This window comes from Arctopsyche grandis, chromosome 8 (genome assembly GCF_051622035.1).
Source record: "Arctopsyche grandis isolate Sample6627 chromosome 8, ASM5162203v2, whole genome shotgun sequence".
NCBI lineage: Eukaryota > Metazoa > Arthropoda > Insecta > Trichoptera > Hydropsychidae > Arctopsyche > Arctopsyche grandis.
The window spans coordinates 4,522,164-4,594,252 of NC_135362.1; the positions used below are offsets into that span (position 1 = coordinate 4,522,164).

Sequence of the window (72,089 nt, forward strand, 5' to 3'; positions counted from 1 at the left end):
AGGGAAAAACAATACTGATTTTAAATATGCGAAAATTTATAGCCATTTGTATTAAAATTAACGATAAATTAATATATTTTAAATGGAAAAAAAAACACAACAGATACTCAATAATGTTACAGGGCTGTTATTTATCAAATTTTAAAATGTATTTAGCCTTAGTATGACCAACTACTCTTGTCCATATTAAAGCTTATAATTTTTGTGATTTTTTTTCGACCCCTTTAACATGTGCTCTCTTCACGAGAAAATTCAAGTATAATCTTCGTATCAATGTGATGAATATAAAAAAAAAATCATTAAATTTAATAAACCGGAAGTGGGATTTTTTTCTCTAAGAAAAGTAAAAAACGTTGTGACCACACGATTTATTCTATACCCCTGAGCGTATCAAGTTGAAAATGTATATTTGTATTCTTTATGTACTTAACTAAGAGTTGATAAACTTTTGGTCAGAATTCGTAAACCGGAAGTAGTATTTATTTTTAAAACGATATTTCATTATTTTATTTTGAAGTTTTAAATTATTTTTATTTTCTTGATATTTAAAGTGTATAATATTTGTAGTGATATTAAGTAATAAAAAAATTTTGAACAAAATCCGACAACCTGAATAGAACTTTTGTCTTGTGTAAATTTCCATACATTTTCGCTCTATTTGTATCGAAAATGCTCTCATAGCCGGTATGTGTGAACGAGTACATATGTATGTCTAATTATCTTTTTTTTTAATATAAATTTGCTGACTTACCTCCGACGAATACAAATAAGCAAATTTGCTGAATAAACTTAAAGTTCATTGTATTTTATTAACGAAACCCACGAGAGTATATTTATTTCGTTAAATCGAGACAACTGAAGATGTTTTTGAAATGTCGCAACTTTTAAAGGTGGTAGAAAGTCAAAAAAGAAAGAATTGTAATTGATTTGCAAGACAAGAAAGTCATAAACTACTCATGTTGTGGTTTTGTATGTTAAGCACATGTCTAATTATTTGTATTATGAATTGTTTATGATTGAATGTGTTTGTAGCTCAATATATTATATTATTTTACAATTATCAGTATTGAAAATCGTTCTACTTCTTGTACTGTCTTCTCTCTGTCGATGATTAAATGTCAAGTTAAATTTAATAAATTCTGCCATGAAACTTTGAAATCGTTGAAACAGTTCCAATAAATTGGCAACCAGTCCTATCTCTCACAATATTCGAGTTTATAGCATCTCAAATCATAGATATGTGATTTTAAATTCAGTTGAACTATTGTAGATGGTCGTTTTATTCCACATTATCAAATTATTGACACAATTTTCTGCCAATTCTAGCTCAGGTTCGTTTCGTCTTTGCCTTACGTCTGTTATGAAATATTTCACTTTATTCCTCTTCACTTTCGGAATTATATATGTAACTAATTATAAAGAATTTGTGATGATTATTCATCTTCTATCTTATGATACAATATGAATGATTCAATTAATCAATAATATATAAATAAACAAATATAGATATGTATATAAATTCGTTTACCAGGTCTTTGATGGAAATACATATGTACTTTGATGGAAATATGATGTTGCCATTAAAAATCGATAATTAAATATAATTCCAGTGATAATAATTTTTTTCATGTGCAATATATTTTTATATTTAAAATAATTTATTTATATGATGATTTACATTTATTATTTACTTTAATTAAATACATTTAATTAATGTTGGATAATTCGCTTATCATCCGATATATCTATTAGTTATAAGTGTACATACATACATTCATTTTATGAACGAGAATATGGTCAAAATTAAAGCTCAATTAATTAGTACTCGAAATATAATATCTCTAATTATAATTCCTTTTTACATACCTCCTTTATATTTCACATGGCTTTCGTGTCAGTGGTCATTTTTATCTCTTATCCGATCGTTTTCATACTTTGCCATATTGCTCATTTTGGTCATCAATACACGTTAATGTATCGTCTGCCATTACGTTGGAGATAAAATATCGTATACAACGCGTTTTAAACACGCGGAAAGTAAATCTCCCTGACGTTTAATAAGCGTTCGTCCCGTATCTTCTAACCTGTTCGCCTTGATATGGCGATATAAGATTTTAATTGTTTAAACGCCTATAATTCACTCTATATTTTATGAAATTTGCTCTATTGGTTCTCGTTATCTCTAATATATAAATATTTATAGTTTTAACTCTCATATGTATATATAAATTTCAAATTTGGCGTGTAGCTTCTTGTAGGGTAATACACGATATATATATATATATATATATATATATATATTTTTTTTTATTTTATTTTATTTTATTTTATTAATTGAAAAATCAACAGACAGGATGTACAGAGATAGGTATAAAAAAAACAAAAAGTAAATAAATAATATATGTAACATCCGAGTCCAATAATAGATTTTTACAAAAATGAAAAAGATAAATATAAGGAAAACAAATTAAAAAGTAAAGAATAAAGGCATGACAAAATATGTAGTACATTGCATAATTAAACTATAGTATTAAAATATTTGGAAAAGGTTATAAGATAGAATATAAGAAGAAATTGAAATTTACAAATATAAAAAACAAATGAAAAAGGTAAATACAAAATAAACAAATGAAAAGGAAAAGATTCATTCTTTATAATATGATTAAATATATATATATATATATATATATATATATATATATATATATATATATATATATATATATATATATATATATATATATATATATATATATATATATATATATATATATATATATATATATATATATATATATATATATATATATTGATCTATGGCCAAAGATGTCAAATCTGACATTTCACGGCTAAAAGTATATCTCTTCACGGAGTTTTATCTGCGAGATAAGTATTCAATAAGAAGTTATGTTGTATCTAGTTGTTAATATGATTTACAATAAGCTTACATACATTTAGTTTTTTACAAAAAGCTTACATACATACAATTAGTTCAACAGCCACCCATAACCTCAAATTGCATTGTTTATTTCTCCAAAACAAACTTTCTAACCAATACAAGCTACACATGTACACATATCAAACAGTGATAGTTTTATTTTTAGTTATCAGCTGATTTAATTTATCTGATGATTGAAAAGTTCATTTCTGTAAATACATAAACTCATTTATGGCCAATCATACAATGATAAACTATTCTTAACTGTATGGATTACATTGCAATTTCATTGTTAATATGATTACAACTTCAATTTTATCATTAAACAATCTTATTATTAATAAGCTATTCTAAACTGTAACGTTCGCGGCATAAGTGAGTATACATATTGCCGGCAGCAACTCATAACCTCGAATTTCATTGTTTATTCCTTCATAACAAACTTTCTAACCAATACAAGCTACACATGTACACAGATCAAACAGTGATAGTTTTATTTTTAGTTATCAGCTGATTTAATTTTTATGTAATACAGCACCTCTCGTTCGTAGATGCATATATACAATTTTAAGATTCAAAAATCTTTGCAATTGGACTTGATGACTATGATTTATAGAAATACTACATATTGAGATTGTAAAGTGCCTTTAAAGTCATTTAGATTCGATATTACTCAACAATGAAAATAATTATAAGTAATAATTAAATTAATTTGTAAATAATTATAACTAATTTGTAAATGATAATTAAATTACTATGTATAAAATAGTTAAAACAATCTGTAAAATATTGTATTCATAAATAAATGTCTGTAGCATTTAAAACAGTGCTACTCTAACATTTTCAGTTGGCGGACCAGCATATATTTTTTAGTAATTCTCATAGGCTGCCTGCGGTGTTATAGTAATTTCTGTAACACTAAAAAGTAGAAAATAAAAATCTTTAGTAAAAAAAGGTTTTTTAAAAACATACTTCTTTTTGGTTTTGTATATAATTTTATGATATATAAAAAAACTCAAGTAAAAAAAAATAAATGTATATAAAAAACTTTAGTAAAAAAACTATATTAAAAAAAAGTCAAGTAAAATAAATGTATATAAACAAATAATAAAATTATTAAAATAAAAAGGCAATTTAATCAATATTTCAACAACAAATGTACAAATGTGTTAAAATTTCAATCAAAATGATTTCAATGATTGGGGTTTCAATCAAAAAGATTTCAATGATTGGGGTTTCAATCAAAATTACCTTTTTATTTTAATAATTTTATTATTTGTTTAAATACATTTATTTTACTTGACTTTTTTTTAATATGATTTTTTTACTTAAGTTTTTTATTACAAATACTTTAAAGAGATGGATGTTGTCACCGACAACATCCATCTCTTCTTGGGCAATTTTAATTCAGTAAATTTTAATGAATTTACTTGGTACGGTTTTCTCAAGTCTTTTTTTTCAAGTTGAAACACTGGATGTACATATGGTATGAATATATGATATGAACATATGTTATGAACATTTGGAATGAACATATGGTTAATCAATACATATGCTCTAGGGGTTTCCAAAGCGCCTGAAGGAAAAGCCGGTTTTCGGTTTTTTTACAAATAAAAAGCCGGTTGACCGGCTTTCACCAGTTTCATAAAATGAAGATATTTTAAATTATATTGAAAAAAAAATGAAAATATATGTGTATTATATATTATGCAAAAAAATAATTGCTTATATATTAAGTTGAGTTATAAAGATTGTGAAATTTCATTAGATCATTACATATTAGCCAGCATATTAGCCAGCAGCGTGGCTCGGTCGTTAAGCTTCTGCTTAACACTGAGAGGCGCCGAGTTCGATCCCTTGAGCTGACCTCGATTGAATAGAATTTTTCTGAGTATATCTGTAATGCTGCTGGTCAGACCAGGATTTGTGACTCCTGGTTGATCGTTTCCTATCAGAGTTTGCCAATTTTCTCTGATTTCATTGTTGAAACGATTCCCGATTAAAAATTGGCTAAAAATCCTTCCTACCCACTATGTCACCACTATTTGAGTATGATTAATGTAAATATTACAATAAAAATGTATGTACAATTCATAGATGTCTCGTTAATTGTCGAGTTTGTCAGTGTCTCGTAATTTAGCGACTTACATATGTATGTATATAATAAAAAATGCTGTATTGTTTGTAATTTGGCCAGGAAGGCGCATTGGGGTTTACCTGTAATGCCTTCCTGGTATGAAATAAAATAAAATAAATAAAAATATTACATATCAGTTATTATTATAAATAAAAAAAATTATACTTTATATCACAGCCGAAAAATGGCAGACCCTGAATACGCACAAATAATTAAATGATTTAAATAAGTTACTATCGAGATGAGAACGCGCAAAAACTACAAATTATGGAAAACTCAATTTTTAGAAATTCTGAAAGGCCTTGTTGTAGGTTATTGAAACTAGTGTGGGATTTTATGTGTGTGGGAATTGATGTGAGTATAATGTTGAAGAGTAATGGCAAACAGTGGTATACATGAGTGTATACTGTTGGCAGAAGTGTGTGACGCCAACTGACAGTTGGTAGTGGAGTGGGGCTGTGGCCACCGGCTAGGTGCGTGCGTATACGTTATATTGTATAATAAATGTGGATCATTGACTAAGATCGCCTTTAATTGTATCTCTCCTGCAATCCTCCCTACATCTCGAACTCTACACTACTTTCAATAATGTTTTATTGATTTATGACCTGCTCTACTATATCTCAAAGCCATCGCTAAGTGCCTTACCTTTTTTTGTTATTCAAAGAAATATAGGCCTTTTCTCCAAGAAAGTTTGAATATACACATTTTTTTTTGATCTTTTATGGAAATTTGAAATTCATAATGGTTAGTTTTAAGGAAAAAAATAAAAGGAAGGACACCTTAAAAAGTCGGTTGATCGAACCAAAAAACCATTTTTTGGTTTTTTTAAAAAATGTCAATTCAATTCGTCAATTTGTGGCATCAGTCATATGATGAAACATATCACATTTATTTATGGGCTTGGTATCTGAGTCCTTTTGTCCGTGTTCTTTTCCGGAGCAGGATGCAGATCATATTCTGTGGTCCTGTCCTGGGATGGAGGCTGAGAGGAGGGTTCTGCTGGACAGCGTCAGGGGTTCTCTCATTGGCCCCCTACATCATGGGGATCTAATAATGAGTAAAGCATCGTTTAGAGCTTTCGAAAAGTTCGCGGAATGCTTTGGGAAGCTGTGTTCCCCTGGATGCTACTACTCCACTTAATTGCAAAAGCATTTATGTGTTGATTTTTTTTTTAATATTTTATATTCTGTGAATGTGTGTGTGTGTGTGTGTGTGTGTGTGTGAGTGTGCGTTTGCTGTTTAGGTGAGTGTATGTATTTGTGGTTTATGTGTGTGGATGTTTGTGTGTGTGTATATATATGTGTGTGCGTGTGTGTGTGTGTGTGTATGTGCGCGAGGTGTGCGTGCATTCGCACAGCACATTTCAGGTATTGTTTCCTAACGCATGCGCGCTTTATGTGTTCATGTGTTGTTGTTAATCTTGTACTTGGTTATGTACAGTGTGGTTTTTTTTATTAGAACAGTGATGTGCGGTTGTTCTTGTGTGATATTCATGAACAACCGTCTCGTTCTCCGACGAAAGGGTCTCTTGAACTGTATTCGTTGGGGGGGGGGGGGTGGCCTCATGTTGAGGGCTTTAAGGGTCAAATTCCGTGACCTTTAAAGCGGGCTTAGACATATGAATCTCCAATGTGGACAGATATGAGTTGGTATTTTTTTATTATTAATATAAGAAAGATTGAGTTTTGTTGGGTAAAGAGGATGTTAGGGAAATAATGACGATATTTGAACAGTTTTTAAGATTGTGCGGTTTAAAAATAACGCAAAATTTTATTAAATTTTTGTAAAATAAATTTATTAATACAATTTAATATTCCATTTTCATGACAAATACTGTGCAAGATAAATATAATACAATGTTCTTGACCTGGAGTTTGAAAGTCCCTTTAGATTGAAATTAAAAGAGTAGCGGGCATTGGTTACGTAATTATTTAGCAATCCTATACTGCATGTTCTTTGATCCAATTTATGAAATGGTAGACTTCAGTGTACACATTCGGATTAGTAGTCGTACCACAAAATTCCATACCAAACGAATTAAGACCAGTTAATTCATTGTCGCACGTAAGCGGTCCACCAGAATCACCCTACATATGTAGTTTTGGAAATGAAAATTTTTATAAATAATAATTAAAAATAAATATACTTGAAATATTATAAATAAGAATTAAAAATAAATATACGAACACGACAAGGCTCTGTTCCAGCTACACCATTACCTGCACAAATCATCAAATCGGTTATTTCAGTTTGCCCGATATCCATTTTAGCTTTACATTCGTCATGATCATATATTGGGACATCCAGTTTTAATAGTTCATTGTTTGATTGGTTTGCTGCAAATACATTTTATGGTAAGAATAGACTTCACGTTTTTTACTTTATCTATGTACATACGTAGTAACAATATATGAAGTTTTGTGATCATGCGAAAATTCGAGCTCGAGATTTTGACTGATTCGAACCCAGAATCGATTAGTGATCACTAGACACCCTTATTTTGGGCATCTATTATTGTCAATTTTAGCATTTTCATTTTGTATTTTAGCGTTTTAGGGCATTAAAAATTTTGGAATTGAAAATGTAATGTGCTTAATTTTAATGTCTCACCATGTTCAGTATGGCCCCATCCAGAAATCGTACAAAGCTCTCCAATTTTCGACGGTTTTGTTCTCAATGTTGCCAATTTCACTGTATCTGTGATTACAAAGGGCTCCGATACCTGTGTGATAGTTATCAATTAAATGAAACAGTTTCAATATATGTACTTATTTTACAATTAGTATAATTGACTCACTTTTAAAATCCCAATATCGTTTTCATGCCAATATCCCACAAAACCTTCGTGAAGAATGGCAGATTCCACAGAACGATACTGTTTACGAACCGATGTAGCATTTAACAATTCATGACCTGCCATGATTCTGATTATTTCCAAATTAACGCTGTAAGATAGATGTTAATATTTTTTGGTTCAAATGGTATTGCACTGTTATAAGGGAAATAATAAAAAAAAAATCTTACTAAATAACAATGCAGTGTCCAGCTGAAATAACATGCATTTCACTGATTAGTGCACCTCCACAACTATGAACTTTGTTCTGCTGAACTGACACCTAAAATTTAATCGAATTGGTAGTAAAAGATTCAAAGTCTTAATTAAACTTGTTAATATTATACTATGGTCTTATAATTAATACTTGATATGGTCTTTCGAATGATGTAGTTGGTACACCCCCAAAGATTCTATCGGCCGATGAAACATTTTTTTCGATGTTTTTGCAATATCCCACTAAAATGATATTTATATAATATACATATTGGATATATCTTCATTATAAGTTATTCAAATTGTTGTTTATCATATTACAGTTTTTATTAATATAATTTTATTGACTTACCTCCGACAATCATTAACACAGAGTAGCAAATATGTTGAATAAAGGTCATGGTGTTGTATTATATTATATTTTCGTAAGCCAAGAGAATACGCTTCTGTCGCTAACTTGAGACAACTGAATATGTGTTTGAGATCTCGCCACTTTTAAAGCTCGTAGAAAGTCGAAATAGAAAGGAATGTAATTGATTTGCAAGACAAGAATGTGTCATAAAGTACTCATGCTTGAAGTTTTGTTTGTTTTAAAACACAAATCTTCTCACATGTTGTCAGTTATTTGACGTTATATTATGTATTGTTTATGAATATGAAAAATGATTGTAGCTCAATATATTGTTTAAACATTTTACTACTATGTACGTGTGTTTTTAAACTACTCTGTGTGATGATTGAATATTTATATTTATTTGTTTATGCTTTAGCCGTTTTTCCCTTTGTTCCCAAAGTTTCTTTGGTTCCCAAAGTGGTCCATATTAATTAACCGGTTAGTTTTTTATTGGGCAATAAAGAATGTTTTAAAACCAATCAATGATTCAAGTTTTGATGTATCTCACAACCACAACTAGATCCTACATAAATGTGTATATTCGTTATTTCTGAAAATAAGAAAAATATCAAGATATTTGGAAATATTGTGTTAAACCTGAAGTAAAAATGTTGTTTTAATAAAATTCCAAAATGTTTTGTTTGATTTTTGATATTGAAAAGCTTTTTATTCATATAAAGATGACAGTAAATACATTATACTTTTTTTAACGGCTACTGATCCTGTGTCTATAAAAAAATATTTGTTGTAAGTATTTATAATATTATTTTGTTTCATGATACATATGTATCTTGATTATATATATGTAAATATAAATGTGTTAAATAAGACTGGGCCTAAAAGGTTCCCTGTGGGACACCACTCGTGACTATTTTCGGAATAGATAATTCTACTTTTCCGTTAATTACCAACTTTCCGAGATTTAAATGAGAAATGTTGGGCACACATTTTTGATACTTTGTAAACCCAGAATGTGTGAGTTAAACAAAGTTCAATTGTGATTTTTAAGCCAATACTACAAATATGTGTAAATTCATTTTGGTGGTATATTTTGATTGTTATAGATGTTATGAAGTTTAAATTAACGGAAACGTTTGGTAAATTTATGTAAAATAGTTTTATTGCTTCACTTTAATATACATATGTACATAAGCATAACACTACAAATATGTGTAAATTCAATTTGTATACGTATTTTATATCATTTTGTGGTATATTTTTTAACAGTTAATGAGGTTGTAAAGATTAAATTAACGCAAAAATTTAGTACATTTTTGTAAAATAATTTTATTATTTAGCTTTAATATACATAGATACAATTTTCATTATATTGGGGGAAGATAAATATATTTTTAACGGGTTGCAATCTCGATCTGGGGTAATGAAATCCTCTCAAGTTGGAATTGAAACAGCATAGCATGTATATTATTTCATTCATAGAATGAATGCATGTGTGTCTTTGTGGATGTGTGTATGCTCTCGTGCAGTGCATCTTACTCTGGCATCACCCATTCAATGTCAGGTTCTCAATATCAGGAGCACATGTCTGACGCTCCACACCCCCCACTTTCCCGCTTACTTTACCCCGCGTCTCCTCGACACGATCGGTCACCACGCCACATCTCTATAGCGAATGCTTAAAACGCACCCATTGGTCAGCATGTATCGTCCTTGCTCTAATTGGTCAAACGTTTTAGTACACTGGAATTACTTTACACTGATTGGTCGTTCGCGTGTATTTATTTTATTAAATATCTCTGGCAATATGTATATATATTCCTGGCACTCTAAAGTTTGTTTTTTGAAATATTAGCCAAAGTGACATTACAGAGAGCTATAACGCATCACTGTGGCCAGTCATACAATCATAACATCATAATAATAATAACCTTAATTATAATAATAACAACCTGTTATATCTTGATGAAAAATACATTGACATTTATAGCCAATTCACAGTGTACATTGAAGAGGTTAATTTCACCAGCAACCCGGTTGAGCAGATATATATATATATATATATATATATATATATATATATATATATATATATATATATATATATATATATATATATATATATATATATATATATATATATATATATATATATATATATATATATATATATATATATATATATATATATATATATATATATATATATATATATATATATATATATATATATATATGGAGTTCGGTCTTTCGTGTCATGCGGGGAAGACGTGCTTCTGCGTTCTTCCCGCTATTACTCGCTTAAACCCGGCTATTGCACGAAATTTAATCTAAAAATTTAACCATCTAATCACTTATTTTACTAATTGCATCCTAGTATAATTTAAGTGTAAAAATAAACAGACGATCGGCCGTTAACAGCGTTTTTAATATCAGTGATTGCGAAAAATTTTGTGTTAATTTTGTGTCAGTTACAAAAGCGTATACGAACGAGATACATCTCCCTACCTGAATACAAAAAAAAATAAGGGTCCCTGCTCGCCAGTCAAAATTCGGTCCCACAGAAGCAATAAATCTTCCACATAATTGCTTTCAGACAAAAATTTTTAACGAACTTTACTTAATAGAATAATAGCAAACAGAAACGGTGTTTCCCAACTGTCTAATAGTTCTTTTTCATATTTAATTTATATTAAAGTAATTCGTGTAATTTTATATTCTTTACTAAATTTATTATTAAAATATTAAATTGCAAACCGCACTCACATATATAAATCCGTTGTCTCCAAAGAGGCGTCTCACGATAAAGATCTGTAAAAAAGTAGTATAACAATTGCTAATCTATTATTATCATAACTAACTACTTTCACTTACAAAGTAACCCTGTTAAATGGCATGTAATAACTCATAAGTGATCCAAGTGATACCTAGGATGACTATCTGTCAAAGCTGACCACAGAGAAGAGTCTATGGCGGTAAGAACTCACTCCTTGAATGGAAATCTCTCTCAAGTACCGCCTTTTTCTCAACACATCTTGGATAAATGCGAGAAAAATAATATCCAAACCTCCAACAAGGTAAGAGTGACGATGGATGATAGCTTAGCTAATAGAAACCTGTATTTAGCCACGTACAATGTAAGAACGTTATCGAGTGAAGGAAGTGTGCTTGCATTAGAGAATGAATTAGAAAATATCAAATGGGATATAATAGGACTTAGTGAAGTAAGACGAAAACAGCAAAACCAAATAATCCTAAAAAGTGGTAACTGTCTCTACTGGAGAGGGCTACCAAATGGTAGAATAGGAGGAGTAGGGTTTCTTATCAATAAGAGAATAGAAAGAAATATTATAGAAATAAGCGACATATCGGAACGTATATGCTATATAGTATTAAGAATCTCGAGCAGGTACACTTGTCAAATCTTCCAAGTGTACGCCCCCACATCTAGCCACCCAGACGAGGAAATAGAAGACTTCTACGAAAAAATACAGGACGCATACGATAATAGCCGTCACCACTTTAAAATAATCATGGGCGACTTTAACGCAAAAATAGGACAAAAGGCAAATACTGAAAGAGCAGTAGGCAATTTTGGTACCGGCCAAAGAAACGACAGAGGCGATCGCCTCATAGAATTCGCAGAACACAACAGGCTCTTTATCACTAATTCATTTTTCAGGAAAAACACCAACAATAAGTGGACTTGGGAGAGTCCTAAAGGAGACAGAAACGAGATCGATTTCATCCTAACAAATGCCCTGCACTCCGTTAAAGACGTTAGTGTTTTAAGTAAAGTAGATATAGGTAGCGATCACAGATTAGTCCGTGCCAAGATGGCCATTAATATAAATTGCGAACGTAGGAAATTAATAAAAGGATGCAGTAACTCTCCAGATTTCGCTCAACTAAGGTCTAGGAAAAAGGAATTCGAACTCGAACTTGGAAATCGATACGGGAAATTAAACCCAGAAGCAGACATCGAGGAATTGAACACTGTAATTAGTTCGGTTCTAACCTCAACAGGTAAGAAATTAGGTGGATTCAGGAAACAGATTAAATTAAGCAAAATTTCAGCGGAAACAAAAAACCTAATTAAGCATAAAAGGAATTTAGATAGGGATAATAATAAGCAAGAATACAATCTAGTAAATAAGGAAATTAAAAAGTGAATAGTCAGGGATGTCAGGGATTTTAACAGCAAGCTAATAGAAAATACCATTAAGAATAACCGTAGCCTGAAAAAGTGCAAACAGGATCTTTTCTTAGGCAAAAACCAAATGATCGCAATCAGATCAGAGAGCGGAGTAATAATTAGGAATAGAGAAGAAATCATAGACAGAGTTTACACGTTCTATGCAAAACTATACGAGAACGACAACGGCCAATTCCCCGCTCTGGAATCGACACACGGCCAAAGGGTTCCTGCAGTATTGCCTAGCGAAGTAGAGGCCGCGCTAAAAACTGCAAAGAACGGTAAAACCCCAGGGGAAGATAATATTCCCATTGACTTACTAAAATGTGGCGGCCCCCCCCTAATTAATATCTTAGCTAGGCTTTTCAGCAAATGCATCCAGAACCAAGTTATACCAGAAGGATGGAATAACGCAACTATCATTTTAATACACAAAAAAGGCGACAAAAGCGATATCAAGAACTACCGACCCATTAGTCTACTTTCAGCGGTCTACAAGCTCTTCACGAAGGTTATTACAGAAAGGCTGAAGAATATCCTCGACGAGAACCAACCTATAGAGCAGGCAGGGTTTAGGGCAAATTTCAGCACAATGGACCACCTCCAAGTAGTTGGCGAACTAATCGAGCGCGCCAACGAATATCAACGGCCATTGTGCCTAGGTTTCGTCGATTATGAGAAAGCCTTCGATACAGTTAGTCATAATGCAGTACTTAACGCTCTAAAAACACAGGGAGTACCGGAACCCTATGTGGGACTGTTAGCTGCAATATACAAGAATGCCACAGCTTCGGTTAAAATTTTTTCAGGTACAGATAGATTTAGCATAGGAAAAGGAGTAAGACAAGGAGATACAATCTCGCCCAAGTTATTCAATGCGGTGCTTGAGGGAGTTTTCAGGAAATTGGATTGGGATACAGCCGGAGTAAGCATCAATGGTCGCTTTTTGAGTCACCTTCGGTTCGCAGACGATATAGTTTTAGTAGCTCGTGATTCAGCTGACCTACTTATCAGACTAACACAGCTGGACAGGGAAAGTAGAAAAGTAGGATTAAAAATTAACGTAGATAAGACTAAACTAATGTTCAATAGTTATTGCATGCCTGATAGCATCCCCTTAGATGATAAACCAGTAGAAGTAGTAAATAATTATTTATATTTAGGTCAAATAATTGACATGTCTGGTAGTAAAAATGAAGAGATAAAGAGACGTATGAAATTAGGGTGGAGTGCATTTGGACGGATGAATGCTGTTTTTAAATCAAAAATGCCACTCTGCCTGAAGAAAAGGATCTTTGATCAATGCGTTTTGCCAGTGATGACGTATGGATGTGAAACTTGGACACTGAACGCCAAGATGCAAAATAAAATCCAATGCACTCAAAGAAGTATGGAACGCTGTATGCTTGGCATAACGAGGAAAGACAGGAAGCGGAACACGTGGGTGAGAAATATGACAAGGGTAGTGGACATAGTGGATAGAGTGAAGAGATTGAAATGGCAATGGGCGGGTCACGTAGCTAGGAGGATGGACGAAAGGTGGACAAAAGAAGTGCTTGAATGGTACCCGAGAGAAGGCAAAAGAGTAAAAGGAAGACCGCAAGGAAGAGGGGTGAACGAAATTAGGAAAATGTGCGGAATGAGATGGATGAGTGTTGCGCAAAACAGAGACGAGTGGAAGCGTGTTGGAGAGGCCTTCATCCAGCAGTGGATGGCGAATGGCTGTAAATGATGATGATGATGATGATATATATATATATATCGCTCTATATATTGGAGATGTTGCCAATATGTTTGTGAGCCACAGGAGAAAATAAATCACGATTCCTCAGGTCCATGAACCTACTAGTTGCATAAAACGTAAATTCATTAAGAACCTAAGGATTGTGTACTATCCCATTTAATAGCTTAACATAACACGACGAGACTCCAATGAGTTGAAGCCTAACGCCCCTAATAGGAATGCACTAGGATATATCCAAGGATAATAACCTCTCAATTCTCTCAATCTCTAATGAATGAGTCATATGGGTAGGACTCCATATAAAGGAAGAAAATTCTAGAATGGTACTTACTAGTGATTCATAAAGAATTTTAAGCACCAACGCACTCTGGAAAGGTTCACTAACTCGTAGTATTAGTCCCAGCTTTTTTGTGGCCCGCAAACAATGTTATAGGTTTCAGTCTGATAAAACCATACATTTAGTCATTTTTATTGCAACAATCTAGATTTAGAAGAGGACACCAGCCATTGTCTGATATACTTTTAGACTAACCATGTGCAGATTGACAACCCCGTACAATGTTGCTGAAACTTATCAGCAATGTTTTTGGAACCATGCACATCACAGTTCTCATATAGCATAGTGTTGCGTAGGAGTGGGTGGAGGATCCAAGTAAAAGGCCGAAGTCGTTTCACAGCGTTTATTGATGATTAAGGAGATACACGCACGGGCAGTGCTCAGTCCAGAATGACTTGATATCGCCTAAGTACCGCCTTATAAGGGGTAGATCTCTCAGGACGTCTAATCTGTTTACCTACTGTATAGTCACGTATTCGGATATGTATTCCCACGGTATGAGAAGTGCAATAATTGTTTAGCTTACTTGCACTTGGCCTGTCACTAATCCTTGAAACCACTTATACCGGTCGCACGGTATGCACTTACTTAATCCGTTACCAGACATCCGTTAACAGATAATCCTTGAACGGTCACACAGTCTCTGGGATTCTATTCACTTAATCCGCGGCGTATGTAACAATAGTATTAGGCATATTTTTAGTAAAACGTTTAGAATTATTAAGTGACCAGAAAACAAACATAATTTAAATATTAAACTTTCATTACATGTAATTGTGTAAAAATAAATATATTGTTGGCGGTTTTTAATCTCGACCTGGAAAGTACTCGCAGATTGAAATTGAAGTAGTAAATCGACGACGAGCATTGGGTACGTAATTTTTTGGAAATCCTATACTGCAGCGTTTCCCAACCTGTGGTACGCGTACCACTTTGTGGTTCGCGGTTGATGGTTGGTGGTTTGCGAAAAAAAATCAGTAATGGCGGACATGCAGGATTGAATGATTTACAATCATAAAAATAGAAATATTTTTAATATCTAATATATAATTTCGAAAGAGACTTTGTAAGTTTGTATCTTTGTTTGGGAACTTCGAAAAAAATTTTTTTTCCATGACGACAATCAATTGGTTGAATATTATATTTTTTTCGAATCAAATAAATTTAATAAAAAAATAAATGAATATTTACTATTAGATTCGCCATGTTTAAGCTGTTTATATTACAAATACTGAGCGAAGCCGGGTAAAACAACTAGTAATTAATAAACATTATCTTAATTAGTCATCGTCGACGTCAATATGTACAGTCAATGATCGAAAATCTGGCAATCGATACGTTTTCCTCAGATCCGGCATGGATTTTGGAGTGCATTTTTAAATTTACCGCGTTCACGTTCCAATAAATAAATAACTTGAATTTGACACTTGAGAACAGTTAGATAATAACCTTTAATGCTGCAGATAAAATTGAAAGTACATATGATTAGAAAATTAGATTTTTGTAATTTATGTATCGAAAATGATCAAATTGAAGTATTTGAAATTTTACATAATTTCTTATCTGAAAAAGAGAGTCGTATGTCTCGGGATATACGTGAAAAAATAATTGAATATTTAATAGGGCTGAAATCGTCTTTTACGCAGTGCTTCCCCTAACCTTAAGAAGCAAACAATTTGATTTCAAACCCCTTTCATAATGAACATTTTCGGACAGCTACCAAGGAAAAAGAGAACTTGATTGAACTTTCAAATTATAGCATTTAAAAACTGAATTCGAAATAAATAAAGTTATTAAATTTTGGCTAGGTATTAGTGAAGAATATGAACAGCTTTATGACATAGCGCTTAAATTTCTGTAGCCGTTTACTAGCACTGAACTGGTTGAGAGAGCTTTCTCTTCATTTGTTTTAAAAAGATAAATATAGAAATTGATTGAATCCAGCTCCAGATTTAAGGGTAAATCTTGCATCATTTGAACCAAATTTAAATAAACTAAGTACAAGGATCTCATTAAATTTATTTTGTAAGGAGATTTAATGAAAAGAAATCATATATGTACTTTGTAATTTTGTGTTTTTATTAAAACCATTTATCAATAATAGAAGTATGACAAAATAGTAGATAAATATATCAAACTTTGAGCAAATAACTTTTTTTCTACAAAATTTCTTACCAAAACAGATCTACATATGCTACATATCCTGTCTTCACATTCCTTACCATGCAAATACAATATATAATAATTACACTTGCAAAAACAAATTTCATGAAATACAATCATTTTTATATGGTGGTACAATTTAGCGTTATGTACTACCAAGTGGTACGCGAGTCAAAAAAGGTTGGAATACGCTGCTATACTGCATGTTCTTTGATCCAATTTATAAAATGGTAGACTTCAGTGTACCCATTAGGAACAGTAGACGTACCACACGAAAGCGCACCGAACGAATCAAGACCAGTTAATTCATCATCGCAAGTGAGTGGTCCACCAGAATCGCCCTAAAATTTTAAACAAAATTTTAAATTTTATATTTTTTTAATTAAAGGTAATTTAAATTAGAATTTTCAAATAAATACACCTACACGACAAGGATCTGTTCCAGGTTCAGAATTTCCTGCACAAATGATCAAGTCAGTTACATTATATTTAAAATTTTCTTTCACTCTAACTATACATTTGTCATGATCATATATTGGGACATCCAGTTTTAATAGTTGATTGCTTATATTATTTGCTGCAAAATAATTTTATGTTAAGAATATATTTTTTTTTTAATTAAATTTTTATATTTTGTAAGCTAATCTTAATCTAGTAATTAAGTAAATAAGTATTAGGTTTTTTTCACAAAATTTTTTTTCGAGAAGTTTCGATTTTCAAATGAACTTCAAATGATATTTAAATATCAAACCATTATTTTTTTTTTAAATCAAAAATTTTTTAAAAAAGTAGATATGCGAAAAACCCACTTCGCCACAAGAAATTATTTAAAATTGATGATTTATTTTATTTATTTAACATTTCCTTGTTACGATGCCAGTTGTCCATAGGTCAATTGACGAAAATTCAAAATTGTTTTCGCTCCAATCTATATAATATATGTATATGTAGCTATGGCAGACCAAAAGACATTTATATCGAGAGAAAAAATTCTCAATGTCATTTGTGATTATCTTATGTTAAACATATAATTGTTTTTTAAAATATAATTTTGATATTGAATTAATAAATAAAGAATCGCAATACTTGCTGCAATAGATAAAGTGCTATATTTTTGACAAATATACCCTAATATGAATACTCACTTTAAGAAAAGTTTGGAATTATCAAGTTCGCCATTTGTCTAGTTAAAATACGAAGTGAAAATGTGATATGCACAATTTTAATATCTCACCATGTTCAGTCCATCCCCATCCAGAAATGGTACAAAGCTCTCCAGTTTTTGACGGCTTCGTTCTCAATGTTGCCAATTTCACTGTATCTGTGATTTCAAAGGGCTTCGATACCTGTGTGATAATTATTAATTAAATTAAACAGTTTCAATATACATGTACTCATTTTGCAATATACATGTACTCATTGATTCACTTTTAAAATCCCAATATCGTTTTCATGCCAATGTCCCTGGAAACCTTCATGAAGAATGGCAGATTCCACAGAACGAATTTTCGAGTACAACGTGGAGTAAGGCAAGGGTGTATATTATCTCCAGACCTATTTAATATATATGGAGAGTATATAATGCGTAGAGCACTGGATGGTTGGAAGGGTGGAGTGTCCATTGGTGGAAAAAAACTATCCAATCTTCGGTATGCGGATGACACAACGCTCATAGCTAATAATCATGAAGAAATGGCCGAACTGATCCGTCGTGTTGAGACAGAGAGTAATGTGCTTGGCCTCCAGATAAACCGCCCCAAAACAAAAATTATGATAATTGACCGTCACCAACAGCTGCAAAACAACAACTCAGCTTTAAACGGTATAGATGTGGTTGATAATTTTGTCTATCTGGGGTCACTCATATCTAACAACGGCGGCAGCGAATTGGAAATACGGCGCCGGATTACATTAGCAAAATCGGCAATGTCACAACTAACGAAGATTTGGAAGAATAGAGCCATTACAACTGCTGTCAAAATCCGTCTCGTGAAGAGTCTCGTTTTTTCTGTCTGCCTTTATGGTGTCGAGACGTGGACCATGAAGGCGGCGGATAGACGGAGAATCGATGCCTTCGAGATGTGGTCCTGGAGACGGCTACTGCGCGTGTCTTGGACCGACAAACGCACGAATGTGTCTATTCTTGAAGAATTGAAAATCAAGGATAGACTGTCAACAATATGCCTGAAACGTATATTGCAGTTCTTCGGCCACATTGCACGAAGAGGTGAGGAGAGCCTGGAGCGGTTGGTTGTGGTTGGTAGCGTCGAAGGCAGAAGAGCCAGAGGCAGATCCCCCGCACGCTGGACTGACCAAGTATCTGCAGCGACGGGCGCTTCCACGGTAGCAAGTCTTCGCCTGGCTGAATTTAGAACTGAATGGAGGCAGCTGGTTGACCGCACATCATAGTCACGATCCTCAGTGATGAGGGAACCGACAGCAATATTAATATATATGTATGTGGAAATGACGCCCGCCATTTCGATGGTGAAAAATAATCGTAATAGACACGTTTGAAAATACTGCATCTTTGTTCACGGTGACGTCTATCGTCCACACTGTCACATTTGTCCACACTGTTGTGATCGATTTTTTCCTTTTCACCCCCCTCTCGCTATGGAGATTGGGCACTTTGCCATGCTCATGACTAGGGATCCCAAATATTCGTCGACTTAAACTATTCGAATATCGAATAGTTAATCAAGAGCTATTCGAATATTCGAATATATTCGAAAATTAAAAAAAAGGTAATTACATATGTACCAAGCATAAATTTGAATTAATCGTCTTATCATTGAATTCCACCTCGTTTTTACAGCCAATAATAATTTACCAATTTTTTATTTTCTATATTCATTATGATTTCTTGTAAAAATGTATATTTCGCCGGTGACTTCTTAAATATTCGTATTATTTTTCTGATGTTTTCTAAAATTTTGTAGAGATTATTATCGATCGGAAAGTGATTTTCTTCAAACATTTCCGTATTTAATGAATACAAATCTGTTTCTTCACATGTAGACATTTCATCTTTTTTATTTTTTTATCACAATTATCCCCATTATACATTTAGGGTACTTTGTAAACCCAGAATGTGTGAGTTTACCGACGATTATTGTGATTTTTAAGCCAGAACTACACATATGTGAAAAGTCATTTTTGTGGAATATTTTAATAGTTTTAGATGTTGTGAAGTTAAAATTAACAAAAAAATTAAGTTCATTTTTAAAAGGTTTTAATTATTAGTCTCACTTGTTCAACGATAAGTGTTCCCTTATTAAATATATTCTGATCGCTTTGAAATTTTTCCATTTTGCGAAGTTTGGCCCCCGATAGAGATTTCGATAGTGAAATATCTAATTTAACGTGTTTAAAATTTCAGAAAATAACGAGGCGATGACAGCTCTTGATGACGTTTGGGTGATTGTCCATGCAATATTTAACGTCCCCCCCCCTCGTTTTGTCAGGTTTTAATTCTTTAAACGCCTATAACTTTATCTGTGTCATTTTTTATTTTACAAAATTTGCATTATAGGCTCTAATTATCTCTCATTATATATATATGTATGTTTACTATAAATATATTATACTAGTGTTATGTCCGTTGAAATTTCATCAGGTGCTTTAGGATTGATACATGATTTAAAATATATGTAGTTACAATATGAATAGTAATAATTATTCGGAATCGGAACTGAATAAGAAATCGAGAATCGGTTATGCCAATTTAATTATGCAATAAAAAATAATAATAAAATTATAAAACCCGAAGTCATCATCGAATTCGAAATCGGAATCGGAATCGGATAATATGAAAAGTTACATATATATTAAAATAATAAATTACATATATATTAAATTTAGAACGATTCGTTTGTCGGCCGTTGTGGTGTACTGGTCTAAAGCGCAGTCAAGCAACCGAGCGGCCCGGGTGCGATCTGCGATCTCTCAATTTCATTTTAATTTAAAAATATATATTTAATTGTTTAATATAAAAAAATGGTTCAAAATCTCGGTAAATATAATTATTATAATTACTTATTTTTATATGGCGAGAACAAAAAATTTCAATTAATGTTTAAAAAAAAAAGACTATTTGAATATTGGAAGATGGCGTAATTGATTAGCTCGCCAAACTCAGATATATGTACCTATAAGAGGATATTTGTGTTCGCGGGTTCACGTGTTCGACACCGTGGCAAGTCTAGACGATTGAATTTTTACAAAGTTTAGGCTTTTTACTAACCTCTTATACGTTTCACATGGTTTTCGTCCCTTATCTCTTATCCGATCGTTTTCATACTTTGCCATATTGCTCATTTTGGTCATCAATATAAGTTAAAGTATCATCCGCAATTACGATGGTGAAAAAATATCGTATTAGACACGTTTGAAAATACTGCATCGTATTACACGGTGACGTTTATCTGTCACATTCATCATTCACATCGGTATTTTCATTACTTTTCGCCCTGCCATCTCGCTGTCAAATTTTATGTATTTAAACGCCTATAACTTTTTCTTTTTTCAATCTATATTTTATAAAATTTGCTTTATACATAGGTTCTCGTTATCTCTAATATATAAATATTTATAGTTTTGTGGAGGCTTGCTGAGCCAACGGTCTTGGGTGTTGCCACACCGGCCTTTATGCAGGGTGGCAACACGGTGAGTGTGACAGAATGACGTTTAACCCATAACCTCAAATCAAAACAAACTTTCTAACCAATACAGGCTTAATATATGTACACAGATCAAACAGTGATAGTTTTATTTTTAGTTATTAGTTATCAGCTGATTTAAAAGTTCTACTCCGGTTATATAACTAGTAAATTAAAAATTTTAAAATAAAAACCTTGGTAAAAAAAACTTTTTTAAATACTAACCTCCTTTTAGTTTTTAAAAATCGATTCATTCATTATGTTCGGCTAGCGTAAGGACACATACACACTCACACACACAGATTAGCGTCTTTATATATAAATATAATAATGAGTGATAAAATGCTATTAAACATGTGTGCCGTAATCAAATGCAGCCTGTAGATTTTGACATCTCTACTCCCACTTAAGGATCCCAAAAATACGTCGACTTAAACTATTCGAATATCGAATAGTAAATCAAGAGCTATTCGAATATTCGAATATATTCGAAAATTAAAAAAAATGTAATGACATGTACTAAGCATTGATCATACTATTTATTATGCTATTTTATTTTTGAAATGGTGTTTATCAATTCTTGTTCCATAATTGTTCCTAAATTGTAAGTGTTAATTTCAATTTCTTCTATGTAAGTAGAGTCAATAGAGTTAGTGCTTTCTGAAACTAGTATTTTTTCCATCAGTTAAATTGCAAATGATATAATTTCAGATTTTGAAGCATTTTTAAAAATTTCGTCTGGTTTTGGTATAATTTATTTAGGTAAATTAGTAATGTTATTACCGTCTTTCGTGTGTTTTGTTTTCTATTATATTCTATTAAGAATTCTGAGAATCGGTACGTGGCATTCAATCGACTTATATATGTATGTACTTGCACACGCATGATGTTAAATACATACAGTACATACATTTAAAATACATTTGTGTATACGAATATGATATAAATTTTCATGTATTGTTAGATCGCGATATATAACTTGTTTATGAAATGTTTTAAAAAAATAACTTTTTGGCAAAACATATGCACGAATAATATTAGAATAGTTGTTGAAGAATTCGAATAACGAATGGCTGAAAAATCAGACGAATAATTCGAATACTCGGATATTCGAATATTCGATTGGGATCTCTACTCCCACTGGTCTATCTTTGCTTTCAACTCCGTGATAAACGATGACTCCAAGTCGATCGTTTCCTATCAGTTTGCCAATTTTTCTGATTTCATTGTTGAAACTGCTCCGCCATAAAATTGTCTAAAAACCTTCCTACCCACTATCTCATCACTATTTGATTATGACTTACATATCTACGATAAAATTTATGTACAAGATTTATAGATGTCTTGTTAATTTCAAGTTTTTCAGTGTCTCGTGATTCAGCGAATTAAAATGCTGCATTGTTTGTTATTGGCCAGGAAGGCGCATTGGGGTTTAGTAAAAAAAAGCTTTTTGTAAAATAATTTTGTTGTTAAGCTTTAATATTCATACGATTTTCGTTATATTGGCCGAAGATAAATATATTTTTAACGGGTTGCAAACTCGATCTGAAGTAATAAAATCCTCTCAGGCTGGAATTCAAAGAGAATTACGAGGTTTTTTTCATTATCCTATACTGCATGCTCTTCAATCCATTTTTCGAAGTGATAGACTTCTGTGTACACATCAGGATTAGTCGTCATACCACAAAGTTCCGGACCGAACGAAACAATACCAGTTAATTCATTATCGCATGTCAGCGGTCCACCTGAATCGCCCTAAAATTTAAAATTAAAGTCTTTAAACTCATAAACAAATTATTTTTTTAGTTTCTGTATTATAAATTGCATGTTAAAAAATATACTCACACGACAAGCATTTGTTCCAGCTATAGAATTGCCTGCACAAATCATCGAATCAGATAGAAAAGTTGACGATTGTTTTTCAAGTATATCTTTACATTTACGATGATCGTATATTGGTTCATCTAATTTTAATAGTTTATTACTCGAGGAGTTTGCTGCAAATACGTTTTATTTAAATGTTAAATTTCACGTTATTTCATAGTAATGCTATATTTCACAAGAAATTTCTACTTTAGCAAATAATTAGGAGATTTCATGGAATTGATTTGTCAATGTCTATGACTTTTATATTTATGTCGGTAGTAGTGTTCCAGACCGCATAATATTTATGCCGGGAAACGAATATGCCGATGTAATTTCTGATTACCTTATACTAAATAAAAAAAACTTTATAAATAAATTAATATTATGATAAACAATAAAGACTGGCAATTTACTAATTGCAACTGACAAAGTTTTATAGATTTGGCGATACATAAATCCTGAAAAGAATATTTATGTATTTTGAAAGAATGTTTGAACTGCTAAGTTCACCGTTTATTCAATTAAATACGAAATGAAAAATTTATATGAATAATTTTAATGCCTAACCATATTCAGTTTTGCCCCATCCAGAAACGACACAAAGTTCTCCAGTTTTTGATGGTTTCAATCTCAATGTTACCAACTTCACTGTATCTGTGATATCAAAGGGCTCTGATACCTGAGTAAAAAATATTAATGAAAATAAGATCAATATACATGCATAAATCGCAATCAATATAATTGACTCACTTTGATAATTCCAATATCGTTAGAGAAGTTCCTAATATCATTCGTAAATTCCTTGTGAGCGATCGCTGATTCCACTTGACGATACTGTTTACGATTCGATGTAGTATTTAACAATTCGTATCCTGCCATGATTCGTAACTTCATAATATCACTATAAAATATATTCAAATATTTAATTCAATTATTTTTATGGTATTCCACTTTTATTAGGAAAATATAAAATAAATTTAAATCGCACTAATTAACAATGCAGTGAGCAGATGTCAGAACATGCAGTTCGCTAATCAGCGAGCCTCCACAATTATGATTTCCATTCACCTGAATCGACACCTAAAATTAAATCAAATTGTTTAGTATAAGATAAAAGCTTTAATTAACTTATTATTATTAAAAAATATTACTTGGTATGGTCTTTCAAATGACGTAGTTGGTACACCGCCAAAAATTCTATCGGCCGATGAAACATTTTTGTCGATGTTTTTGCAATACCCCACTAAAATGAACAGAATATATACAAATACATATGAATAAATATAATATGGATAGGTAAAACAAAGAAAATATAAACATGTAATATGTGTACATAGAAGATTAATAAATTAATACGTTTCTATTACTTAAAAGTGAACAGGAATATCACCGAGGTCCAAGAAGATACTTCGTAATATCTTAAGGTTCTAATTTTGAATTTTCAAAACCAACTGGCTAATGTCTCTAGTATAATCATCGACAGTGTTATCTATTGTTTTAAATTATTAATCAATACAATTTTGTTGACTCACCTCCGACAAGCATGAGCACAAAATAACAAATATGTTGAATAAAGTTCATGGTGTTGTATATATGTATGTACAAGAGAATACACTTCTTTCGCTAGCTTGAAACGACTGAAGTTGTGTTTGAGACCTTACCTCTTTTAAAGGTGGTAGAAAGTCAAGATATAAAGAAATGTAATTAATTTACGAGACATGAATAAACTTCTCACACATGTAGTTTATTTAAGTTATATTATTTATAATTTATGGATACTAAAGGTGCCGTAGCTCAATATGTTAGTTTACTTCTAACAATATTAAAATTTGTACTACTATACACTTTGTGATGTCAACTTTCTTTTTGTTTGTGATTGAATGTCACGCATTTATCTGTTTATGCCTTGTCCGCTATAGTATTTTATATTGAACTAGTTGCTTTACCCGGCTTCGCTCAGTATTTGTAATATAAATAGCATACTCATGGTGAATCTAATAGTTCATTTATTTCATTTGTTCAAGCAATTCATTTGTTTTTTTATTAAATTTATTTGAATTGAACAAAAAAAACGACTTGTCGTCATAGAAATTTTGACTTGTTTACGAATCCCAATCAAAGTTTCTTATAAACATACATATATACTAGTATTTACATACAAAGTCTCTTTCGAAATTATATATTAGATTGTTTATGCATATATGTAGGTACACTAGTGGTTTTACCCGGCTTCGCTCGGTATTTGTAATCGAATATTATGTACGTAATTTAGAGCATTTTTTCTATCGAGACCGTAGATCAAATTAATCAACGTCAATATACATATTATATCATATATATAAAGACGGTTATCTGTGTGTGTGTGTGTGTGTGTGTGTGTGTGTGTGTGTGTGTGTGTGTGTGGGTGTGTGTGTGTCCTAACTCTCGCCGAACATAATGAACGAATCGATAAAAATCGATTAATTCATTTTTCGACGAGACGACTTTGTCGCGACTCGAACCGTTCACCCCAAATAGCCTGAATATGGGTCTAATGAGCTAATGGTCTCGGATTTCGCCTTTTTTTTTTAAACATTAATTGAAATATTCCTTCTCGCCATATAAGAATACGTAATTTTAATAATTTCATTTAGCGAGGTTTTGAACCATTTTTTTTTCTTTTCATATAAAACAATTAAATATATATTTTTAATTGAAATTATTGAAATTAATTTATATTTTAGCGATATTTGAAAAATAAAATTAATTCCAAATCGCGGGATCGAGCTGGGGTCCCCGCGCTCAGAACATTCACGCTAACCACTACACTACGGTCTCGATAGAAAAAATGCTCTAAATTACGTACATAATATTCGATTACCCTTTACAAGTATGGGGAACCAATCATTCGCGTATCTTCGGCTTTCGTCGACAATCAACAATCGACTTCGGCTTTCGTCGACAATCGACAATCGACTTCGGCTTTCGTCGACAATCGAAAAAAATTATTTTTTTCATATTTTTCATTATTTTCATATTTTTCATTTTTTTCATAATTTTCATTTTTTTGTGCCTTTGTCTTTCCGAAACCAGTCGATTCCACATCTTTAACTTTATATTTATTCGAGTTTCAATTTCTTTTCGAAACCACCCGTTGAAATCAACGGGCCCTACACTAGTTATTTATATAATTGACTCACTTTGATAATTCCAATATCGTTGGAATAATTTGTATTCATTCCCGTATAATCATTATGAGCAAAGGCATATTCCACTTGACGATACTGTCTAGTAGTTGGTGTATTATTAGTATTTAGAATTTCGTATCCTGCCATGACACGGAATATATTTGGCGTTTCTGGGGAAAACCTGTAAGATAAATATTCAAATGCTTTATATAATCGTTTATGGTATTACACTGTTATTTGGAATATTAAAAATATATAAAATCCAACATTTTGGTGCAGTGTCCAGCTGTAAGAACGTGCAGTTTACTGATCAGTGAGCCTCCACAAAAATTATATTCAGTTTTCTGAAGCGATACCTAAATAATTTTCAAATTCTGTAGTAAATTATTAAATAGCTTGACTAAACTTTATATTAAACAAAATGGTACTTGATATGGTCTTTCGAATGATGTGATTGGTACACCTCCAAGGATTTTATTGTCTGATGAAACATTGTCAGCGACGTTTTTACAATATCCCACTGAAATGATAACAATATACATATAATACATAGAAATATGTACGTATAATATGTAATACGCATACGGAATATACATTTATATTTATCACTGTCAACGATGGTCTTATTTATCATATTTAAGTTTTAATTAATATAATTTTGTTGTCTTGCCTCCGGCAAGCGTTAACAAAAAGTAGCAAATATGTTGAATACAGGTCATGGTGTTGGAATTTCGAGACCCAAGAGAATATCCTTCTTTCACCAACTTGAGACAACTGAAGATGTGTTTGATATCTCGCCACTTTTAAAGTTGTTGGAAAATTAAAATAGAAAGAAGTGTAATTGATTTACAAGACAAGTATCATAAACTACTCACACATGAAGCTATACTCACACATGAGGTTATAGGTTGTTGAAGTTCAATGTGTTATTTTACTATTAGCTATAGTAGTATAATTTTGATATAGGTGTTACGGCCAAATTTTTAACGTGTATCTAACAGGGACTGTTTTTGTCATTCTTGCTCCATTTTATATATTTATACTGCGATATTTTACCATACTAGATTTATAAGCCATTACAATTTTATGTCTTTTCATCGCTATAAAGATAATAAGCGTAAAATATTAAAAACAATGGAAAGGTTAATACAATAATGAAATATTGTACAGTAGAAAATTACAATTAACGGTTTTCAGATACTAAACAAAACATTATCAATTTGGAGATACTACATTTAGAATATTTACAAATATAATTTTTATACATATCTACATCCTGTTGTCTGTTGATTTTTCAATAAATAAAATAAAATAAAAAAAATACATACACAGTAGTGAAATGTAGATGGTTCTTAAAAATATGAAGTAATAAGTGCAACTTTTATCATAGACGGTTCTGCAATGTTAAATGTTTCTATCCCTTTGAGGAGTACGGCCGTACGGGTACGTGGAAAGTAAAATGGCCCCGCCAGAGTACGGCCGTACTTGTACGGTTTGACACGTTCAATCACTCAAAATACTCTACCTCTCTCATTGTTCGACATATTTGCATCTCGTTTTTTTTCAAGTGTTGCTGAGGTTTCTCTTTCACTCTTGTGTATATATATTTTTGTATTCGAATAAAGAAACCAAATTTAACGAGGCGTGAAAGCCAGTTAAATTTTTATGACTGAACATGATGACAATTTTTTTTCCAAAGTAATATTTTCCACGTGTAAAAACTATAAAATATGTTCCGAACGAATAAAATTGAAACCTCTGACTAAATTTATTTCATTTGACCCTCATAAAAATAATTTAGCGTAAAATTATAGATTTATTTTCGAGAGAATTTGGTTCGAGATGCAAGGCAAAACCGCCGCCGGGCAATAAATCAATCATATAATCGAGCGAAATATGTCAACTTTAAAACTTCCCACAAAATAAGAGTGTTCGCTCGGATTTTTCAAGTCAGTTGATTCCGAAAAAAAATCTCACTCCTGAGACGTTTCTGGTGTTCAAATTAACTCACTACTCAAAAGGCTATTCTAAATCCCTAAATATATGTATAGGATTAACATGAAAGTCGACAACGTTTCATAATCTCCCGCATGGGGGACTTGGTTCCCTTTTGAGACCCACACGTGCCGCATAGAGCCGCGTCGCTCAACAAGTGTCGAGACGCTATAAAACGACACGTTCGCCGATATTTTTCCGATTTTTCGATCGGAATTCGGACCACGTCCGGTCTGGTCCAACCTGAAACCACCCCATCCCCACACAACGTCACCGTTGTCCGGAAAAATAAAACTAACCATGTGCGGTGGCCCATCGGGAGATTAGAGGCTTTGCCGCCAAACAAATGATAGGCCGCCACGCGGGATTTGGACCCCCGTCGGCCATTTATGCAAATGGCAGACTGGGGGCTAATTGTGGAACCACCCACCCCTTTCCCTTCGGCCCTTCGGACAAATTGACCCTTTCGGTGACGTGGCTAGTAATGGTCGTTTCCCTCTCCTATGCGAAAGTGCCGCACAAAGCCTTCTTTGGCCCCAGACTCTAATGGCACCCCCGATGGACCATTGCCCAATTCGACTTGGAAGACGAGAAAAGTAGTGGGGCAGCTCTGATAGACAATGATGACGTCATCGATTCCTTACAATAATGTTTCCCAAGCATACAACATGCCTGTTCCCTTTAGAGGAATAGATTTAACGGGACACTTTATATAATAATTATTTATTTATTTTATTTTATTTAAAGTTTGGACCATTGTAACATTACAGGAATTCCTAATACGCCACAATGGTCAAAAATATAACAGAAAAGAAATAAGAACTAAATAAATTAGACATAACAAAAACAAAACATCTGCTTTTCCAAGATTCAAAAGCTCCATCGGTCCATTTTTTGCAAGTTTCATTGAAATTTTCGGCCTTATACTTTTTATCTCCCTCACTATAGAAAGACATTCTATCGATTTCATAATTCAGACAAATTTATATATTTTATATATATTTTTCAACTTTCTCCCATAGAAATTCCCATATTTCAAAGACGTCATTTTTGCAAGGCCATGAATCTGGAATATTAATATATTTGCTAATATATGTATGATAATGTTTTTTTTTGTACATAGAACATCGATAATTTGAAGGTTATTGCTAACATGATATTATCTGCCAAAATTTTGATCGTATTTTTGTCAGCTTTTTTTCACATTCAGGATCTTCGATCGAGACTCCAAGAGTGGTAATCATCACCATCGAGACTCCGAGAGTGGTAATCATCACGATCGAGACTCCGAGAGTAGCAGTCAACACATCAGCAGCAGAACAAAGTTAAATAGTGAAACGAAGTTAAAGTGAAACAGTTCCACGTATCTCATTTAAATTCTCCGTTCCATAATTAAATTCTACAAAAACTATTAATGTAACTTTATAATAATAATAAATAACTATTGGTTAATTAACCAAGTAGTTTTAACAAAAAGAAAAATTATTTAATCTTTCATAGGAACGTGACAATACATAAAGCGATAAAATAAAAAGCCATGTGAAACGTAAAGGAGGTATGTAATAATTCACTCATATTATTTTGCATAATGTCGTTTTGGATAGCTTTGTCTGCTGTGTCTATGTACATAAAATGTAATTGAGAATTAATTTATAAAAATTTCTCTTTCTAATTGACCTCAGTGATATCGAATATGTTAAATAAGTAATAAAAAAAACATTTTATATAATCTTCTCCTGAATATTTTATACAAAGTAATTATGTATTTCCATACTGCAATATGTTTGTATATTCTAAATAAAAATATACAATTTGTGGGTTGAAACCATAGCTGATAAATTGAAATAAATATAAATTTCATTTATAAAAAATATTTCATTAAGGACTACGTATTCGTAGATCAATTCAGTTTAGGCTAACACGAACAAAATTAGCCACTTTTGTACTGCTCATCAATACAAAACAACTCGTAAGAGGAAAAAGTATTTGAAATTGGATCAATATACTAATTAGCCAAGCACGTAGTCTTCAGTAATTCATAATTCGAACACAGGTTGTAAATTTAAGTCTACTAACGCGAATTAATTGCTTGCGCTCTCGTCGTTATCCATCCATTACCCAGGCACTAGCTGCAGTTCTTGTCCGCTTCCCAAGATCCAGGATCTGGCTTACAGCTTTTTATGTAAACTTCTTCCCAGAACACCCTCTACCCCCTCTCTTCCCACACCTGTCTAGGTTAAATTGAATTTATTGCCAAGTCTGCGTTAAACGAAATATATTCTTCAGAGAAGAAAGGTATGTACGTAGGTCCTCCCATCTCTCCGATATGTATATATGTATGTATATTTTTTTGGTTTGTGTTTGTACACCTTTTTTGTCATCTACCTATTCTGTTCTATATGCAAATTTTTTGGATACGGTATCATCATCCCGTGTCTTTTATTCATGCGATGAAAGGAAATCGGTCGCTTGTTGCCGGTCTCGAGAGAATTTGCATTAAAGTCTTATTTGTAGTTAAATTTTTTGATTTCTTTTTATCTATAAGCTAGTATCGAGACAAAGTTCGAATTTAGTTAATAAATAAATCACATTTATTAATTTAAATATATTTATAATTTATCCAAATGAGTTTTTTGGTATTGATTTGTTTAGACTACCTTAACGTGTCACTAAGTATTTATTTTACATGTATATTAAGAGTACATATGTATATAAAGCCACAATTTAGCTCACTGTTTAAGCGATTGTTTACCAGTTCTGAGAGGTTTTGGGTTCAAACCCCATCTAGTATCGATTATACGGAGACTTATCAATGTTTATAAACTAAATTCGAATATGTCAATGGTTTTTGTTGGTGTTTTCTCATTAATGCGATATGAGCGTTTAAATGAACTTACATAGTACCAAAAATACTTTAAAGCTAAAACTAATTTCTGCACCAACGCAGCATGTTAATATGCTGGAGAAAATTAAAGCTCATTAAAGCAATCCGAATTGTAGAAACAGACCGATTTATAAATTTGAAGTATTCGCTGATGATGGTTTTTTCCACCACAACATCCAAAATATCAATGTCAAAAGGAAATAAAAATAGATATGAGAGGTTATGAGAGCCTATAATCCAAATTTTATAAGATTAAGTGTGAAAAATATAAAGTTATAGTCGTTTAAACAATTAAAATCTGACAAAACGAGTGGGGGGCAGAAAGTCAAATAAACAAGGCCACTGGCCTTTGGCCAAGATTTAGCTGTCACCATCTCCAAAATTTTAGAATTTTTAAACATATCTATGAAGATTATAATATTGACTATCGACTTAGGGGAAACAATAAAAATTTCTATCGGGCGCCAAACCTCGCAAAATGGCAAAGTTTCCAAGCAATTGGAAGAATTGTAGGAAGTTTTTCCAAAACAAAGTGCAAAGTGAAACTAAAAAATAAAAATAATAAAAAAAAAAACAAAAACGCGCAATATTTACAAATATTTGGCTTGGGTTATTAAATCCAGATCGACCGTCTGCAGTTAGAGTTTTCCAATTTATCTAATATAATCATTGTTACAGGTATAATAAAATCAGCATTCCATTTACAAATCCAGCCAGTCTGAATTTGTTGATTGTTGCAAGCAATACATATACTTGCGGTTTGTAATTATTAAATGTAAACCTACAGGTTCGGTGATTATTGGTCACAAAGCGCTCGTCCAAAAGTCACTAAAATCCCTTATTCGTGATTTTCATGGCAAAAATTGTCTTTTGGACGATCGCAATGTGACTAATAATCCAATTACGCTCTGGCATATACACACATATGTATACATATACATATATATATATATATATATATATATATATATATATATATATATATATATATACATATACATACATATGTATACATAGCCAGCAGTATAGCTCAGTGGTTGCGTTTATGTTTATCATCAAGAGATTATTGGGTTCGATCCCAGGCTAATCTTTAATATACTGCTGGATGTTGGTGAGTCCAAGTCGATCTTTTCTTATCAGAGTTTGCCAATTTTATCTCATCATTGTTGAAATGGTTCCTTAAAATTGGCAAAAAAATTATCCCACCCGATGTCACGAATATTCTGTATTAATGTATGTACAATCTGTAAAAATGTATGTACAAGTGTAAAAATTCATAGATGTATCAATGGATCAATTCCTTAATTAATTGATTAATTGTTAATTTCGTGTTCTTCTAAACAGTAATTTTTGTAATAAAATTGCTGCATTGTTTGTAATTAATTGTCCAGGAAGGCGCATTGGGGACTTCCTGTCAAGCCTTCCCGGTATATATCTATGTAAAAAATAGTAAAAATAATATGTTTGTATAAATAAAATAAAGATTTATGAATATGAAATTTTAAAAACCACAATAGCCCGATGTGAACACACCTTTACTAACCGCACACTACTTAAGTCGCTCTTAAGCGCACTTATGGCTAATATGATGTAGGCATTTCGCTCGGCAAACTTTCGAAGTCCTTTGATCCTGTACCTGTAAAGAAGGACATAAAGAAGGACTTGAGCAAACGTTGTTAGCGAGTTGGTCACACAGTCATACATTGCAAAGACCACCCCCATCCCCATTCCCTTCTTGCCCCGTACGACCCTAAACACGCCACTCTAATTAACCTATGAATCACGGACACTACATACATACTTGTCTTCTCGACAATAATGGCCGGTATATATGTACCTGTATGTATGTATGTACATATGTATGTGGAGTCTCTATGATTTCCTAATGGATTATTGCTTTTTTTTTGTAATGTTGATTTACACGATGCGATGCAGTGGAAGTTTTCAATGTGGAAAAAGTTGGTCAGAGCGTGGTATGAAATTGTTGTGTTCGTTAAAAATTTAGTTGAGCGAGTTTTCATCATGTGATTTTTCCATAGAGGAAAATTACAATGTGTGAAAAGAGCGTATAGAAAAAAATTCAAGCATGTCCGTGATATGGGTAGTGTTTTACATATGTATGTATTTAAATGTTTGAGGTATTTAAAGAAACCATAATTTTCATATGAATGAGTCGTATATAACGAATTTTTTTTTTTTTTGTAAAGGATAATATTCAAATTAATTGTATGTCATTATCTGTTTTCTTTGAACATGTTAATTATGGCATACATTTGAATGATATATACATATTTTATAAAATTTTATGATATAAAAGCGTATTTATTAAAAATTATTAGTATTTATTAAGCTAGAAACTGGCTAACTAATGCGTTATTAAATAGATAACTAGCTAAATAACGCATGCAATTCCCGTTCCCGTTCCCGTTCCCGTTCCCGTTCCCGTTCCCTATCCCGTTCCCGTTCCCGTTCCCGTTCCCGTTCCCGTTCCCGTTCCCGTTCCCGTTCCCGTTCCCGTTCCCGTTCCCGTTCCCGTTCCCGTTCCCGTTCCCGTTCCCGTTCCCGTTCCCGTTCCCGTTCCCGTTCCCGTTCCCGTTCCCGTTCCCGTTCCCGTTCCCGTTCCCGTTCCCGTTCCCGTTCCCGTTCCCGTTCCCGTTCCCGTTCCCGTTCCCGTTCCCGTTCCCGTTCCCGTTCCCGTTCCCGTTCCCGTTCCCGTTCCCGTTCCCGTTCCCGTTCCCGTTCCCGTTCCCGTTCCCGTTCCCGTTCCCGTTCCCGTTCCCGTTCCCGTTCCCGTTCCCGTTCCCGTTCCCGTTCCGTTATCGTTCCCGTTCCGATTTGTCGGAAAAACGTAGGCAGCGAAAACATTTAAAATAATTCAATTGTTTGTTTGTTTTACCCTAACAACGCAGGTATTGCAATGTTTACCCTAACAACGCAACAATGCGTTGCAATGACACTAATTCCCGTTTTTCCCGTTTCCGTTCCCGTTTTTGGGCAATTTTTTTTCACAGTAATCTTCCCGGACATGGACAACAAATTCTGAAAGTTCCATCGTAATTGGTTTATTGGTTTAGGAGACTACACAAGACCGACATTCAATTTTATATATATGTAGGTACATATGTATATAGATTTAGCTTAATTTCTTAAATTTAATTTCAAGATTTAAGCCAGCAGCAAATCTCGGTGGTTGCGTTAATGCTAAAAAACCAAAATGTTACTGAGTTTGATCCCGTGGGCTGACCTTGATTGAAAAAAAAATATATTATATAGTATTTCTGTAGTGCTGCTCGTCAGATTTGGTCATTTGTGACCATAGTTTTCTATCAGAGATATTAATATATGTATATATGTATGTATGTATACAACCAGCAGCGTGGACTAGGGGCTAGCATATTATCTCTTCGAACGGAGTGGTTCGATTTCCACAAATACTATTTGATATACAATTAATGGCATACGATATTAAAACCAGAGAAAAATATTTTCACTCTGTGTGGGTCTCGATCCCGTGAGTCTTATACTGACAACTTGAACGAACCTTTTACTGACAACTTGAACATAGGGCTAATTACGAGTTTGAAAGTTCTTTTGTGTACATTTGTACTCAGTGGCGGACTGGGACTGAAATTAGTGCATGCCAGGAGTCAAAGGGGGCCCCACCCAGGGTTAAAAAAATTTGTCCCCCCCCCCCATATAACAAAATTTTCTTCTTTCCATCACGCTAAAAATCAAGGGTACAAAAAAAAATTTTCAAAAATGGGAATAAACAAATTTAAGTACAAGAAAAATGGCAAAAGCAAAATAGATCCATAAATTACATTGTATATTTCTTTTTAACCATTGCCCTAGGTAAATAGAATGCATCATAGAAGAATGCGGCATAAAAGCGGCTTTTACTTTCGGTAGAAAACAATCAGGGACGTCATTTCAGCTTTTTCTTAGGGGGGCAGGCAAAGATTGATCAAATTGAATTTTTTTTCAAAAAATCTTTTCTATATCGGAATAAAAATGGAAAATATTCTTTGCATACACCTTATTGAGTTATAAAATATGAAAAAAAGTAAGCTTATTTTTGATAAACTAGTTATAAAAAAATATTGCGTTAAAAGTGAAAAAAGCGCCGCAGACGAAAATTTTTTTCCAAAAATTTTTACATGGTCAGCAAAAATCGACCATCAAACTGAGTCAATAAAAGCTATCAATTAACTTAATTTCTACCCACTGTCTTTTCACTTTATTTATGTACATACATACATACATATGTACGTAATAACAATAGATAAAGTTTTGTGACCATGCGAAAATCGGGATTTTGGGGAGGGGGCCCCTATCTTATATTTCTATATACATACATGGATGTGTCTAAATTACGAATAGATTTTATATTCGGAAACTGTTTAAAATTGTGTATTTAAATCTTACTATATCGTCGAAGTATAATCAAATGTTATTTTGAAAGTATGAAATAAATTTAAATCGCTGGTTGATGATGAATTGTCCTATCAAAATTGTTTTAAGCAATTCAGTTTATATTATTCACGGAAATTTGTTTATTCTAATTTTTTATTTCAGTAGGTAGTTGTTACATAGGTATTGGTATATACATAATATTGAGGTTAGAAATGGGCCCAGCAAAAGGGCCCACGCAAATGTTGAAACTTACATTTCGAGCCTAAGTTAACCGATCCTTGGGCTGTTAAAGCAGGTATTAGTTGTTTGTGTATATCGTAAGAAATTTGTTTTGTTGAAATACCCAAACTTTAGGTCCCAAAGTGCAATATCCTATAAATTTTTACTCACGTGAAATAGTTAAAAAGTTTAATTTTACTTAATTTTAATTTAATTTTACTGAGGGCCCATATTTTCTTACATATAGTGGGGCCCACATGCCATCGGGCATGTTCGCTTGAATGGCCAGTCCGCCACCGTTTGTACTTGTATGTATATATGTAATTTATGTTATTAGTAAAAAAACATATAAAGGAAAAATCCATCTAAGTTTTAAGGAGTCATTTGTTCATATGAATATAAATTTTCAATTTTATTCAAATAATGTACCCGGTGATGTTTCTTCACGCTTATCACTGATACTACATAATATTACATAGAATAATATTAAAATTAAAAATTTCTACGATTACGCCGATCGTTCAGGCATTTCACTTAACGGGCAAAGGACATAACAAACACCGGGTAAAAAATTCAATTTTCAAATGGGGGAAAATTTTCCTTTATAGCCGATACGATACTTCGTTGTCGTCTCCTTGGGTCATTTTAAATTCCTCAATAGATATTATTGGCACACGGTAGATGTACCGTGAAAAGCTCCAGGCCTGCTTTAGTGGCGGAAGCTTTACAAGAAAGCTCCGTCATTACAAAGGCTTTACTGGTGGAACATCCCTTCGCCGAAGGTTCTATTCCCCAAACAATAAGGTCTCCGATCTCATTGACTTTTAATTAGAACTACCGTTTACTATGACGCACGTACATACATAGTTATGTATACGTGTAATAAGAGACTCATTGAATAATATTCTATATTTAATTTTGATTGAATAATTACCCCTGTCGTATATCCTCACCCGTACTTGGTGTTGTTCCTGTATTTATTGGATGATCACCTGGCCACGAAAATCTATCACCCAAAAAATGGTCTCCTGAAAATGACACATATTGGAAATTTGTCATACAAAAACTACTCACATATTTTTATTGGTTTACATTAAATAGTGATCAGCGTTTTTTTTTTATTGCCCTTACACATGCCTATCGCACTGCGTCTACAGACTCACTACAGATTCTCGCGGGTACATTGCCACTTGACTTGATCGTCCAAATTAGAGCTGCTCGGGAAAAGCTTCGTGGTGGGATAGATGCTTCCGTCTCGGGCGTTCTTTTCCGTGCTCCAAATCAGTCACAGTGCGATGATGAGGTTTGAAGTCCGTTATTTTAAATTGTGCTATTTCGGCTTGGCAACTTAGATGGGATTGTTCCTCCAAAGGTAGACACACTTATTTGTTTTTTTCCGAAGGTCACTTCGCGCATTAAGAGTGATTAGCTGTCACCCAGTTTTTGGACCAGTCAATTTTTGACTGTTCATGGCCATTTTAACGGATTTAATCTATGGGGTAAGTATCTGAATCCTTTTGTCCGTGCTCTTTTCCGGAGCAGGACGCAGATCATATTTTGTGGTCCTGTCCTGGGATGGTGGCTGAGAGAAGGGTTCTGCTGGACAGCGTCGGGGGTTCTCTCATTGGCCTCCTGCATCATGGGGATCTTATAATGAATAAAGCATCGTTTAGAGTTTTTGAAAAGTTCGCGGAATGCTTTGGGAAGCTGTGTTCCCCTGCATACTACTACTCCACTTAATTGCAAAAGCATTAATGAGTTTATTTTTATATATATATATATATATATATATATATATATATATATATATATATATATATATATATATATATATATATATATATATATATATATATATTTTATGATCTGTGAATGTGTGTTTGCTGTTTAGGTGTGTGTATGTATTTTTGGTTTGTGTGTGTATGTGTGTGCTTATGTACGCATATACATACGTGTATGTTTACATGAGGTGTGTGTGAGTTAAGGGCTGAAGACAACCCTCTACCATTGTACTCATCATTGTACCTCTCTACCATTGTACTCATGTACTCGCAAATTCGTCATTTCTACGACGCCATCATATGACTCCTTCATTGTCACATGATTATTGGACACTTCGTTGGACACTTCATGTGACGAGGTTTTGACTCACGTTAGTGCCATCTGTGGATTATAGGATGGCATTGTGGTTTCCCCTCTTAATGCACGAGGATCTTATACATCCTTTAAGGTATCTGTTCCTGCTTCTGTCGCTGGCCTGTTATTTTCTGCTGGTTCTTGGCCTGCTGGTGTTCATTTTGGTAGATTTAAAGATTGGGGAATGAGCATTAAGAATATAAAATCGAATACTAATACTACTTCTATGTCTGCCACTGACGTTGTTTCATCATTAGAGCTGCGCCCAAGTGTTTCATTTGCTGATGTTTGTTCGGGAGCTGCTAAATGTTTGAAGCCTGATATTAAAACTACGTCTGCAAGTATTGGTGAATCTTCTATGGAAACGGTCGCAGTGACGTCTATGTATGCCTCTTCTCCTACATTTGCCTCTTCTCCTACATCTGCCTGCTCAAATGGTCCTGATAGTCGTGATGCTGTTGTGACTGTGTTGGCTTCTTCTTCTGCTTCCTCTTCCGTTTCGTCTCCGTTGGCTCAATCAAAACTGCCATTTCTTGTCTCAAAGAAAGTCACGCGCCAAACTGGGAAACCGAAAATTGGTAATTTATTACCAAAATGTACGAGGTCTCAGGACAAAGCTGGCTGCGTTTAATTCAGCCGTTTCTACTATTTGTGATGATATGGTAGCACTAACGGAAACATGGTTGACTTCATCATTTTTTGATCCTGAACTTTTTGATTCTTCCTGGAGGGTGCATCGTCGCGATAGAGTTGATCGACGTGGTGGTGGTGTATTATTTGCTTGTCGTGATTGGTTTCGGTCAGTCCGGATGACAAATTTTGAAACTCTATCTGGTGAGGACTTATGGGTGATAGTTGATTTTATATTTTTGAGAATGTTTATATGTGTGGTTTACATTCCGCCTGCTGCGAAAGAGGACGTATACGAGTTATTGTTTGTGAATATGATGAATGTGCGTGATTTTATGAATGAACGTGATATATTGTTAATAATGGGTGATTTTAATCTACCTAGTGCTAATATTCATGTCCGCAATAAATTTAATTTTGTGATTTCCTATTGCGACATAATACAGATTGGTTCACCCATTAATCCAAGTATGCTTGATATTATGTTAGTGAATGAATGTAATGTGTCAGCAACGATGATCCAATGCCCAAAAGGAACTGCGATCATCCCTGAGGACCTATATCATGATGCATTACATATTGAGCTTTTGTTTATTTCTTCTGTGAGAGCTGCTTCAGCTTGTTCATCGGTTGGGGTTTCCTCACTGCGATGGAATTTTGCTCGTGTTGATTCTGAATTGGTTTATAATGAGGTTCGTTCAATTGACTGGCGCCAAATGTACCTCATGAATACTGGTGATGCTGTTGAATATTTGTATTATACACTTTATAATATTTTTGACAGTCATGTTCCTCGGTTCATCAGTTATCCTAATTCGGAACAACATCGGCGGGTATTTCCGCCGTGGTTTGGGTGCAAACTTATAGCTGATGTTCGTGCAAAATGGTTGTCTCATAGAAGATGGAAACGTAGCCAATCATTTTGTGACTATGAGAAATTCCGGACTCTTAGGAAGATCGTGAAACGTGGTGTGAGTGAGCGATATACTGTCTATCTTAATGAGATGGAGAGTGCTATTGCGGTTAATCCTAACCAATTTTTCAGATTTATTAAGAGTAAGCATATTTCACATGGTCTTGAGCATTCATTCTCATTTGGTAATAAAAGTTTTGACGGTCCTGAGATCGCCAATGCTTTTGCTTCATTTTTTAGCTCTGTCTTTGACCAGAGAAAACCATCCCTTAATGCTAGTTTGGCTTCACAAATTGGTACTGAGGGTGTCGGTATAGACATTCCGCGGGTATCGCTGGGAGATGTTAGGATGGCTATTATGAAGCTGAAGGGGTCTGTTAGGCCTGACGGTGTGCCCCCTGACGTATTAAAGGTATGCTGTAATTCGCTTTTAGAGCCTCTTCAGTTTATTTTTAACCTTATTCTTGCTTCTGGTAATTATCCTGAAAAATGGAAATTATCTAGAGTCATTCCTATTCATAAGAGTGGCTCTAAAAATGAGGTTGAAAATTATAGACCTATTGCTATTATCTCGGCTATTCCCAAAATTTTTGACATCATCCTTCACCGTTTGATTCTTGCGCAGTTTAAAAGATTATTGTGTGATGAGCAACATGGTTTTACACCCTGTCGTTCCACTACCACTAATCTCGCCTGCTTCACACATTTGATCATGTCTAAAGTTGACGTTGGTCAGCAAGTTGATGTAGCCTACTTTGACTTTCGTAAAGCCTTTGATCAAGTCAATAATGACGCTCTTTTGATCAGGTTAGCTGAAGTGGGTTTTTCAACGCGTCTTCTTAAACTCTTTGCTTCTTATCTTAGTGATAGGAAGCAATTTGTTAGATATGGTCTTTATGAATCTCCTTCATTTTTTACTCGATCTGGTGTTACTCAGGGGTCCACTTTAGGCCCATTACTATTTACAATTCTTATTAATAACCTCCCTAGAGTTTTATGTAATGCATCATGTCTCTTGCTTGCTGACGACGTTAAATTATTTTTTGCTGTCAAGGATGAGAGGCAAGCCTCTCTCCTTCAAGCTGATATTAACGCTGTCTTGGAGTTCAGTTCTAGTTTAGGCCTTGAACTTAATTTAAACAAATGTGCAATTATGAGCTATGGACGTGCACATTCACTCTATTGTCACGGATATTCCATTAGATCCGTCTTGTTGAAGCGTGTGGAATCTATTGTCGATTTGGGTATCACTTTTGATCCTCAGCTCACCTTTCACAACCATATCAAAAAAGTCGCTGACGTTTCCTTTCGTCGACTTGGATTTGTTTTGAGATATGCAAGATTATTCTCCAATCCTTTGTCTTCTCGCTTGCTTTTCAATTCGCTTGTGAGAAGTAAGCTAGAGTATAATGCGATTGTGTGGAATCCGCATGAAGCAAATTACTCTCTGATGATTGAGAAAGTGCAAAAAGCATTTCTTCGTTTCCTATATAGGAAAGAATATGGGTATTACCCATATCTCTACTCCACTCCTTTCCTTTTGGGCATGCTTGGGTATAATTCCCTTGAACTTCGGAGAAACTTCTCATTAATTCGTTTCGTTCTCCTGCTCTTACGTGGTAATACGTCATGCCCGTTGTTGCTGGAGCAGTTGGGGCTTTATGTCCCTAATCACTATGTGCGTGGTAGACATCATCATTTGCTGGCTGTACCTCCTGCCCGCACAGTCCTTTTTCGAATGGCTCCTATTCCAAGAGCTATCCGACTTCTTAATGAAATCGTTGCTGCCGAGACTGAATGTGATATTTTCCACCTTAGTGAGCGTAAATTGTCGGAAATTACTCTAACCCATTTATCTGGTAGTCTGCGCTCATCATTGTTTTCATGATTGATTGTGATTTATGAGTGAAATTTTGATTAACTCTCTTCCATTTGGGCCTTACAGGGATGTTTTGTATTTGTAGTTGTTTCTTACATATTTATTGAAACTGGCTGTAGGTGCAAGGCATTCCTTATGCTATATTTTATTTGATATTTTTACTTTATCTGTTATTATTAAATGCTATTTTGTATGTATGTATGGATGTATTTATGTTTATGTTTAATTGTTATTTTGTTTTTTTTCTTTTTTGTGTTATATTTTTTGACCATTGTGGCGCTTTAGGAATTCCTGTTATGCCACAATGGTCTGTTTAAAATAAATAAATAAATAAATAAATAAATGATTAATATCAAGAACAAACGACTAATCAGTAGAGATAAGACACACTTAAATGCACCAATGATTAATGACACACGTATGAATTACTGATTATTGATTACTGACACACATTGATTATGAATAACACTACTATATCCACCACACCCATGCACTGACTAACCATGATTGTACAACACGTGTCTTCAACACATTCATTGTTTGCTAAAGAGTATATAAACTCAATATTGTTAGAATTTAAGTTAGTCCGTAATCAACTGTTGTACCGAATGTTAAAATAAATTGTTTTTCTATTCAAACCGTTCGTCTGCAATTCTTTATTCGTGCATTGCACGGCACATTTCAGGTATCAATACCTAACGCATGTGCGCTTTATGTGTTCATGCTTTGTTGTTTATTTTGTACTTGGTTATGTACAGTTTGGTTTTTTCATTAGAGCAGTGATGTGCGGTTGTTCTTGTGCGATATTCATGAACAACCGTTATATTCTCCGACAAAAGGGTTGTATTCATTAGGGGGGGGGGGGGTGGCCTCATGTTGAGGGCTTTGAGGGTCGAATTCCTTGACCTTTAAAGTGGGCTTAGTATTAGTTTCACTAGATGTCAGTTTTTGGATCTAAATTTGTAATGTAATTTTGAACCACTTCGAGAATTAACGAGCATACGAGGGTTGTTAATTTAAAAATTAAAAATTAAATATCAAATCCATCAATTTTATAAAATAAAAACTACTAAACCCCTAATTACTCTTAGAACAATCATACAGCAAAATATCTCAGCTGAGCATGATCTTTTCAATGTTTGAAAGCATTTGACGCACAATGAACAAAGGCGTACCCTTAGCAGGTATATTACGGGTTTTTTGTACTTAAGTCTGTTTTATTTTGCATATATACAAGATTGTATTTTGTACATAGTTTAAAAGAATCACGTTTTTTTTACCAATATGCAAAAGAAATAACTAAGATAAAGTTAAAAATAACGAAGTGATGATTAGAACAAACACGTATGTCACAAAATTCACAAGCGTTCCGTTTTATGTGACTGCTGGTGTATATGGGATCCAGGAATGTGTGCGGGAGGATATTTAAAGTCAAAGTCTTTACCAACTCGTTTAATGTCTCACTTCGGGCTCGGCCATTGCCGGAGTGCCCGAATGACAGCCACAGTCCTACCAACTTAAAATATTCTCAGTCATACCAATCCCACATATATTTTCACATTATATACGAAATCTATGGTGAAACATTGCAAAATAGCATTGCAGGCATTTATACAATACAAACGTATACCAACATCATCGACAGACACATCTATAGAGAAATTCCTGCAGCTTTTTTATACAAACTGGCAAATCTCAATACGCTGATTAACTTCGATTTTTAAATGCTTTTTATTATTACGAAATTATGTTCACAATACATCTTATATCTATTTTAATAGCTACTGATATACTGATCATTTTCTATTTTACAATTTAATTAAATTTGGTTAGCAATCATAGTATTATATTATTCTAATGTTAATGTACAGCATAATAGGAAAAAGAGCTCAAAAACCTATTTACAATTCTTGCTGATTAACTTGGGATTTGCAAGAGAGATAGGAAAGGAGATGGCAATGTTGCAGGAATCATATCAATGAATATCAGAAAAATTAGCAAACTTTGATTGGAAATGAACGACCTGGAGTCACAAACCATGGCCTGACCAGCAGTCTTCAGTAGCAATCAAACCCGTGACCACACTGCTTGAAAGCTTAATATGCTAACCACTAATACATGCACATACTCGATCAGATATAATAAATTGAGTGTTTTTTTTCATTCATAGTATTTAATGTAAGTGTTCAGGTATGAAAATAAAGTTCTTTAAATATACATAAACGTTAAGTTAGAGGTTTTTTGAGTAATTCGTTGAATAGCAGAATCCGACAGAATGGGAATTCGAGCTTTCGACTTAATTGTCAAATAGATTTGTGACATATAAATATGCAAATGAAGCCGGGCACGCAAAATGGGGTTTAAACTATAATTTGATTACGGTTCCAATAGGCAACAATGGCCAATTTGCCTATTGACCATTTACCCCCCCCCCCTCCTCCCACCTAGTCGAAATATTTCGAAATACCTTTATATTATACAATGGTGAGTTTTACTTTTTTTTTGTATTTTCTATTGATATCGGCTTGTATTGTGACTAAATTTTCTTTCATATGTACAATAAATAGATTAAAGTATGGATTTGAAGTCTGTCTATTATTGTTATCAGTTTATATGAAAGTAAAGCTTTTCTATATCTTTTAATCGAGACATTGTGTTGTCGTTGAATCAATAGGAAAAGTAGGTACTTATTCCATTTGCGAAATACTTGATTTTAAAAGGAGCATGTAAAATGTAATTTTTAGATTATATAAATTTGTCTATAATAATTTTAGATTATAAACATATAAGCCAGCAGTATGGTTCGGTGGTTGCGTTTATGTTTTAGGTTACCGGGTTTGATCCCATGCTAATCTTTAATGCTGCTGGTCAGACTTAGATATTTGTGACTCCAAGTCGATCGTTTCCTATCAGAGTTTGTCAATTTATCTGATTTCATTGTTGAAACGGTTCCTCCATCAAATTGGCATTCTACCTGGTATGTATGTCACAAATATCTGAATATGATTTATGTACAATATGTAAAAAAATATGTACAAGTATTGTACAATCCATAGATGTCTCTATGGATTAATTGATTGTCAATTTCATGATTTTTAGTCTCTCCAAATACAGCGATTTATGTAATAAAAAATGCTGCAATGTTTGTAATTACATAATTGTCTATGAAAGCGCATTGGGTTTACCTGTTGGGCCTTCCTGGTATATATCTATGTACTATAAAAATAAAATAATGTCTAAACACAGATTTCTCAATCATCATTTGCTTTAGATAGTCAACTATAGTCACGAATATTCAATTTAGATATAAGAATAAGTTCATACCCGTTTTCAGTTAATGCTAGATATAAACGTCGGGTATGAACTTATGCAATTATCGAATACTACCATAAAATTTATATAATACTAAGATAAAAAGATATTGTCAAATAAATAACAATATCTGGATTAATAGCTATTAGAAAATGCCTTAGAAGTATTGTATATATTGTATTCATGAACAGTAAAAGGCGTTTAAAAATCAAAATAAAAATTATTGTATGTAAGATTTAGAAAAAAAATTCTCTTCATGTCTTACATAATGTTCAAACAGTTATGTGATAATAATTTTTATTTATTTAATTTTTGTGAAAAAAACGAAATTAAATTGGGATGAATCAAGTCAAGGGTCGTTAAGCTTATCATTATTATTTTTTGAAGAGTCGAAAGTGGGTTGGGTTAAGTTGAAGTTTTATCCACTTTTTGAGGATTCCTGGGTTAGGTTAAGTTTTAATCTTTCCAAAATCCAAATTCTAATATGAATTGTGTCCGTGCATTATTTTACTGTTGTCTTAAAATAGTCAAATTATTATATCAAACTAATAAATATTTATTAGTTTGATAAACTAATAAATATTTATTAAAATATTTTATATTTTCTGATTATTTCAAAAGCAAAAAGCTGTTTGATTTAAGCTTTTATGTGTATAATTGCATTAAATGCATTAAATTTATACCTATTGTATACAATTGACTATAAAGAGTCTTTAATTAATATTATGTATTATATGTATTATATGCTCTTTTTCCTATTATACCGTACTAAATTAACATTAGAATAATATAATACTATAATTACTAACAAAATTAAATTAAAATTGTAAAATAGAAAATGATCAGTAGATCAATAGCTATTAAAATAGATATAATATGTATTGTGAACATAATTTAGTAATAATAAAAATAATTTAAAAATCAAAATCAAATACCAAAAATATTGCCGAGCTTACCTCGAACATTATTTTGAAATTATGAATAAAAATTAAAATACATTTCAAGTTAAAATATAATATTTAAATCGAGTTTACAAACTATCCAACTGAAGACTTTTATACATCCAACATTGTTTTTTACATACATATATCGAAGTATTATATATAAAACTAATTTGAAAATATTATAGATGTTTTACTTATGTATGTATGTATATAAAAATTTCCATTGATATAAGTTAATATAATATAACCTATACAATTATGATTTAAAGCTTTACAATCATGATATTCAGTAATGGCCTACATATAATTCATTATTATATAAAAATGAATTCATTCAATCCAAAATAGCCTTCGTAACAAAGGACCCAATTCCACATCGAATCCCCAATATTGTACCATCATTATTATTATAGTCACATATTATCATACATACATACATACATATAACATAGCAGAACAATTTCGGGATAGGACCGGAACTTCTCATTGTGAAAATAATTCATTCGTTATCGTAAAACGTTTGCCCTTTCCCAAAGAGTACCAGCTCGAGAGTACCCACCATAGAACGAGCATCTTTCTCTATCTGCCAAATTATATGGCAAACTAACCAACGTCACGGCCCTTCGATTAATTCCTCAAAGTTGAAACAATTCCGAGATATTCCCCGAGACTACACCAAAATATTAGTTCTGGATCTGAGAGGAGTCGAAAGTCGAAATTTCGATTATTGCTCCGCAGTAAAGTAATCTGTTCCGAAGATCGCCAAGTTTGCCGATGTTAAATGGCTTTGAACGTTCTACGTAGTGATTGTTGTAAACTTCGACGCGATCTTGGAACCACACGCTTCAGATTCTATATTCCCTAATTTTATATTATGTATATAATACTGCCGGCGATGCCCGGCGTCACTCGGCGGAATGAAATTTGGAACAAAAAAACAATTAAAGTGCTTTGACTACTCACATACAAAACCCATCAACGGTCTAAATTAAGACCATTCGATTCCTAAGTTTTCAACTTAAGAACTTTAAATCGAAATCTAGTATGGCTGCACCAAATTTGAAATCAATATTCAGATGTTTTTTCTGTTCATTGTGTTTTTTTATTAATTTAAAATACTTATGTAACGCGACGGTCTTCCCATAGTCCCATAGGGCAACACTCGCCCTTTATTTCGAGTGGCCACACAGAAAAGCGCGCGATATAGGCGCGCGCGCATCGAGAGCGAGTCTCTCACCCGCCATCCATCGCTGAGGAAGGATTTCTCCTGTGCACGTCTCCTGGAGAGACGGAGCCCAGAGATCCGCCATCTTGCTGAAGAACCACTGTGAGGTCGAGTGCAGCATCACTCCCTCCCAAGAGCTCCAGCCAACGTCCTCGTATTGCTCACGCCGTTTCCGGAGAAACATCAGACGCGAGTGGACCGGCCTGGATCGCAGAGCCAGCGTCCTGACCACGAGGAAGCTGTTATCAACGAGACGATTTGCAGTCAGGAACCTCCCCGACTATATAAACTGTATCTCAAGGTTAGTTCACGTATCCCTATAACCCGACCCTGGAAGAAGAACGAAGTATCCGCCCTCTGGATCTCCCAACGCGAGATCAGTAAGCGCGCGTAAAACCGCGAATTTTTAAAGTCAAAAGCATACTTTTTCATATATATTTTTTGCTATTATGCATTTATTAGGACAGTTTTATATTTAACTTCGTTAAAAAAGATTGGTTTTCGATCTGGATATTTTTATTTTCTACGTATGTACTGATTCAAGGGGTAAATGGTTTTTAAAATCCGCTACATAATTAATTACATCGAGCAACAAAAAACACTGTACTCTGTGAGGTGGATCACATGCCATCTCCCTTACACCAACGCTATCAGCGTCACAAATGTGTACTCAACGAAAGTCTTTCTAACGCAATTACCGCTCGAGTTAGTACGTTTAGATAAAAAAAAATATTTAGATAGAAAAATAATCCTTATAAACGTGGTGAAATAAAAAACTGGCCAAATAAACGCAAAATAGCACGGAGAAAAAATCCGTAAAAAAAATATTAAAAACATCTGACTAGTGATTCCAATACTCAATTTGAGCACAGCAATACTAGATTTTGAGTTAAAGACCGCAAAAGTAAAATAACTATAAAAATTTCGCATTTTTTTAAACGCTCATGTCTCGTAAACAATCGCGAACCAACCAAAATCATTATCATATTTGAATTCAGTGGGTCAAACTTAGTAGAGATTGATTAGTCTTCGCTCTGGTATTTTTTTTTGTTGCTCAGTGTTATTTAATTAGAAGTTTACATCTGACTATTGATTCCAATACTCACTTTTTGTACAGCAATACTAAATTTTAAGTGAAAGACAGAAAAAGCTAAAAGCCTGTAAAAATTGCGCATTTTTTAAGCGCTTATATCTCATAAACGAAATAACACCAATAAAAATCATTGTCATATTTGAATTCAGAAAAATTAGTAAAAATTGATAAGTCTCCGCCTCAGTAAGTAAAAAACGAGTTTTTTTACACTTCAGTGTTATTAGACCTATCGCAAATGCTTATAGAGATAATGCATTATAGAAAATTTAAAAAATCTTTTCATGTATTGATCCAGAGAATAGAGACAACAGATTCAGTGAAAAAAAAAAAAAATAGAGTGCGTATGTTAGCTCAGACTTTAGACAAATCCATAGCATCATTAAAGAGCGTTCTAAAAGCTAAGCTAAATCTAAGCGAGGTTTAATCATGACGTGTGTGGATGTAATTAAACGAAATAAAACATTTTATATGGCAGTTAGAATAAAAACACCAATTTATCACGGAAAGGCTAAGAAAGAAAGATCACTTGGAGAAGTAATTCAATGGAGCACGAATTTGATGACTTATTACGTACATTTTCCAGGAACTTTTTGATCCGAGTATCGGATACAATCTTCTCGAAACATTGAGGAGGAGAATAAAGCCTCTACTAACCTTTCAAGACCCACAAGACGGGTCATACCTAAGATAAGGCAGTCTTATATTACAATATTTTGAGGTCATCGTATCGGGGCGAACAAACATAAAAGCATATCCCGTGGATATCTCAATTTATTTTCTGATAATGTGTCAAATATGACGAACGCAATAAGGCAGAGAGGCTGCTGTTAAGTAAAAATAAATTGTTATAGTTTTTTGATTTCGAAAATTCGGTTCTCTTTTTTTACGTAGATATATACCAGGAAGGCCTAACAGGTAAAGCCCATTACAGCATTTTTTATTACATAAATCGCTGTATCTTGAGAGGTTGAAGAACACGAAATTAACAGTTTATTAATAAATGGATTAATCCATAGAGACATCTATGGATTTAGACTTGTACATGAATTTTTATATATTGTACATAAATCAAATTCAGATATTTGTGACATAGCGGTTAGGATTCATTTGCCAATTTGATATGTATATTATGTAATATAAATGTGCTCTTTTGTGTGGATTAAGTATATTTTAGACTAATAGTTACAATTCTGCTAGGTGGTAAAGTTTTCTTTGTATTTCACAAAAATATAATAAACGAAGAAGATACATAATAGGTTTGACCCAGAGAAATGTTATAATAATATAAATGGCTTTAGATGTCACATTGTTGTCAAGTGAGGAATTTTCACAGACCTTTTCAAATAATTTTGGCATCGGTCGTATTTGATGTTTGGTGCTCGTAGTATGTCCGATAAAAACTTCTCTGATTGTTTATATTACTCACAAGATGGGCAAGTGCATCATTGAAAATTGCACAATGCATTCAAAAACACACAATAAACAACATGGGATACATTATTAGAAGTAAATTGATCATTTAAGTAACATATTATTCAATTAACATCGTAGTATGAAAAAGTGTTAAAAGTGTGATGGCGATCGCCCGCATTCTACATAAAATTTTAGGGGTGGCACCAGAGAAATGTAAAGATTATTTTTAAATAAATGTAAAAACATTTCTCTTGGTGGCGCCGAATACTCAATTATATTAATACCCAATTATTTAAGTTTAATAAATATAAACATCTTTAATTTTTTTATTATACATATTTTTGTTGAAACTATACATTACACGTTAATTTAACAGTTCTTAAGGACAGACAAATACAAAAAAGTGGATAAAAATAATCCGCCAACTGAGAAAAGAAACAGATTGACCATCAACGCCCAACACCACCATATACTCAAATTGTAAATAAATCTATATCAAAATAAAACATTAATTTCTGTAGTGAATATGTGATGACCCTGATTATATTCCGTGCGTTGTAGCGTAGTTATGGAGACGTACCGCGTATTATTGACACAATTTATTTATTCGTAAAGGTACTTCTATTTTTATAACATTTCTCTGGTCTGACCAAGTTACTAGGTGGGATTTTTTCAGTTGTATTGTATGTAGTTGTAGCAACATACGAATGTATATATGGATATTATTCTGAAAAAATCCACATTAGGCTTGATTGAAAGTCATGTTTGCTGACCAAAGTGCATGTACGTGCAACGGCGTTCATTTTATTACGTGCATGCTATAATCAGAGTGCATCCTTCAGCATTTCGGCTTTCCGAGCCAAATGGCCGCTGTAGGCCAGATTTCCAAATGGACTCGCAAATATGCAAATTCAGTGCACTGTTCGAAACGAAGTTAAACCACGATTCGATCGCAATCTGCAGTCGACTTCCGGTTCAAATTCGCACAAACCAAACATGGCCTATGGGTTCTTCGAAACGTCGAAGAGCATTTCCGGTTCGATGTTTAAACCTTTGCATTGTATTAGATATATGTATACGAAGTGCGTACGTTCTGTCGATAGATTGGTTTTGAAATCATGTGCAGAGGCTTTTGTAATTACAGTAGGTAATACGGAAATTTAAATTTACAAATTTATACAGGTGCAAACAGAGTGTGTATAATAATAAGGTATACACAGATTTTAATGAAAATTTAATACTGTATACTGGCAAATGAGTATAATGAGAGAGACTATTCATGATATATACCCATATGATGTATAATAATACTCATTTCATTGGAAAATTTATCTTTTTTGTTTTTTTTTTTACATATATACCAGGAAGGCCTTACAGGTAACCCCAATGCGCCTTCCTGGCAAATTACAAACATTGCAGCATTTTTTTTATTATACAAGTCGCTGAATTACGAGACACTGATAAACTCGCAAATTAACGATACATCTATGATTTGTACATAAATTTTATTGTACATTTAATCAATCTCAAATAGTGGTGACATAGTAGGTGGGAAGAATATTTAGCCAATTTTAATGGGAACCGTTTCAACAATGAAATCAGAGAAAATTGGCAAACTATGATAGGAAACGATCGACCTGGAGCACAAATATCTACAGAAAAATTCTTTTCAATCGAGGTCAACTCATGGGATCGAACTCGGCGCCTCGCAGAAGCTTAACGACCGAGCTATGCTGCTGGCTAATTTTCTTAATTTTCATGTTTCAATTTCAATTTCTAACATTTAGCTTTACCTAAGCATATCAAACCAATACATTAGACTAGTGGTTAGCATAAAATGCTTTGAAAAGAGTGTTCACTGGTTCAAATTCCACTGGTTTCTGCTGGCAAACCGTGGATTTGTGACTCCAGGTCCATCGTTTCATATCAGTTTGCCAATTTATCTGATTTTCATAGAAACAGTTCCAACAAATTAGCAGTCTTACTCATTTCTCGTAAATCTCAAGGTTTCAGCAATCTCAAATTTCGCTGAATTCTATAAAATGCTGCAAATTTACAAATTTGACCATAGATGTCTCTGTGGATGTAAATTGATATGTATTTACTTCGTATAATAAATTTACAATGCTACAATAGCCAGGAAAGCGCATTTGAGTTACCTGTTAGGCCTTCCTTATATAAATTAAAAATAAATGTTTTAGGTGTATTATAGAAATAAATAACCAGAAGTCACGTCTATACACGCAATATACCAATTAAAATCGCAAAAATTACGACTTTTTAACGATAAATACACTAAATGATCGAACGCTTCGCGTTAATTAATCGCAATTTCGAAAACGCTCAAACGGAGCGCAAGTGCGCGTCGAATAATTTCACCGGAAAGTTTTCGGCCAGGAAAGCTTTTCGTATTAATTAAAAGTTGATACGTGAAAACCTTTGTTGTGTTCGTGTGTACCGGAAGCGCATACCGATCGAGGGAAAACCGGAAAAGCTATGTGGAATTTTCAATCTCGACCGAGCGAAAAGCAATTGTTCCAATCTCAAGCACAATACACCCCATAATAAATACATTACACAATATTTTGTATTTTATTCAATGAAAATTCTTTTAACAAGCTTTTTTTGAATACTCACTTACATATTTATTATACATATATGAAGGCAAATGTTGAAAGTATTCCATTTATTTGGAGTATATATTGAAAAATATTCATTATTTATTTATTTATTTAATTTATTATTATTTTAAAATAATAACAACAATAAAATTACCAGTGTGACCTGACAGGTTGCCCCAAAGCGTCACACCGGTCTTACAAAAAAAAAAAGAAAGAAAATAACAAAGAAAAAGCAATAAAAATTCCAATCATTCATCTCATTCAAATAGTCTCGTATTGAATCTCAAGAAACCAACCAGCTCATCAACATGACAGTTGAACAGGTCAAAATGCTCATGAATCACATTAAGGAACCGGATAGCTTCCACCAGTGACGAGTTCTTGAAAGTAGACGTTCCTGTAAAGATAGGTTGAAAGAGTCGTCGATTACGCAGCGCTCTACCGGTCTCAGGAGCCCAAAACTTAAGCTCTGATAAAATCGAAGGATTTTCAACAACTCCATTTAAAACTCCAAAGAAGTATTTGGAAATGGCAACAATCCTTCTAGAAGCCAGAGAATTAAAGCCCAAGGTACCTTGCAGAAACGCTGTGGGAAATAAATACGGATAATACCCATACTTTTTCAAGTATAGGTATCGTAGAAATTTCTTCTGGACTCTTTCTATCAATAGAGAGAATTGAATTTCAGTAGGACTCCAAATTACAGACCCAAACTCCAATATGCTCTGGACAAGCGAACAATAAATTAACACCATTATATTCAGATCTTGGAAGTAGTGAGAATTGCGCAGAACAAATCCAAGCATTTTGGTAGCCCTACAGCACATATCTGAAATATGAGTCGAAAATTTGAAGTCACTCCTAAACAGTATACCAAGATCAACAGTTGAGTCAGTTCGTGTTAATTGATAGTTCCGAAGACTATAAGCGAACTCAATAGGGGAAAGAGACCTTGAGAAGGAAATAACATGGCACTTAGTCAGGCTGAATGGTAGATTATTATTTAAAGACCATTCAGATGGTAATTCTAAGTCATCCTGCAAACCCACACAGTCGGAATGACGACTGATCGTTCTAAAAATCTTGAAGTCATCAGCAAAAAGTTTCATTTATGATTTATGTGATTATATCTGAAAGTTTCATTTATGTCAACTACATACATACATATTTAGACACTTTATTTATTTTACATACATATACATACCAAGAAAGCCTAACAGGAAAACCCTAATGCGTCTTCCTGGCCAATAAGAAAAAATGCAGCATTTTTATTACGTAAGTCGCTGTATTACAAGACACTGAAGATATCGAAATCAATGAGACATCTATGGTTTCAAACTAGTAAATAAATTTTTACTGTACATAAATCATACTCAAATAGTGGTGACATATGTAGGTAGGATGGTTTTTAGCCAATTTAATTTAATGGAGGAACTGATTCAACAGTGAAATTGGCAAATATTGATATGAAACGATCGACCTGGAGTCACAAATATCCAAGTCTGACCAGCAGAATAATACTATGAATAAATTCCATTCAATCGAGGTTAACTCATGGGATCGAATCTGGTGACTTCTCATGCTATGCAAAAGCCCAAACACCGAGCCATTACTGTGATTACTAACCAAATTAAATTAAATTGTAAAATAGAAAATGATCAGTAGATCAGTAGCTATTAAAATAGATATAAGATGTATTGTGAACATAATTTCGTAATAATAAAAAGCATTTAAAAATCAAAAAAACACCGAGCCATGCTGTTAGCACACTTGCCGCGCTGTAATGGATAGCAAGTGACCAGTATTTATATTTTATTTTATTTCTCCAAATATACTGAATGCAAAATCTTTATATTTTATGTATTCCTCGTCAAAGCCTTTACGATTCAAATTGTGGCATTATGAAATAAAAACATTCGTCAATATCAACAGAAATAATTATTTCACAGGAAGCCTGTTGTACATGTGTCTCACAGATACAAGATAGAAGAGGAATTCAGCATCAGCATGAGAATGATATCCACTTTGGTATAGCGGCTCTACTTCAGACGTCATTTTTTTTTTAATTTCTTGCGCTTATTTTATGTTATCCAACGTTTAATACACGATAAAATGGTTTTTATAGCTAATTATAATTTTAGCCTCGAAGATTTTGCATCATTTAAACTTAAAACACACATTTTTAGCTGGACGCTTGGATTTCAACACAGTGGCTAGCGGAATTTTTAGCACAATAAGGCAAAGTGCTAATAGATTAAACTCAATATTTTTTATGTCAGTACTTATCTGAATGACCTCAAGGCCAAATATTATATATTACACATAGCGTGCAGTAATAAAATATTTGAGATTAACGTTCGATACAATAATTAGATGGGCACCTCACATTGAGGCAGCGAAAAGCAAGGCGATGCGGGGTATATCCTCAATATACCCAATATTTAATCACCATAGTTCTTTATCAGCTCAAAATAAAATAAAATTATATCGTGCGCTCATATTACCATTATTAACCTATGCTTCTCCTGTACGGAATAGCGCCTCGAAAACTAACTTTTTCAAGCTCCAAATAATACAAAATAAATCAATAAAAATAATTTATAGCACACCATATATAGTAACTTGAAAAATATTCATGCCATAAACAATATTCCGTAAGTTACATTACTAACAAACTAACCAGTAGATTATATGACAGAATAATAACCATATAATATATAATTTCGAAAGAGACTTTGTATCTTTGGTTGGGAACTTCGGAAACAAAAAAAAGTTTATATGATGACAATTAAATTGGTGGAATATTCTATTTTTTTCGATTCGAATAAATTTAATAAAAAAAAAACAAATGAATATTTATTATTATACTTGCCATGTTTACGCTGTTTATATTACAAATACTGAGCGAAGCCGGGTAAAACAACGAGTATATATATATGTAATAATAATAACTAATAACCATACTAGCACACTTGTGAAGAGTCTCGGTGATTACACAATCTGTTTTAGATCGTTGACTTTAAAGAGTCTTTAATTAATATTATGTACATATGTATTAGATGTATTATAAGCATTTTTTAAGAATTGTAAATAGGTTTTAAATTTTGAGCTTTTTTTCCTATTATGCTATACATTGACATTAGAATAATATAATACTATGATTACTAATGAAATTAAATTAAAATTGTAAAATAGAAAATGATCAGAAGATCAATAGCTATTCAAATAGATATGAGATGTATTGTGAACATAATTTAGTAATAATAAAAATCTTTTAAAAATCAAATAAAAAAAAATCAATGCCATAATTGAAATAAATTGATCATTTTCATTGTCTACATTTAATGAACGAGATGTAAATCATAAAAAATTTGCTTCATTGGCAATAAGATGAATGATGATCTTCTGAAAAATACATAATTGGCACAAGCCAAACTTTCAGATACAGATTTATTGATTTTCCTTAAAAATGTATGTGTTTTATTTAAAATAACCTTCTTCATGACTTTTGGATCACTCGTTGAATGCATCTGAATGGTCGCTTGTTTAAGTGCAGAATGAATGGGTCATTAAAATTCTATTTCTTTTCAGCTAGTGGATGCTTTTATGTATAGCTCATTAGCATTCCTTGTATCTTCTATGATGTTACATTGAAATTTTAAGTCTCTTCGCGAATTTTTCCATGCAAATGTTACAAAATTTTTAAAGCTGTATATACGTATGTATTTCGGCACAATTGATAAAAGCGAATGCATAAAAAGTGTATGAGTGTGAGTGTCCTGAAAAAGGGGCACACGCTGAGAATATGCTAGTGAGATAAACTAAGGGGTCGTCGTGTAAAAGGAGAAAGAAAAGTCGAAAAAGACGGTGAAAAAAAATTGAGGAATGGCTGTGGGTAGACTATGCGGTGTAAAGAGACGATAAAAAATGAACCAAGCGAAAAAAGTCTGCGAAAAACCTAAAAACAGAATGAATTCAATGTGAGCTTTTGAATTTATACTAAAAATTTTGCTTAATTGAACTGGCTTAGGTTACTCTAAGATATACTGGTATAAGATTTTCGATAATTTCATAAATTATTGCAGTAACACAGTCAAATATGTAAATATTAAATAATCAGATCGTTGATACCGCGTGTGGCAGATTTAAATCAATTAAGTAGTTTTGAAAAAATTCCAGACTTGACTTACGGGAATTAGCTGTCAGATCGATGTGATGACATATCACACGCAAATTCACGTCACAGCGTTTAGTTATAATGACTTTAAAGGCACTTTAAAATCTCAATATGTAGTATTTCTATAAATCATAGTCATCAAGTCCAGTTGCAAAGATGTTTGAATCTTAAAATTCCATAAATGAGTTTATGTATTTACAGAAATAAACTTTTCAATCATCAGATAAATTAAATCAGCTGATAACTAAAAATAAAACTATCACTGTTTAATTTGTGTACATATGTATGTAACTTGTATTGGTTAGAAAGTTTGTTTTGGAGGATTAAACAATTAAATTTGGGGTTATGAGTTGCAGCCGGAGATACATATGTATACTCATTTATGCAGTTAAGAATACGTTATTAATACTAAGATTGCTTTAATGATTTGCTTTAAGAATAGATTATCAATGAGAGATTGTCCATAAATGAATTTATGTATTTACAGAAATGAACTTTTCAATCATCAGATAAATTAAATCAGCTGATAACTAAAAATAATTGTATGTGATGTATGTATGTAAGCTTATTGTAAAAAACTAAATGTATGTAAGCTTATTGTAAAAAACTAAATGTATGTAAGCTTATTGTAAATCATATTAACAATTAGATACAACATAACTTTTTATTGAATACTTATCTCGCAGATAAAACCGACTGAGGAGATATACAGTGAAATGTCAGATTTGACATATTTGGCCAAAAATCAATATTTATTTATTTATTTTAAACAGACCATTGTGGCATAACAGGAATTCCTAAAGCGCCACAATGGTCAAAAAATATAACACAAAAAAGAAAAAGAAAAAAAATAACAATTAAACATAAACATAAATACATACATACATACATAAAAAATAGCATTTATAATAACAGATAAAGTAAAAATATCAAATAAAATATAGCATAAGGAATGCCTTGCACCTACAGCCAGTTTCAATAAATATGTAAGAAACAACTACAAATACAAAACATCCCTGTAAGGCCCAAATGGAAGAGAGTTAATCAAAATTTCACTCATAAATCACAATCAATCATGAAAACAATGATGAGCGCAGACTACCAGATAAATGATATACAGATAATATATATCGTGTATTACATTACATGAAGCTAGACGTCAAATTTGAAATTTATATATATGTACATAGGAGAGTTAAAACTATAAATATTTAAATATTAGAGATAACGAGAACCTATAGAGCAAATTTGATAAAATATAGAGTGAATTATAGGCGTTTAAACAATTAAAATCTGAAATAGCATATCAAGGCGAAAAGGTTGAAGATAGATTATGGTAGCCTTACGTACCGTCATAAACCGTATCCGAGATTCTGGATATTTGTTACGCCTTGTATACGATATTTTATCTCCAACGTAATGGCAGACGATACATTATCGTGTATTGATGACCAAAATGAGCAATATCGCAAAGTATGAAAACGATCGGATAAGAGATAAAAATGACCATGTGAAACGTAAAGGAGGTATGTAAAAATAAAGGAAACGTTATAATAAATGTGGCTGAAGACATACATTCATAAGTGATGCTAAAAATCCTAATTAAATTTATTTACTTTATTTTACATATATGTAAATCATATAAATTTTTATTTTACATAGATATATACCAAGAAGGCCTGACAGGTAGACCCCAATGCGCCTTCTTAGACAATTAATTACAAACATTTTTTATTGCATAACTCAATGTATTTCAAGAAGCTGAAATTAACAATTGATTAATAAATTAACCTATTGAGACATCTATGGATTTAGACTTGTACATACATTTTTACATATTGTACATAAATCAAATGCCGGGACCGGGTGCGGTTACTAAGCCAATTCGGTGGTTATTGTTTAGCCTTCTTGCACTTAGCCTGGAGATAATCCTCAAAAACCAACTATAATGGCAGCTTCTTTTAGCATATGCTACACTACGATGTTAATTGAATAATATGTAACTTAAATGATCAATTTACTTATAAAAATGTATCCCATATTGTTTTTGATAGCAACGTGTAATTTTTAACGATGCACTCGGCCCATCTTGCGATTAATTTAAACAAACAGATAAGTTTTTATCGAACATACGTCGAGCACTAAGCATCAAATACGACTGATGCTAAAATTATTTGAAAAGGTCTGTGGACATTCCTCACTTGACAACAATGTGACACCTAAAGCCACTTATATTATTATAACATTTCTCGGGTTTCAATGCCCATGGTAACATAAAGACAAGTTCAGACGTATCAAAACTGTCCGAACGTGTCGAGATAATATCAGCGCAACACAAGTTGTTCTATTTGACTACTTCTACCAAAAATTATGCTAAAACTATTTACTTATTAACTTTCTTACCGCAAGAAACTGGAGCTAAATATTTTTCATGAAATGAGCAATTTTACAAATTGGTAGTAGCATAAGTACATATTAAACATATGTACATGAAAATACTGGATATGGACTTAATTCAAGTGCTTTCGGAATTCAACAACTGTAAGGTGTGATTAATTTTTCTTACAGTGGAACTTAATTTGCAGGAAATGAATCAGAGGTTGTGTTGTGCGAGGAAATTGTCGAGCAGGGTCCGCGCTATCTGGCAGATATCTGGTGCGAGCCCGCGATTTACAACCACTGGCCGCTGTTAGCGTCACCTTGTTTTGCCACAGTGAGTTATTCGCAGTAATGTATGCGGAATAATTAAGAGACACAACGATATTATACCTATGTACGTATGTTCACACACCGAATGTGATTACTACTGTTTCCACCCATCGCGCGGGATTGGTCCATTTTTTTAGAGATAAATTCAAAATTTTCATCCGAAAGTGTTTTTGAACTGTGTGTGTTTACTTCATATTTACAGGTTTTGAGATTCCAGTTATGTAAAAGTCTCGAAACACAAACAAGTTGTAAGTGGTAAAATCTAGACAAGTTCGGTAGGGCTAATTGAGTATTTATACAATCACAGGGATATTCTTAACCAATTACAGAATTTATTTTTAACACACTAAGTTGATAAACACGCTAACACTAAGCCTTGTTAAACACGCTAACACTAAGTTTGGCTTAGTGGTAGCGTATATATTTAGCACCACTGAGGTCAAAGGTTCGGGTCCTCACCATCTGCTGGTTAGATTTGAGGGTTTTGTGACTCCAAATCGATCGTTTCTCTATCAGAGTTTGCCAATTATATCTGATCATTGCTGAAACGGTTCCTGAAAATTGGTATTAGATCTATATCTGTTGTCACAAAATCTGCCTGTGTATAATTTGTAATAATTATACACAGTAATCTGAAATCTATAGATATCTCTGTAGGAATCTCGTCGTCGTCATCGTCATCGAAACATTCGAGAATATTCCGCAACAACAAACTACATTCCCGAAAACCAGACGTCGTACACCTGCAGTCATTATATTAAACTCAAGCGGAACGCCCCTACCAGTCGAGTGGAACCAAAACGGTCGAAACACGCCGCCACCATTAAACCACATCGAGCGGAACGGCGCCAATCATTCCAGAAAATTCTACGCCTCGACAAAAGTGCATTCCTCGTTCACGCATCAACAACCACATGCGCTTACGCATCAACAACCACTTCCATCAATCGTTCCAGAAAATTCTACGCCTCGACAAAAGTACATTCCTTTCTTACGCATCAACAAACCACCACCATCGGTCAGGCGATTCCAGAAACACTATAAAAGGAGGTACAACCCAAACAACGCCAGTCGACCCACAGCAGCAAGCGTCGACATACAGCTCCTGACCAGCCACCACTACACTACGCGGACTTGGAAGATCAACCAGCCGGACGAGCCAGCAACACACTGCCGTATCCAGAGACCTTCCGAACATAGCCGAACAACGAGCCAGCAACACACTGCCGCATCCAGAGACCTTCTGAACATAGCTGAATGCCGAGCCAGCGACACTACCATATCCAGAGACCGCTGAACGACATACTTTTGCCCACAAATACCATACCTTTGTACAACCATAGGCAAACAATAAAACTTTATAAAACTAGCACAACAGTGTTTCGTTAGGCCGGGATACGGTCAACACATCGCTACCCCGCCTACATCTCTATAGACATCTCTATAATTTCGTATTTATTATATGTATAAAAATTGTACACAAAAAAAAATCTAAAAATAATCCATAGATGTCTCTATGATTATTATTTCTGATTAATTGTTATATGCTATATATTCTGATTGTATATGTATTACTGTATTTCTGATTTCTGATTGTTTATGTATTCTGTATTTCGTTAACATACACCCGTCGCATTGGAGCAAATCTGTAATGACGAGTGTATATTGATTTGTAACAATAAAATAAAATAAGATACGTGTTGAAGACAATTCGAAAGGAGAATTTGAAGGTTGCAAGGATGGCTGGACAAATGCAGCAATAAATCACGTAGGTCACGTAGTACTACGTTTCATATGAGCTTGACGAGAAAGGCGGGATACGTAGTACTACGTTTATTCCAATAGTATATGGAGATTTTTTTTATTTGAGTTTGAATTTTGAGCGATTTTTATAATCTATTGTATTTATTCGCGCTGCCTTGTGATTTTGCGCACTACCGCTAGTCGCCGCAAAAAAATTCGCCCGCTAAAAGTTTGTTAAGTACTGAACAGGTCATGTAACTGAACCTTCTTAGCATACTGAATCTATTGAAAACTCTTCAACATATGGACATATGTATATACAGTAGACCAGGATGTGAAAAGTCTGTAGAGCTTTTGTTGTGGATAGTCTAAGTATGTCGAAAGCTGTAGACTTCGTTGGCGGCGCAGTTTTTGTAATGTCTTGTAAGGATTGTAGAAAATAAGTCGTTACTTTTGTATGATATTCAATCAAAATCAAAGACAAAAAAGCTGGTAAAATGTAATTTTCAAGTACACTACCCAAGATGAGTAGATTAACCAAAAGGGGAAACTAACAGTAGGTGTTTTTTTTGATTTTTAAATGCTTTTTATTATTACGAAATTATGTTCACAATACATCTTATATCTATTTTAATAGCTACTGATCTACTGATCATTTTCTATTTTACAATTTTAATTTAATTTGGTTAGTAATCACAGTATTATATTATTCTAATGTTAATCTAAAGCATAATAGGAAAAAGAGCTCAAAAACCTATTTACAATCCTTATAAATGTTCATAATACATCTAATACATAATATTAATTAAAGACTATCTAAAGTCGATGACCTAAAGCAGATTGTGTTTAGGTAATCTGTGTTTATACCTGAAGGGTATAGACATTTTGTTGTAATCACCGAGACTCTTCACATGTGTGTTAGTATGGTTATTAGTGATTCTTTCATAGAATCTACTGGTTAGTTTGTTAGTAATGTCCGTAACAAACGGAATATTATATATAGCATGCAGTTTTTTCAGGTTAGTATATATGGGTGTATTATAAATTATTTTAAGGGATTTATTTTGTATTACTTGGAGCTTGGAAAGGTTAGTATTCGAGGCGTTATTCCATACAGGTGAAGCATAGGTTAATAATGGTAATATGAGTGATCGATATAATTTTATTTTATTTAGCGTTGATAAAGAACTATGGCGATTAAATATTGGATATATTGAGGATATACCCCGCATCACCTTGCATTTCGCTGCCTCAATGTGAGGTGCCCATCTCATTATTTTATCAAACGTTACTCCTAAATATTTTATTACTGACTGCCATTTCAGACTTTCTCCAGAGGGGATTTTCAGATCTGAAATTGGCTTATGTTTTCTAACACTAAAGAATATGGCGTCTGTTTTGGTTTGATTAATTTGAATTTTCCACTTAGTGAAGTGTTCAGTCATTGTTTTAATTGCAAATTCAAGATTTTTAAGAATGGTGTCTGGTTTTTTGCTACTTGTGAAGCAAGCTGTATCATCTGCATATAGGGCTATGTGACAGTTTTTTGGAATAGGTATGTCATTTATATATATGGAGAACAAGAGTGGGCCAAGCAAGCTCCCCTGCGGAACGCCAGCTGCGATTATTTTTGGAGACGATAATTCATTATTTACGCTAACCACTAGCTTTCTACGAGTTAAGTACGATTTGATGATGAGAATTAGGTAGTTTGGTATTTTGTTAATAAGGAGCTTATGAATGAGTCCATCGTGCCAAACCGTGTCGAAGGCCTTTTCTATGTCGAGACATACCATTCCGGTACTTCTCTTCATATTAAAGTTCTTCGTCACGTGTTCAGTTAGTCTTGTTAGTTGTTGGGTCGTGGAATGTCCAGTGCGAAATCCAAATTGTTCATTTATTAATTTCTTATTTACGACTTTAAGTAAACGTGTGTAGATTATTTTTTCCAGAATTTTTGAAAGCGTGCAAAGTAAGCTAATGGGTCGATAATTGGCCGGGTTTTTTGAGCTTTTATCGGGCTTAAGTATGGGAATTACGTTGGCTGTTTTCCAGTATTCTGGGAAATACCCGGTGAGTAAACATGCGTTGAATATTTTAGATAGTGAGACTAAAGCTTTAAATGGAAGTTGTTTGATTGTGATGTTATCTATTGAATCTCGCCCAGGTGCCTTTTTATTTTTTAAATTACGTATTATATTTTGGATTTCACACGGATGCACCAATTTTATATTTTTAGTACTGTTAGTGGGAGTTTTTGTGATGATTTTAATGGACCGGTTGACTTTATTATGCGTTGGTATGTGATTGTAATGTTGTGTGAGTGTGTGATGTTTTTGGAAGGATTTTGATAATAGTTCTGCTTTGTCGCAATCACGCATCACTGAGATTCCTGCATCATCTAATGGAGGAATCGAGTTTTTTGTCCTGCGAATCGCTTTAGCTAATTTCCATAGAGAGCCATCAACTGAGCTCAATTTTTCTAATTTTTTAGACCAAGCTTCATTTTTGATTTCTTTGATTCTAATTTTAATTTGATATGTGAGCTTATTAATTAATGTTTTTAATGCTGGATTTTTTGATGTTTGCCAAATTTTACGGAGTTTATTTTTACTTTTAATTAGATTTGCAACAAAGCCAGTTATCTCTAATTTGTGTTCAATGTATTGTGTCTTAGGTATGTGAAGGTGTTTGGATCGAGTTATTGATTCCGTTAGGTGTATTATGGAGCTGTCGATTTCGGTTTTGTTTGTGAGTGTGGTAGAAGTTAGAATGGTTTGGTCATTTATGTACGACTTGAACTCTCGCCAGTTAGCTCTCCCGTAATCCCAACTATGCTTGATGATTTCCTCGGGTTTCCCGTCGATTGAGAAGATTATCGGGAGATGATCAGACGACAGGGTTTGAAGGGCATTTGGTGTCGATATTTTTGGGCAGTTCTTGACGAGGACAAGATCTAGTGTGGATGGTTGTGAGTTATTTGTGGGATAGTGTGTGTATGTATCCGGATGAAGTAAGATTGTATCTGTTAGTTGAATGTATTTAAAAAGAGTTGTGCCTTGTTGGTCAGTGTTTACGCAACTCCATAACGGATGTTTGGCATTAAAGTCACCAGCTACCACTACCGAACTACCAATGTTAAATATTTTGTTAAGATCGGATGCCAATAATCGTTTTTGGGGAGGATTGTAAGCGGATGCTACTATGTGACGGGTGTTGTTAATTGTTAGTTCGATGGCGGTTAGTTCTAATTTTTTTAGTGGCGGAGATATTACGCGATAATGTTTAATTGACGATTTTATAAAAATGGCAACTCCCCCTCCATGCTGTTCTCGGTCTTCGCGATAGCAGTTAAAGTTAGGTAGGTTAATACGGATATGAGGTTTTAAGAAGGTCTCGGAGATTAAAACTATGTCAACACAGTACTCTCCGATCGCCGACTCTAGTTCGTCAATCTTATTCTTAAGTCCACGAGCATTCCAAGCTAGAATGTTCAGGTGCCTCCCGTTAATCAAAGACATCGAGATATTCGACAAGCATGAGTGCCAGCTCTAGTTTGTCGGTGCAACCGCTGGCCTTGGCACGAATCTCCTGGAGGATCTTCAACATCTTCGTCATAGACGCCATGGAAGTTAGGTCTGTTGTTGGTTGAATGTTGGGATTGGTTGGTTGGTGGGGATTTTTAGGGATATTTGGGATATTTGGTGAAGGAGTTTTAATGGTCGGTAGCTTTGGGAAGTTATGATCGTTAACGACCGGGATATTTTGTGGCTGCGCCACTGGGATTTTCCAAGGGTTGGCTTTGACAATTGATGCTCGATTCTTCCTCGATTCCAGCATTTTCAGATAGCTCTGTCTTTTTGGACAGTCTTTGAAGTTAGCGGGGTGAGATCCTGAACAGCCTGAGCAGACAGCAGGGGTAACTATACCTTGATTGCATTGTGCGGTGAGGTGAGTACCGGCACATTTGACGCACTTGGCCTGCCGATTGCAGTTTTTCGCAGCGTGTCCATATTCTTGGCATCTGAAACATTGAGTAATATTTTGTGATTTACTAGTATATTTAACGACACTGACCTTTGTGTAACAGATGTACCGGATTTCTTTAATCTTCTTTGCCGATACCGATGGCTCGAAGAACACCAAGTATAGCTCGGTGGCGTTGCTCCTAGGCTCCTTCGTCTTCATCTGTATGACTTTGGTTACAGGGAATCCCTGTCTGATGATGTCATCTTTAATATCAGCTTCCGGCAATTTCGGCAAGCCACGTACGACACTTTTTATTTCCTTTTCCTCCTTCCTAGAAAAGGTATGGAATTGTCGGTCTGGTGTCAATCCATCCCGAAGTTTTTTAAAGTCTTCAAGACTTTTACATTGTATCTTGACATTATTTTGACCAATGTAAGTCATTGTGAAGTCTTTTATAAACTTCTTGATCGACTCGATCATGCTGCCGTGAGTGCCAGTAGCTGTCATGATGATGGGCGGGATTCTTCCACCGCTTCTGGGGACATCGGAAACTTCCAAGAGCCCTATAAATTTGTTTTTCTCCTGAATTTTAAATTCAGGAGCAACATCTTTCACGTTCTTTGCCGTATGTTTTGGAAACTGCCACTCGGTCTCCATCTGAGCGGTTTGAGAGCAGCCTGGTTGAGGAGCTTCGGTTGTAGTTATCAGTGTCTTCTTAATTCGCTTTTTCACGTTGGATCCTCGCATGGTGCCAACATGTGTTCTTTTGGTGTTCGTTTTGTGGGGGGTGTTTGTTGTGTATGTTAAAAGGTGTGGGTTTTTTGACGGTATGGCGTATCGCTGTATTATGAGCGCTCGCACAGAGAGTACGTCTTCGGCACGTCCGTTCTCACGGAGCGTCGCGAGACGAGTGAACAGTAGGTGTAATAAAGTTTCAAGTTATCAAATTACATAACCTATATTCAGTTAAAAAAAACTCAAAGTGCAGAAAAAACTTATTGGCAGATGAATTTCTCTACCAATGATGCACCCAAGAATTATAAATTCACTAGTCGTTTTTATGAAACATCACGATTTACATATGTTATCCCAACTAAATGAAGTTGAAGAGAAGATGTTTGTTGATGACTGACGGTGAATCATAATTGCATGGGCTGATGTTTTTGTATCTGTTTCACAGTTGGTTTAAGTGTTTGTAAACATTGAACAAAATTTACCTTACAAAGTTTTAATGTTTGTCCAATATGTATATTTGTGGTAAATTTGAACAGTTTTTAGTTTGCTAATTGTAAAAATTTAATCAATTTTTGGTATTTAAACTAGCAGCGTGGACTAGTGGTTAGCATATTTCGCTTTCGATTCCCACTAGTAATATTGTTGACCAGATCTTGGTTTGTGACCCTAGATCGATCGTTTCCTTTCAGACTTTGCCATTTTTTATGATTTTCATTGATTGGAAAAGAAATTGGCATGTCCTTTCCAATCTCACTTAGAAATCACAAGTTATCCAGCGTTTTTAAGTTCGCAAATTTCGATATGCTGCAAAAATTTCTCTATAGATGTCACTGTGGATGTTTGAATAAATTCGCATTTTACACTCGTCGCTTTGGAGCGATCTGTAAAGGCGAGTGTATGTACTAAATGTTGCATTACCGGTTTACCGGTAAATCAGCAAAAAAGCACCTTTGGTAATTACCGGTAAATTGGAAAATTACCGGTAATTACTGGAAATAATTTTTTGGCGAATTAAGGACAGCTACAGGCATATAATAACGAATGTTTAATGTAGATATGCATGTGGAATGGGACTCTGGCAACACAGATAGATGGTGTGTTACGTGTCACACTGGTGTCAAGTGTCATCAGAATGCGGTAACTAAATACTCCGCTGCAGCTGATCCTAGTTGTTTTGAGACAGGGTCTATATGCTACTCTGTTTGCATTGATTATATTCTTGTTTATATTTAATAAAACAAATTTGTGAATTATTGATTTTATAAAATACATATTTATTGATTTTTTTTTAATAGCCATGGATAAAACATCAGGATGGGAATATTCCAATCGAGTTAGCGGTGGCCAATCAGGAAAATGTAAAACATGTGGCAGAATAATAAAGAGTGCAGGAGGAAGAACGAGTGGGCTACACGCACATCTTAAAAGTCAACACAAGATTAATTCTCGGAAAAGGGAACTATCAGTTGAAAAACTGACCAGTACTTCAAGTGATCTCCATACAAAATCAAAAATTAAGAACTGTAATGAACGGATTTACGCGCGTCTTTATGCAGAGGGCGTTATACGTCGTTATTCTTCCAAGAGTCGAGTTAGGTGGAAACGTGGACTAACCTTGGGATAGTTATATATATGTATATAGTCGGGGAGGTTCCTGACTGCAAGTCGTCTGCGTTGATTACAGCTTCCTGGCTCCAGAAGCTGGCTCTGCGGTCGGGTCACAGCAGCGGGAGGGGGGAGGCAGGAGACAAACTCCGTACTGCCTCGTGTGGACACAAGATGGCGATCTCTGGGCGTCTCTGAAGACGCTCGGCGGAGATGCTGGAGGGAGGTCCGTCCCGGATGGTGGCTGGCTGTCGAGAGAGCGCGTCTCGATATTTCTCGAGAGGGGTATGGTGTTTGGCGCGGTAAAGTAACTGGTGCCAACCTAAAGATTACTACCGCTACCAACTGAAGGGACACTCGGGAGGACGTCGCGTTACAGAACTATATTAAATCGATTGATGAAAACCAGCAGTTATTTCCCGGATGGTAGCTAAAGATGGAATCTGTTTTAAGACATTTTGTACATCTTATGATATAAGAAAATTATTTTATGAGAAGGGATTTAAAGAAATTCCAAAGTCTCCCAAAACAATAAGAAAAATTATCTAAGATTATGGAACAAAAATACGTAATTTATTAATAGACGATTTTTCAGCAATGTCAGAACGAGTATTTAGTGTTACAATGGACGAATGGTCGGTATATGAATGTGAATTTGCATGCCAAAAATAAACTCAACAAAACCAATAAATTATTATATTATTAATTTGTTTTTCATTTACCGGCAAATAACCGGTAAATCGGTAATGGGAACAATTATTTACCGATTACCGGTTATTGCAATTTGACTGTAAATTGTAAGCTCTAGTATGTACATGTTCGATTGAAATAAAATAAAGTTAAGGTATATAAATGTATTCATAAAGTTTTATATAAATTATTCATTAGATTGTGCATCGTTAAATATATTGTTAACGGTTTGAAGTCTCGGCTTGGAGTGTTAAAATCGTCTCAGATTGGAATGTTGGAATAGATACGTAATTTTTTCAAATAATCCTATAATGCATGTTCTTTGATCCATTTTTCATATTTAGACACTTCAGTGTACACCCCAGGAAAAAGAGGGAGAGCGCATCTGTTACCGAACGAAACAATACCTGTAAGTTCACCATCGCATACTAATGGTCCACCAGAATCGCCCTGAAAATTGAAATGAAATATTCAATCTTAAGCAAATCATTTTTAAAGCACCTAATAGTAATTCAAATTTATAATTTTTTTTACCTGACAGGTATCTTTTCCACCTTCAACATAACCGGCACATATCATACTTTCAGATATTTCATAAGTTTCAAATGCATAACTGATTTTACACTGTTGGTGATCAGCTATCGGTAGGTTTACTTTCATTAGTTGATTTCTTCCTCGAATGCCTGCAGATACATTTTATTTCAAAAGTATATTTAAAGTTTCTTAAATTAAAAAAAATTTGATATTTTAAAAGTCATCATCAGTAAAAATATTCTCGTAAGATCTCTTGCTACGACACTTCGATAAGTTCTGATAAGATACATACGATCTTATCAGAAGATACATAGATCTCAATGTTTAAAAACGTATAGTGATTAAGTTCTGATAAGATACTACGATCTTCGATAAGATACATAGATCTCAATGTTTAAAAACGTATAGTGATTATAATGTCTGGTGCATTGTTCTATTGGCCGAATGGACACTTGGCTAAAAGACATAAGGCCAACGGGAATTTGACCGAATGAAGTTTTTAATTGTTTAAATTTATGGATGCGGTGCATCCGCTCTAAAATCGCCAGACAAATTGAACGACAGATTAACGGACGGCTGCTTTAAATGCAATTCTCGTCTTCTCGAATGATAGATTGCACATCAGATGACGGGTAACCTTTCGATGTGCCCAGATGCAATTATTAAAATGGTAATTATTAAAATTGAGTTGGATCTTTCAGGCGAGTTTAATAAGGCAAGATTCGATAAGTTCCGAATCTTGCCTTATTAAACTCGCCAGAAAGATCCAACTAAATTTTAATAATTGCATCCGTGCACACCAAAAGGTTACTCGTCATCTGATGTGTAATCTATTATTCGAGAAAACGAGAATTACGTTTAAAGCTGCCGTTCTGTTAATCTGTCGTTCGTTTGTCTGGCGATTTTAGAGCGGGTGCACCAAACCCTAAATTTATCAGTAGGTAATATAAAATGTTTCATCGAAGTGATCTCTGAATACTGTATAAATTGATTAATTTCGATACACAATTTTTATTTTAATCATTTTAATATATAGAAAAAATGCCCTTTTTCCAAAATCAATCAAAATAGAAAATTATTTAATAATAATATTTGTATTTAGTAAATAGAAGATGACAAAAACATCGCTTAAGGCACTTAATGAGCTGGCGAAATCTAACAAAAGTTTGTGTGGGTCATTATTGAACTTTTGTTTTATTTTTATTTTTATACTAGACTAGTGCCCGTTGATTTCAATGGGTGGTTTCAGCACACGCACGTATTAATAGTATAATGTTGAGTGCGTGCATTACACGCTCGCCGATCCAACCCGTTCACCCATTCGAAATGATGAATTAATGCATGTATGTATGTGTGTACGCTCCCGTGCAGCGCATCTAACGCTGACGTCATCGGCTCCAAGTCAGGTGCTCAATATCAGGAGCACATGTCGGACGCTCTACACTCCCCTTTCTCCACTTACCCACTTCCCCGTGCTTTCTCGACACGAAATCCCTATAGCGGATGCTTTAAATGCACCCTTTCGGCAGAGTTTATCGTCGTGGCTCTAATTGGTCAGACGTTTTAGTCTATGTGGACCACTTAACGCTGATTGGTTGTGCGTCTTGTTCGCGTGTATTTATTTTATTAAATATCTCAGGCTATTTATGTATGTATGTATGTATATATTAGACGCAACATACATATACTCCTGGAATACTAAAATTTGTTTTTTTTTTAAATTTCCATACTGGTCGACGCGTCTGCTACATACCCACAAACATATATACACCGTGTCCGCTTTTATACATTATATATTATTTCAATATATATAAAAAATTGAAAACAATATTTGTATTTAGAAAATATTAGACGATAAAAACGACGTTGAAGGCACTCAATGAGCTGGCGATACCAAACAAAAGTTTGTGTGAGTCATTATTGAATTTTGTTTTAATTTTATACAAGATATTTTTAACAGAGAAATTAGATAATAATGAAATGAAATAATATAATAATATGCAACAATATTCTATTTGTATTTTATTCATCTCTTTTTTCATCATCATCATCGTCATCATTCACACTCATTCGCAATCCACTGCTGATAAGAAATTAATCAAAATTTTAATCGGCAAATGTTCATTCGGCTAAACGTCCATCGATCCGTTTAGCCAAATATCCTTCGGCCAAACGTTCGTCGGCCAAGTGTCGATTCGGCCAAAAGTCCGTGTATGACGTGAATACTCAATTTAAAACAGTTTATAATTTATATTAAGTCGTCTTTCATGCCAAAGCTAATCCAAAGAACTAATAAAATGCCCAGTTTGACCATAGGAATAATAAATTTACAGTCGAAGAACAGTAAAGAAGTTCAAATGAATATCAAATAAGTGGTTTATATGTTTGTTTTTTTACATGAAATGAAAACGTAACATGTAAACATAATTCTAATGTCTCACCGGCTTCAATGTTACCCCATCCAGAAGCCGTACAATATTCTCCAGTTTTCGATGGTTTCATTCTCAATTTTGCCAGCTTTACTGTATCTGTGATATCAAAGGCCTCCGATACCTGAGTGCAAATTATTAATTCAATTAAGCATTATCAATACACTATTAAATAAAATGCAAATTATTAATATTGTCTCACTTTGATAATGCAATATCGATAATAATTCTCGTGAATACTAAACGATTCCACATTACGATATTGGGCATTAATTGATGTAGTATTTAATAATTCAAATCCTGCCATGATTCGATATCTTTCAAACGACATCATTTGGTTCCTGTAAAAAATATTTTTTTTTTTATTATTTCCACGGTATTACGCTGTATATAAGAATTGATTGAACACAAATAAAATCGTACATAAACTTTACGCAGTGTGCAGCTGTAAGAACATGCAGCTTACTAATCAGCGAGCCTCCACAAAAATGTCTTCCATCTTGCTGGAGCGATACCTAAAATTTGATCAGATTATGTGGAGAAAGTCAATTTTTCTATGTTTCATATTATTACAAATTAATACTTATGCTTCACCTGTATGCAATAACGCCTCTAATACTAACCTTTCCAAGCTCCAAGTAATACAAAATAAATCCCTACAAATAATTTATAATACACCCATTTATTTATTTATTTATTTATTTATTTATTTATTTATTTATTTAATAGTTTTGGACCATTGTGGCATTACAGGAAGAACCTAATGCGCCACAATGGCCTACATTTGAAAAAGATATAAAAACATGATATAAAAACAAGTAAACTGTAAATAAAGGAAAAAAGCAAAAGCAGAAAACATGGTAAAATAGAATAATAAAAAAAAAGTAACAAAAGGAAAATAATACATCATTCAGAGAGAAAAAAAAAATAGCAAAAGTGTAAAAATTAAAAATAAAATCCATAAATCCCATTCATTGTTTACACTGAGCAAAATTAAAATAGTATATGTACAAAGGAGAAAGAAAAAATAAAATAAAATAAAACAAAATATGAATAAAAAATAAAATCACAGCGAGGCCCAAATGGAAGAGAGTAGATTAAGATTCCACTCATTCATCACATTCAAATTAAGAAAGTAATTATGAGCGCAGGTTGACGTCTCCCTTCCCGGGAGACGTCAACCCTTTTGCTTCCTCCTAACGTTGCGAA

The 72,089-nt window shown here is 33.5% G+C and overlaps 3 protein-coding genes across 3 annotated transcripts in view; all 3 read right to left on the minus strand.

Annotated features, from left to right (window-relative positions):
- Positions 1-17,112: 17,112 nt before the first annotated feature.
- LOC143915798 (glandular kallikrein-3, submandibular-like) lies at positions 17,113-20,230 on the minus strand. Its single transcript, XM_077436614.1, has 4 exons — positions 20,171-20,230; positions 18,153-18,264; positions 17,344-17,495; positions 17,113-17,259 (listed from the first exon to the last, which is right to left on the minus strand). The coding sequence occupies exons 1-4, from the start codon at positions 20,228-20,230 to the stop codon at positions 17,113-17,115; spliced, it is 471 nt and encodes a 156-aa protein (XP_077292740.1).
- Positions 20,231-23,050: 2,820 nt separating this feature from the next.
- Positions 23,051-47,247, minus strand: LOC143915799 (trypsin-2-like). Its single transcript, XM_077436615.1, has 10 exons — positions 47,175-47,247; positions 27,041-27,132; positions 26,880-26,968; positions 26,625-26,793; positions 24,597-24,688; positions 24,514-24,525; positions 24,196-24,346; positions 24,013-24,124; positions 23,425-23,576; positions 23,051-23,334 (listed from the first exon to the last, which is right to left on the minus strand). The coding sequence occupies exons 1-10, from the start codon at positions 47,245-47,247 to the stop codon at positions 23,188-23,190; spliced, it is 1,089 nt and encodes a 362-aa protein (XP_077292741.1). The 3' UTR covers positions 23,051-23,187.
- Positions 47,248-68,223: 20,976 nt separating this feature from the next.
- The window catches only part of LOC143915801 (trypsin-2-like), a 3,957-nt gene continuing 91 nt past the window's right edge, over positions 68,224-72,089 (minus strand). The window contains exons 2-5 of the mRNA XM_077436616.1: positions 71,315-71,395; positions 70,893-71,004; positions 68,452-68,600; positions 68,224-68,367 (exon numbers count right to left, since the gene is read on the minus strand). Of these exons, the coding sequence (XP_077292742.1) occupies positions 68,224-68,367; positions 68,452-68,600; positions 70,893-71,004; positions 71,315-71,395 (486 nt within the window). The remainder of the gene's footprint in view (positions 68,368-68,451; positions 68,601-70,892; positions 71,005-71,314; positions 71,396-72,089) is intronic.

Bases quoted from the DNA above. Each gene is read 5' to 3' on its own strand.
- LOC143915798 (XM_077436614.1), bottom strand. From the start codon at position 20,230: ATGGAAAAATTTCAAAGCGATCAGAATATATTTAATAAGGGAACACTT. The intron at 17,496-18,152 runs GTGAGATATTAA...ATTATTTTGCAG, and splicing joins ATGGGGATGGACTGAACATG to CAAATAATATAAGCAATCAA. The intron at 17,260-17,343 runs GTAGGTGTATTT...TTAAAATTTTAG, and splicing joins CTGGAACAGATCCTTGTCGT to GGCGATTCTGGTGGACCACT.
- LOC143915799 (XM_077436615.1), bottom strand. From the start codon at position 47,247: ATGGCGGATCTCTGGGCTCCGTCTCTCCAGGAGACGTGCACAGGAGAA. The intron at 27,133-47,174 runs GTGAGAGACTCG...TTATCATTTCAG, and splicing joins TCCTCAGCGATGGATGGCGG to TGGGATATTGTAAAAACGTC. The intron at 26,969-27,040 runs GTACCATTTTGT...AAAATTATTTAG, and splicing joins CATTCGAAAGACCATATCAA to GTATCGCTTCAGAAAACTGA.